This window comes from Chaetodon trifascialis, chromosome 4 (genome assembly GCF_039877785.1).
Source record: "Chaetodon trifascialis isolate fChaTrf1 chromosome 4, fChaTrf1.hap1, whole genome shotgun sequence".
Taxonomy (NCBI): Eukaryota; Metazoa; Chordata; class Actinopteri; order Chaetodontiformes; family Chaetodontidae; genus Chaetodon; species Chaetodon trifascialis.
Window position 1 is genome coordinate 7973479 of NC_092059.1, and position 72089 is coordinate 8045567.

At 45.4% G+C, this 72089-nt stretch overlaps 2 protein-coding genes across 2 annotated transcripts in view; both read right to left on the minus strand.

The window, feature by feature from the left end:
* LOC139330718 (Rieske domain-containing protein) overlaps nt 1–10391 on the minus strand; it is a 101906-nt gene extending 91515 nt beyond the window's left edge. Inside the window, exon 1 of the mRNA XM_070961787.1 lies at nt 10380–10391. The gene's annotated coding sequence lies outside the window, so the exon portion shown is untranslated. The remainder of the gene's footprint in view (nt 1–10379) is intronic.
* A 16378-nt stretch (nt 10392–26769) lies between these two features.
* midn (midnolin) lies at nt 26770–54156 on the minus strand. The gene is made up of 8 exons (XM_070961001.1): nt 53861–54156; nt 51260–51488; nt 49467–49554; nt 49247–49309; nt 39447–40001; nt 37969–38092; nt 37385–37708; nt 26770–30548 (listed from the first exon to the last, which is right to left on the minus strand). Exons 1-8 carry the CDS (start codon nt 53934–53936, stop codon nt 30286–30288), a joined length of 1722 nt encoding a protein of 573 aa, XP_070817102.1. The 5' UTR covers nt 53937–54156; the 3' UTR covers nt 26770–30285.
* Between the last annotated feature and the right edge of the window lie 17933 nt (nt 54157–72089).

Sequence of the window (72089 nt, forward strand, 5' to 3'; positions counted from 1 at the left end):
ATACATTTAAAGAAATCAAGTTTGACAGAGCCTTTGTTCCACTGTTACATAATGAAAACTGGTTCAAACTCACGGTTCACTTCTGTAACCAGTTTAATGGTGCAAGCTAAACTAGTGACTCACTAGCTAGTAGTTACCAGGAGGGACTTAAACACACAAAGCTAGTAATGGGTTAGTGAATAGTTGGTGAAACTCGATCATAATTAAGGTGCATTGACCCTCACAGGCGATGCATAACGTCTCTTTGCCCAGCATATAGGTAAGACCATTATAATAAAGCATGCACGTGATAAAATACTGTCAAAAAAGGCACCGAAACAGGTTCATTTGATCAAACGCTGCTGTGCATTTGTGACAAAAAAGATGTTTTTCTGAGCTCTTTTAGTTTCAGGGTCACAAGCTGCTGCCACTGAAATGCCTTTTTTTTAGTTGCTCTCAATTAAAAAAAATCACTGCTAGAAAAAGGTATATCATGAGCATCTTGCTTCCTTTCAAACTGTAGAGATGCAACAATAACAGTATAAAAAAGTGTAATCAGTGCTTTAGGTAGGAAATGCAGCGTAATGTGTGTGGATATGTTGCAAGCTGATGCAGGGTGAAATGTTCAGGGAGGGGTCACGAGATAAAAACACACTGCCTGGTTCACCGGCAGCACACCACGACTGTCAAAATAGAAATTACTGCAGTTTTGCTCCGTGGGACGTCATTAGTATGGGGAAGTGAAACCTCACTGCTGCTCCCGAGTCTTGTGAGTGAAGGCTACTACTGCAGCTCAACATGCTGGCCCGAGCAGCGGGTTCACATCAGACATGAACTCTTCTAGTATATGACTAACTCCATCCCACATGGCTCTCATTTGAGCTTTGCAATGCAAACAAGAAACAAAGCTTGTAAGGGCCAAGCAACAAAGACTGAGACAGTAGGTGAAGGAGATAAGGAGTGGGAGGAATGGAGGACACAGGAAATGGAGTGAGAAACACAGGGCATTGCTAAAACAATAATGACTTCCGCTAATTGTGTTTCCTATGGCCAATGTGAGTGTGGTGACATTTCAGTTCTGTGTTTGTCGGTCAAAAGATGAGCTAATTAATATGGTAATTTAGCCCCAACGCCTCCAGTGACAGCCACACCCCCTCGTTAGCAGCCACAAGGACAAGGGTCGAATGCACCAGGAGCGAGAGAGGGAGGGAGACAGAAGAGAGAGAGAGAGAACCAGAGAGTTTTTTTCTGGCTTTGCCTCCTCAGCAGCCCTGGAGTCACACGACTCTGTCTCTGTAACGGGAACAAGTGATTATTTCTGAAAAATGGGGAACTTTGTCAAAACGGATTCCACCCACACATCTCTCTCTCTCTCTCTCTCTGTCTGTCTCTCTCTGTCTCTCTCTCTCTCTCTCTCCCTCTCTCGTTCTCTCACCCACTCACACACAAGCACAGGCTCCCTCTCTTTCACACACACACATTTAAACTTTCATGTTGAGCGTGCGTGGGCACACACACGCATTGGTGGGTACAGGCACACACAGCTGTGCAAATATGCAAACACACACTTACAGGCAATGTGTAAGTGCACACACAAGCGCATCTACACACACACACACACACACACACACACACACACACACACACATGCACGCAGGACTTAAACTCTGAGGCATGTTGTCTGATTGATCCCATCAAGCCAAGGGCATCTCTGCCTGTGAGGCGTCGTGTGGCATTCAGCATCATTCTGACAGCAAATCCAGCACCAGCGATGAAGTATAAGAGGGTGCAAACTCCATATAAGGTCAGTTTACATCTAAAAGACATTATAGAAGCTTTACACGGCCTCTGTAATGCCTATAATGTGGCATCCTGTTAGAGGGTGTAGCAGGATGCAGCAGTGCTGTTCTTATATCCTCTACTTCAGTTGAAGTACTAATACTATAGTGTGAAAATACTCCATCACAAGGCCTTTGTTCAAAATCCTGCAAAGGTATAATATAATATTATAAAAATGTCCCTGTGAGTGTTGTTTTATTATATATGACATTATTAGCCTAATATTAGCAATGCAAGCAGCATTTTGCTGTGATATCTGATCAAATTGGGACTATTTTCTCATATAGTATGGTGGTTTTAAATACACTTAGGTAGCTTAATCCAGTGGTTCCCACACTAGGGGATCACTGGATAAACCTGAGGGGTCAGGAGATGATTAATTGAGTAGAAACAAAGAAAAAACAAAGCTCTGCTACACAGATTTGTATTCATTTTTCTTTGCTCTAACGCTGCCTCCTCTGTTTTTTGTGAAATGTCAGATACATGCAGGTTATTACTCATTAGCAAGTAATTGCTGCAGCTTGGACAAACATTCAATTTGCTTGTTCCACAACATTAAGCAAACAGGGAGAGGGAGAGTGACCGTACATATTTTCTGGGTTGATTGAGCTGTGACATGCTATCAAACTGAATTTCTCGATGTGTGGTTTGCCCCTTTGCCCGGATCCATTTTTGTAAGCTATAAAAAAGAGGAGCTGGAGTCTGCGTGCTGCCAAAATACACTCAAGAGTTCACTAATGCAAACAAAAAGGAGACAGAGCAGCACTAGAAATATGAGCAGGCACATAAATGTTTGCATGTATACGTTCCAAACAAACCTAATTGTAGCGCGGGTTGTCAATTTAGGAATGTTATCTCATGTCACATGGGGCAAAAGTTTGTTTTGGAAAACTGTCAAAAAATGGAGTCCAAAATCAATGTTTCATATTCAGATTGTTTTCCGCTGTGACTCTTTCTTCACATCGACGTGTTTATGTTTCTGATTCCTTCCATATTAGTTTCTCTCTTGTGTCCCCGTCTCTCCGAAGTGTGGACAGTTTTATTATTTTTGTGACTGCATAAGTTGGAACACTAACAATAACTTTTTCCTTAATAACATTCTCAATGACTCGCAGCCAGTAAATGAACTTCAAGCGGCTATGACCAATATTTTTATATTAACAATGGATTACATGACAACTTGTTTGTGAAAGAGGTCACTCGTAGAACCCACAGGGAATCATCACTCGACTCTGCAGCTCCATTTATAGACTTTGAGCTTGTTGTTTTGGTTTTATTCACCTCTTATCAGTAACAACTTTGTTTGGAAAAAGCTCTGAAAACCAACTGCACGCTACCTGCCCAGCACCGAAAAACAGAAAGTCAAAGTTAGCAACTAGCTGGCGAACTTAGTTGAATATTGAGGAGCTAAAGAGCCAGTATTATTTTCCTCAGGAGGTGGTGCAGGCCAAAAATGAGCTAAAAGAGTGAATATTGAATTTGCATTCATCAGGTGGCCAAATGAATGATAATGTTGCTCCAGAACTAGCTAGATGCTGCTAGATGTCTACGCAGCCTACACCTGTTTGCTGAAAATGTCATGAACTCAATTGTCAGTGTTGAGTTTAGAGCCTGTTTTTGTTGCCACTAGTTGCCAAGAAATGTAAAAACAGATAAAGGAATCTGAAACACATCCTCATACCTAAATGATTGACTAGTTCGATTGCTTACGACTGCCAAAACGACATGATTGCAGTAGATTTAGACACCAAACTGCTTGGTTAGGTTCAGGAAAAGATCATTGCTTAAAGCGTTACAGTTACGTACATTACGTAGCTTAAGTACGTTACGTAAGTTTCAAAAGTCAGTGTTGACTTACAGGACACGAACAGCGATCTCTGTCGGGAAAGTCCTGTGTTTGTTTCAGACTACGTCGTCTGACTTCCTCCTTTGCATCTAATAATTAAAACAGCCACTAGAGGTCAAAGCTTAACAGTAAAAAGAAATATGGATCGTAATAATCTACTTGCACAGACAGACCTATACGACTGTTTTTCTAGTGAGGACTGAGTGTATATTTTTCTAAATAATTCTACATAATGGGTGTCAATGCTGTACGATTAAAGAGATTCTACTGAAATATCAATTTATTATTAATTATTAATTATTAAGTGCAGACAGAAAAGCAGAATATTAGAATATTTTCAACCAATCATATGACAGCAGCTTACAAAAGAAGCACTTCTTCACGACAGAAACGTCAGAGAAAAGAGAGATTAGTGAAGTATATTTTTCAAGCTAACACACTTTTTTTTTTTTATTAATCATTATTTCATTGATTCTGCATCAAAACAGGAAACACCTTATCTGTACTCTGTGCCTCACTGACCGTTTAACGAGCCAGGCCCTTCCTCCTACCATCCACCACATCAGTTCTCTTTACCTCCCCTCAGTACGCTCGCCCCACCCTAACACCCCTAACACACAATCACGCACGTACACACATATTATCACACACATGCATACACAAACATTCGCCTGGCTCGTTAATTAAAAGCACAAACAATTTACGGAAGCCGGCTCCTCCAGCTTCCAGAGGTTGGCACTTTTTTTTTCTCCATTTGTGGAGGAATGTTTGGGTGAGCTGAGCCTTCTTGTTAATGTAAATAATTTACCTTTACCTTTATCCTGATGGAATCTTAATTGCGCCTCTCCGGCTCGCCTCGCAGCAATTCATCAACGTCCTCCTTGACCAGAAAAAGATGCGCTGCCTGTCGTTGGGAAGGGAAGAAAAAAAAGCACTTTGAAAAAAAAAAGTAAGAGGGCGCACAGACAATGGGAGGCACACACACATGCAGAAAAAGCACACACACACTTGTGTAGATTAATGACAACTCTCCACCAATTAAATGAGTGTTTGTTGTTTTCATCTGATTCTGCTGGTCATCCATTGTCTCTGGATATTGATCTTTATTTCAATGGAACAAATACAACAGAGAACAATAAGAGCATTACGGACTCAGGCCATGTTAGCCCAAGAACATTTGGAGCGTTATTGGCGAATCCATTCATTCCAGCGCAAGGTATTCATTATACTGTGAGACTGATAAATGCAAAGATGAGCTGCATGCGCGTATAGAGCTGGAAGCCATTCAGAGGGCAAGATACCAACTGTGTGCATGTGTGTGTGTATCTGTTTATTTGAGTGTGTGCAAAGGGAGGGTCAGATGGGTGGAGGGGGCGAGGGGGGAGGGGTTGACTCTTTATTTTTCATTCTTGGCATATCAGCCTTGGAGGGCCTCAGCGGTGCAATAAAAAGCCATGCATCTCGGTCACGTGACGCGCAGAGTGTAATTGCTCGCCTCTCGGCTCGAAATGAAAGCAGCGTTCGGCCATTTCTCAACACGCAGGGCTAAAACGAGACCACAAAAACCCACCACTTCCCTTAGCGAGAAATGTCCCTGCACTCCCACAGTCTGCGCCCTTTACCAGAAGCAGCAGCAGCTGACAAGGCAACAGCGGCTGTGTGTATGCGTATATATGTGTGCAGGCAGGGCCTACGCAGGTCTCTTCTGATTTATCTGTGCTTAATTATGTTGCGCTGGGGAGTCACAAGCCAATCATTTGCCCTTTCTGAGCTCACTCAGAAAGAATACAAGATAGGCATATTTTTAGCATAACTTAAGAGCAGAGATGCGCTGTCACAGGTGCATTTTTGGCCTTCATGAGAGCAGATGTGTACCTTTTCATTCATAGCTGTAATTGAAGAAGTGTAAGTGGGGTGCTACAAAAGTGAAACAGCCTCCATTAATACCACAAAATGCACAATTCTGCTCAAAAGCTGATCTAAAACACCAACTTCCACTGACTACCCTTGAAATTTGGAATTTGAGCATCAAGCCGTATGTTTCTCACTTTAGCTGTGCACACCCGAGCAGAAAGAAGGAAATATGAAAGCGACCGATGGGGTTAGAGGTCAACTGTGTGTGTGTGTGCATGTGTATTTGTAAAGGACACGGAGAGGGCCAGAGGGAAGTGTGTCTGGGGGACAGGTGACATAGTGTGTGTGTCCTGGTGATGAAGGGTCAGCTGAGGGTCACAGTGATCCAGTTACACTCACCTTTCCTCTCCATTGATCCCTCTGATTCCTCTGATACACTGCTGTTTCTGTATTGACATCTAACCATGCAGACGAATGCTGGAAGGCGTACGGTCTTCCAGTGTCTGAGCTCTTTATTGAGCCATGCGAGACACGCTAATGACCAGGATGGCTTCCAGCAAGTATGCGTGCCATTCTCCTCCACCTGCTGTGACCTCCGTTCTCATCTCTCGTAGTATCGCTCGCGGCCACGATGTCATCAAGACCTCATGTCTGTCTTTCAGTCTTTTTTATCAATACTCACCTCTGTCTCTCTCCAATTTGTCTTTTCTTCGCCTTCTCGCTACTGCTGGAGTTGCCATTTCCCTGGCTGTCTCTCTACCCCTCCTCCCTCTTTTCCTGTGTTTCCCCGCCCTGCACACCTGCTCGGGGACCCAGCCCTGCGCCTCCCAGCCTGGGCAGGGTGGAGAACAGACGGCCCCTGTGTTTCCTGATAATCATCACATAGCTTGCATGCCTGCTCCTCTTCTCTCTCTGTTCTCTCTCCTCTCCTTTGTGCCCCGCCTGCCAGCTTACCTCAGCCAAGCCTACAACCGCCCCCACCCCCCAGCTCTCCTCGCTGCATCTGCCCTGCCATACATCAGCCCTCTGACAGGCTCACTCAGCACCCACAATGCCTTGTTCTCATTCTTTTCACCTTTCGTCGTCAGTTTCATCAATTGCACCTGTCAATTGCAAAACACACATCAGGATGAGTGTTCTTTCCAGGAAGTGATGTCCATTTAAAGGAATAGTTTGACATTTCGGGAGATGCGCTTATTTGCTTTCCTGCAGAGAGATAAATGAGACAATAGCACTTAAATTAATCTCTTAGATAATTGGCCAGCCAATGGTTATCTTAGCTTAGCATAAACACAGGAAACCTGGGAAAACAGCTAGCTTAGGTCTGTCTAAAGGTAAATAACAAAGCTCCACTACAACTGACTTATTAATGGTGTTTGTTTAATCCACACAAGGTCCGGTAGAGGGATCTATTGGCAGAAATGGAATATAATTGTTGTGCTTCTGTTGCCTTAGAATGAGCTCTCTTTTTTACCTTAACTCTTTTCAGCCTAACTGTGTTTAATTTAAAAGGTGGCACACAAAATCCATGGAAAGACACAATTAGGTGACCAGGGTGGCGCAAATTGACACAAAGATGCTTTTGCATGTTTCAACTTGAGCAAAAAATGTGAGCAAATCATGGGGTTTCATTATCTTAGAGCTAGCTAGCTGCAGCGAATGAACACAATGGTGCAGTGGTTGCATACGCACAAATGGCACATGGCCAAATTTTGCTTCGCTGTCTGTCTGAAATAGCAAGCCTGACTCAAAATGTGATGACCAGCACCTCTAAAACTAATTGATTACAACATTATATCTTAACTATGTAATTTCTGCAAACAAATTTCAGAGTGGAAAAATGTCAGGTTGCAAGTTCACTGGATTTAGTGCAGACGCAGGAATAAATAGTGCAGCACATAACATGAATAAAACCACATATTGTCATGTTTATACTCTTGGCTTTTGAACTGATTATGCACATATATGTATAATGTGTTAATTAGTGATCTTTGAAGGTGCTGGTAGTCTGATTTTGCTGCTTTTGGTCTGAGTCAGGCAAGATTTGTTTTCCCATGTTTCCAGCCTTTATGCTAAGATAACCAGCTGCTGACTGTAGTCTTATCTTTAAGGGGCAAACATGAGAGTGATATTGATCTTCTCATCTGACTCTTGCCAAGAAAGCAATAAGCATCTTTCTTATTTTCTGCTCCTCCAACCCTACCTTTCACCTCACTCTCCACCTCTTAACCCTGGCGCTCTTTTTCCTTCACCCCCTCCACCGCTCCCACCTCGCCTGTGTCTCGGTGCAGGTGTTCCCATTGCCGGGGGAGAAAAGCAAAGAAGCAAGAGGAGGCTGAGCGTCGCTTCATTCAGCTATTGAGCTAATGGTTCCTCATTCACCACCCACACTGCTTATTAGGCCTGCTCTAAATAACCGAAAAAAGAAACAGAGAAGCGGCAGTCGGTTCCCTCCCAAATGCTATTCACAGATCCCACACTGCATATTACTCTGACGGCTACATGAGCGAGGATATCAGCTCTTGGTGTCGTTATTTGATCAAGTGGTTCTCAGTCATGCAGCGGTTTGTGTAGTTAGTACTTGAGGGAATGAACACCCCTGTGGGCCCCTCTAAGCGTCTATTGTGTCTGTGTAAAGAAACCCCTATGGAGCAGGGGGCCCCGTTGTAGAAGAAATTGTTCATTTATTAATTCATGCTATCAGGTTGCCGGGTTTCATGTTTTACAAAAAGCGCCAGCAATGGCAGATTAGTTATCAACACCAGCTGTCCAGACTAGACTGGCTAGACTCTCGATCCCTTCCTACTCCGCCTACAGTTCTCGATGTACCATCCTATCTGCGTTCTTATCTGTTTATCTTCACTTTGCTATCCTTTTCCACCCTCCCCACCTCTTCGTCCTGTGTACTCTGTGGCATTAAGGTCTGGATCAGGCAGATGGACAGAGCCTTAGATCAATCAGAGAGATCAATACTTCCAGACTGGCTGAGACGATCCGCGCAGACTGACGGACATCAGACGGCCGGGCCAGCCTGGGCTAGTTTCCTCTGGTCGTGCGTTAGCTTACTTTAGCTTGGCTTGGTTTAAGTCCTGTCTGGTCTCGTTCAGGTCTGACATGTTAGGACTTTAGTTTGACTTCAGCTTCCAATTCATCAATCAATATCTGAAAGATAGGATTTCTTTCACATTGACATTAAAAATAGCTTTGATTTGGCACAAAACCCTTTAACTGTGTCAGTTCCAAACATAGAAATCAGCAATAGAATGAGTGATAGCTGCACGGATTAGGCGAACGCAACAACAGTCACACACGTTACCTCTTCTCTTTCTTCATTCACAAGTCATTAAGTCAGAAGACAGCTCTGCTAAATGTCAAAAAGCTGCAGGGGGAAACCACAGAGAGAACCTGGTTTCATTGTTATGCTCTTTGATAATACACAGGTCAAGTGGAAAGTCTATCTTCATCCTCTGAAAATAACCTTTTCCCTCCGAAAAATCGCCATGCGCTGTATTTTCTAATTGCCCTGCACCAAGAGAAAGGACTGCAGATGAATGAGGATACAGTTGCCACCTGACATCAACTCTGATATTCTCATTTTTGCTCCGCCTGTACAGAAAAGTTCAGACACGGCTGAACAGGAGAAGACGCTGACAAAAAGCAGACTGAATGTTGGCTTACACCCACCTGCCTGACACCCCCCATCTAACGCAGCACTGCCCGTTCTAGGTCAGTTTTTTGATGATAGACAGCGACAGAGCCGAGCAGAGCTTCACGGTTCCTGCCTGTCTTCCGGCTGCAGCGTCTGGTGCGCGTTTGATGTAGTCCAGGCTCACCGCCGGCCCCGTCTCTGACTGTCGGCCCATGACACCGAACTCAGACAGGGCTGAAATCTGGAGGGGAGGAAGGAAGGAAGAACACTTCCAAGACAGACAACTCAGAAAGAAAAACAGCCAGTCATCACTCAGTCAGTGCTTATACACTGTGACATAGTTCAAGGGTTTGGCTGACTTGTTTTTGATGGAAAGAAGAAAAGCAGAATGAAGACAAAATGGGGAAAAATGTGATGGTTTAGCCATTTCCCAAAATAGAGACGATTCCTCCGATTAAAAGACAACACACAGGTTTCCAAACTCTGCTTTTTGGCCGTGCTGGTAAATGGAAATTTGATCCAGACTGGAACATTTTAGTAAGTATTAGATGGATAGCCACAACATTCAGGTCAGATATTCTCAGACACTGAATCCCTCTGACTGGGGTGATCAATGGACTTTTTCCTTTAGTCCCACTGGAGGATCAAATTCTTCACGCACCACCGTGAGGTAGATGTTTGTCTCTGAGTGAAATGTTTCAACAGCCATGAGACAGGTGAAATTAAAGTTCGTACAGATGTTCATGTTCCCTTCAGGATGAGTTCCATCCATCCATTGTCTGTACCCTTTTCGGGGGTTGCGGGGGGGCTGGAGCCTATCCCAGCTGTCAGCGGGCGAGAGGCGGGGTACACCCTGGACCGGTCGCCAGTCAATCGCAGGGCAATATATACAAACCAACAACCATCCACGCTCGCACTCACACATAAGGACAATTTTAGTCACCAATTAACTTAATGAGCATGTTTTTGGTCTGCGGGAAGAAGCCGGAGTACCCGGAGAGAACCCGCACATGCACGGGAAGAACATGCGAACTTCACACAGAAAGCTGCTCCACCGTGCCGCCCCTTCAGGATGAGCTGTCCGTTAAAAATATTATCTGCTTTGGTTTATGGCTACATACTTGCAAATCTGATGACATTCCCATTAGCCTGAGCTGCATCTTTAGTGCTAATTAGCAAATGTCAGCATGCGAACATGCTACAATGGTAAACATTGCAAACAATATACCTGCTTAGCATCAGCATGTTAGCACAGTCACTGTTAGCATGTTAGCATGCTGAATGCTCTTAGTGTTATTAGTGTAAAGGTGCTACATCAGTCATGTTGCTATTACAACAATCTCTATTGTCAGCAATTACTATCCAGATATTAGTGATTCATTTTTTAATTACGCCCTCCAATTATCAAAAGAAAGTCAAACAACTGAGAAGCTGTTTTGCACCATGCTGGCTACCTTTGAGTCAGCCTATTGTCATTACATTGGTTTAATCAACTTACATGATGAAGATCATCGCTGCCATTTTTGCAACACTGATCAGGCAGCAGAGAGGCCACTGAATTATCCCGGTTTTTAATGAAGGCTAAATGAGCACTAAATTGCCATCATCTGGGACATTATGGAAAAGTAATATTACAAGAAGTCTAACAAATTACCACTCCTGAGGAGTAATAATATTTTTTTCAAATGAATAACAAGAAATTAGTATTAAATTATGTTTTAATGCTTGCCAGAGGCTTAACAATCTACATATGCTGATATTGGACACAGACTACGTTTTTTATTATGTCCTAAAAGAGCTGCATATGTCTGAGTTGCCTGTAGCGGTAACCTTTATAAGGAAGTCAGTGCCGTGGCTCAATGTGTTATCGTTTTAGTGAACTTTCTTCACAATTTTCTGAAATTCAAATTGCTCGTGGAAATGTTTTTCTAGCTAATGGAAGATTAATTTTAAATTTGCTCATTTACTGTTCTTTAAAGACGTTTTTCTTCATTTTTGACCAGACAAACCTTCTGGGTCTAACACATGGATGTGTAATAGCAGATGATGTTTGGACTGGATCCAAACCTGATAGCTGATTCATTCCAACTTAAGTTCTTCACCCAGTGTCTTTTTTGCTTCTATCACTGCAGGCATTTTTGGATTTAGAGTTTTTCAGGCGTGCAACTGGCTGCTCCTCCACATGTTACACTACGCTGAAGTAGGTGGGGCTGCTGGAAGCTTGGCAGCTGTTAGGTGTTGGACGAGCTCCAGCTGAAGGCAAGCAGAGTTCATAAAGCAAACCTTAGATAAATAAAGGTGACAATATTATGCAATCAGGTAAGAAATCTGAGCATCACCCTGCCATTGTATCTACTACAACTGTGGGCAAGATTAAAGCAACGATTCCACATTTTTGGGAATGTGCTTGCCTTCTTGCCAAGAGTTCGATATCACACACTCTATACAATAAATATGATGCAACATCCAGCTGCTGGTTAGCTTAGCTTAGCACAAGACAACAGGAAACAGCTAGTTTGGCTCTGTCCAAAAGCAACAAAATCCACCAGGATTGCTAGTAAGTGAATTTTGTTCCTCCAGACAGTGATGACAAGTAAATAAATGCATTTACTCAAGTACTGTGCTTAAGAACAATTTTGAGGTACTTGTTCTTTACTTTATATACTACTTATACCATTTCAGAGGTAAATATCGTACTTTTAATTCCATAGCTTTTATTTTACAGCTGTAGTTACTAGATACTTTGAAGATCAAGGTTTTATATGTATGTATAAAGAATTACAAGTTAGCTTTCCTTTGACCTGCTTCAACATAAAATCCTTCATAGATGCATCAACAGTAATAATAATAACATAATAATTCTGCTGTAATATGAGAATTTTACTTCAGACAATTCAGCACATTTTCATCAGGACTTTTACTTGTGGTGTCATATATTTACATCATGGTAGTGGTACTTTAACTTCTTTATCTTAATACTTCTTTCACCACTGACTTACAGTATAATGTGTTGTAAGTGTACTTATTATGTCCTACTGAGTTGCAGGACACTCATGAATTTTAATTGTTATATTGTCACTTGTCAAGATGCTCACAGCTTGAATGAGTTTTTTAATTCTGTTCTGTTGCAGCGTCACAGACATGCAGCTGTCTCCCATATTCACAGAGGGGGATGCAGAAAACAGAAAACAGCACATATGATGCAGCACTACACGTCAAAGTGTAAGTAAAATGCCATCAAAGTTCCAAGGAGACGGTAAAAACCCAGTCTGATACAGCCAAGTAAAGTCGGCAAACTAAGTGGAAACTCTTACTACCTTCAGCCCCTGCAGGGTTGTGTTTACCCTCATTTCCTGCGCCTATGTGAGGTTAGCATTAGTGATATTTTTGCAGTGGCTAAATTTACCCCAGAGTAACGTGTTATTGTTAAAGGGCCTTGGCAAAAGACACACTGTCAATGAAAGAGACGTACAAATTCACTGTCAGCATGCACATTTGTATTCTCAGAGCATTTACATTTTCCCCTGGGCCCTTCTGGAACCATCATGTGACGAGGGTTTGGCTGAAGGTCGTGATGTGAGTCACAAAGCGGAGCGGGCTCGTGTTTCCTGCCAAGGGAGTCGGAGAGCGTTTCATGCTTCCTTGCTGGGACAGGAAGTGGAGGGGTAAACAGAGGGAATCCCACATGCTGACGAGGAAACTCCGCAGTGCCGTCCTACGCTCGCCCCGCAGGGACTCTTGGGGCTATCTCCTGTCTCTGTCTCACCCCCATACACACAGACATGCATGGACGCCTTGCTACCCACTTAAGTACACATGTGCATGCAGCGAGACCCTCATGCACTCAGTTTGAGACAATGGATTTCTGTGAAGTGTCTGGCCGAGATTAGAATTTAAATCACATTTGTTCTTTAAAGACTTTTTTGCTTTGTTCCATTCAGTAACTTCTGGGGATATCCACTTTCCGAGCTTTGTTTTAGAATGCGCAGCATGAAGCGTGGTAATTTATCTACGTGCTTGTTTGTTAAGGCTTATGTCTCCTTGACAAGCAACATAACCGTGCACAGAGAAAATAAGGGCTGCGGGGGGAAAAAAGAGCGACTCTGATGTGCCTTGAACATGATCACCATCGTGATGCAATAATGTGCAACGTGCCCTTTCTAAATTTTCAGGGGAATTAGCCTAGTTTGTGAAATGTCATAGCCATTGCTCACCTTGCCGTAGCGCTTTCTCCCCTGTTAGCATGTGACCTTATTTCTCTTATCTGTGTCAACCATGCAGGACCTGCGCTCATTTGTTTATGTGTCAGTCATTTGTGGCGCACTGAAATATGTTGGGTGGAATCTGGGTCTGTGCTGACGCACTTATGTTTAGGCACCCGGTTGAGCGTGTGGTTGGCGTTTTGTTTTGACAACAGTGTAATACCACAGTCTGCCTAATGGGAAAGTGATCTGGAGCCTTCTGAATATTTGATGTTAATGTAATAGGAAAGTCGTAAAAGCTTTTCAGATCTCAATTTATCCAGTCAAAGCGGTCATTGATTTAACCTGCAAATTTATAGACGGCCCCTTCCTGTCCCCCCTCAGTTCACCACAGTGGATGTTATGCCCGTAAATCGCATGTCCAAATCACAATAAGGACCCCCCCACACATACACACACACACACACGCAAACACACACACACACACACACACACACACATACACACACACACACACACACAATTTACAATTTATATTCCAAAGGGCTTAACTATCTCATTTGAATTATTTACTTGTGGGTTTGATGGAGAGACTGGGGAGCAACTATTGATCTGAGAGATTTAGAGGCTGTTGGCGAAGCTAAATGGCAGTGTGTGATGGTTAGTGGAAGCACTGGGGGGTCTGGTTATCAATTCTTCATAAAAATATGCAAAGAGGAGTTATATAAATAGGCGGAACAGAGGCAAAATCCATCTGTCATTTCTCAAAATATATTTTCACCAAAGGCCAAGAAAACTGGACTAATTCAAACACACATTTCACGCTGACAAATGTTCATAAAAGAGGCCTCTTGAGCATTGACAAATCTGTCACAACAGATTTTGGTTTGCATTTCTTCAACCCGAGCAGCACCTTCATCAGACGCTCACTCCAGCTTTACAGTATTTGATGTTGTGCAGAAAATTTCGGGCAGCAGATGTAACGCAGGGTCGCCACTGAAGGCCTAAGGCCACCGACCCTAATACTGGCTCAGACTGCCACACTTCTGTGATGACGATGATGATCCAAGGAATCGTGCATGTGGGTCAATGAGCGCCTGCCAGGGCTGCACAGAGGTGGGGTGGGGGGGCAGCACAGGGATCAATACATAATATCTTACAAATTGAATTCGACCTGGATCGACCCAGAGGGCGTGTGTGACCGGCTGAGAACTGTGGACGAGTGCACAGTAAATCCTACTGATCAGTACAGAGGGTGGAGAGGGGGGGGCGGGAGGAGGGTGGGGCGCCCTCTCACGGGGGTGTCTGCTCAGAGGAAGGAGGCGTGAAGAGTTGGGTTTGGAGGGGTGATGGAGAGGAGTGAATGTGGAGCAGGAGGGGTGATGGAGTGAGGGGAAGAGACGGAGGTAGTATCGGTTTATCACCTCCAGTCAGGGGGTCACTCTCTTCTCCCTGTCATTATCTTCAAGAGGCTTCACCCCCAATCTGTCTCTATAATGGTGGGCTTGTTTGGACACAGTCTGTTTTATAGTCTCATATGGGCTCTTCAGATGTGTCTGTGTGCGTCCGTGCGTCTGTGTAGAGCTTGATTTAACTAGCAAGCCAACTGTGCCTACAAGCACCTCTGAAGAGCATTAATTGACATGTTATATTGTTTCATTTGTGTAAAAAGTATGTGTTTTTTAAGGTTTCTCTAACAATGTCTTGGCTATCTCTTGCCTTCTTGGCTGACTCCAGGTAGTTTCTGTTCACAGCCACAAAAGCGTCACGTCCATAACCCCCCGTAAAGCACCGAATTGTCTTATTTACACTTTCAGCTTTTGTATGGATTGAACCAGCAAGATATAAGGTGTTAATTAGTGAGCTTTAAAGGTGCTGAGAAATGGATTTTGTTACCTTCAGACTGAGCCGTGGTAGCTGTTTTCCCCCTGACTCCAGTCTTTGTGCTAAGCTAAGCTAAGCGGCTGCTGGCTGTAGCTTTGTATCAACTGTACAGACATGAGTTTGGCTTCAAGCTTCTCATCTAACCCTCCACCAAAAAGCAAATAAGTGTAATTCCCGAAATGTTGAATTATTAGTTGTAATGTAAACAGTGCAATGCATGAGTCCGTGTGAGACATGTTTTGCTAATTATTTTCCCAATATTAGCACTCCAATGAATCAATGTGAATTTTTGTACATGATTGTGTTCAACTAATCAAGCATGAAACTGTTCTAACAAATAATAAATAATGTCTCATTTACACGTATAGCCGTTAAAATAACCCCTCTTTCAGTAGAAACACCTCTGTGTACTTTTACTGAAGTTATTTTTCAGCAGCCCAAAACAACCGAAGTTTCACACTATTATTCAGAAAATCGTCATTTTTTTTGTCAAAACAACAAAAAAAGAGCTTGGGGCCCTCTGCTCCCCTGCTTTCATTTTTGTAAATGGCAGTGGCTTTTCAGAGAAACCAAAAGGAAATTCAGGGCCATAAAAGGTAATTCACCTACATGACGTCTGCGGCGTCGCACACATTGTCTGACTGCTCACAGGCAAAGGCCGGGGTCAAAGTGAAAAACAATCTGTGCAGCGGAAAAGCTCTCGGTCAATTCTAACCCAGAAGGCCCTTTGGTATCACCTCAGCTCCGGTGACAGGGGGGCTGATGTGTGGGTGTCGCTTACACGGGAGGCTCTGCATTCGGCCGGCCTGCTGTGGCTGAGGGCACATTTATTTGAATCTGTCTAATTGACATGTTGGGATCGATGGGGGAACAGAAAGCCTCTCTACAGAGTCCGCCAATACAGAGCCCGTCCCCTGGGCCCCCACACGCTGGGGCCCGCCACCCTATCAGTCACAACCACAGCACTGAACTAAAAGACCCCCTGCAACCCCTCCTCACAGCACTTAAACACACACAGAGATGGAAAAACATGCACACACACATAGACTGGGAAACAGACACCGCAGACACACACACACACACACACACACACACACACAGACAATCAAACACATAAAATCCCTATTGATCATCTCCCCCCATTGTAGCAGAGGCCCAACACTGTTTGGGGGAGGCAGGGAGGAGAGCAGCATAGCAGGAGGGTCCCGGATGATCCACTGATCCCACCATGGACAATTGGATCACACTCAGTGGTATCTACCGGAGGGCTGGTGATGTGTCACTCACGGCTCCTTTGTCACTGGCCGACGCGACGCGTACAGGACATCATTAATGTTAGAAATGAAACGAGTCCTGGCAAGCAAAGTCTTCTGAAAGGACTTAATGCACAACTAAGACAAAGAACATAGTGCATCTGTCTCAATCAACATTACAAGGAAATATTTAATCTTATAAATCAACACACAGTTCATGATCAAGATCATTTGATTTCTCAACTAAAGCATGATTAAGGTTGTTAGGTACGTCAAAGTTTTTGGTTAAGATTAGGAAGAGATCATGATCACGATTAAATACTGAGAAAGTCACCGTGTGCGCTACTGATTACAAAGCAGTTTGAAACTGAAGAGACTCGGCTTTGTTACCTGTGTCCCCGTGCTGTTGCTTTAAGGGTAAGAAATAATGTTAATATTTGCTAAACATCGAAAAAGAGTAATGACTGTCATTTTTATCAACATTCAATTTTCTTTTTTGAAAAGAAAAGAATTTATCTGCCCGACCGTCCTCACCGATCTCAGCATCAGACGTAAGTCATTATTTCCTGGATGGGAAAAAGCATTGCCATTGAATGTAATCTAGACAGCAATTACATTTCCCCCGAAACATATTTTGGAAGGAAATGAGCCGTTCATAATCATATTTTGTGGGAGATATGGTTGCTGATACACTGAATTAGACCACTGAATATCGACAACATCAACTTGTTATTGAATTTGTTGTATTTAGCTGTTTGGCAGCCTTCTAAAACCTTACTGTAAATGTGTCTAAACTCCACTCTTCAAGGAATATTTTATGTTGTTATATTTACTTACTTTGCAGCTCAGGTGTAGTTTGTATCTCCTCACGCGGTGCTTCTAATGATGTTTCTAACAGTAAAGCATGCTGTTAGCAGTTTAACTCTGCTGGAGAGATAAATCCTTTTCTTTTACTTTTATTTAGCATTTCAGCCTAAGAACAGTCACATGTGAAGATACCGGACTTAAGCAACATCAGTCAGAGCCAGACTTGAAAGAAAATACATGTAATTTGCATGTAATTGTTAAAACAGGAACTTCAAAGGTTGCTAAAATCTCCAAAATTCCCAGAAATAATACTGAAGATCTCTTTGATAGCTGCGATCCCGGCTTGTATTTGGCTTGCCGAGCGTCACATTTATACATAATATATCCAGATGTACATATACAACAAAAATGTTCCAAACTTGAACAGGATTGACCAAACAGATTGAGTAAAACGGTTCCAGCCAAACCTCGATTTGGCAACGCAACTGCTGACACCCCAGAATCAAGCTCACTGCCTTGGACACAGATGTTTCAACGTATGGCTCTTCTGAGAGATTTACCATCATAAATCATAACCGCTGACAGACATGGAATAACAACCCTGAGTTCCCATCATTGTGTGTGCGTGTGTGTGCGTGTGTGTCTGCGCTATAATGGAATACCATTTCTGAGGAGCTTAAAACCCATGAGGCACCAACACCTGTCCCTCGCCTCTCAGAGCGGGGCGAGAAGGTGGAGAGCTAAAAAAAAAATAAAATAAAAAAAAAATCTGATGTTTGTCCTCATACGTGTGTGTATGTGTGTGTGTGTGTGCGTGTGTGCAGCTGAAGCCGAGCCTCCCGTCACGCACGCCACACAGGCTCAGTGTGGGTGGCGCTGGGATCAGGCTTTACCCCGACACCTCCCCTATCTGCATGCATACACACCTCCTCTTAAGCCCCCTGTCCTCTTGCACGTGCCTTATTCATTATAAGCCCCCCCACATCAACACACAGACGCACACTTGTATTCCCTCCCCTACCCCCTTTTAAAAGAGGTTTGTTGTCTATGGATTTAGCCTTGAGGGCCAAACGAAATCTGACCCCCTTTCTTTAAACCTCTATTCTAGTATACAGCAGCAGCATTAAGAAGCAACAGCTAATTACAAAGGATAAGGCTGCGGCTAATGAGTGAGGGGCTGTTGTTGAGACGAAGCTGGATAAATCTGTATGGACGCGCAGTTTTTAATTAGGCAGCGAGGGGGAGAATGGCGAGGGAAAGATGAGCCGGGGCCATGAGGGAGTAGTTCTCTTGGCCCAGGACACTTCTCTGACAACAAATCACCTGCCTGGATAACGGGACGCCATCTTTGTTGGCTTAAAATGTTCCTGTTTTGTGCTTAACTTGTTCTGTGATGTTTTATATTTCTCGCAACAATGGCTAAATGGGTCAGCGTGGGTGACTGATAGAAGCAAAGTGTATTTATTAAAAGGAAGAAAAGCTTTTTTTATAGGTAGCTCTGCTATGAAGCTTTGCTGGAGATACTTAAAGGAATGAGTTAACTGATTCAGCCCTGAAGGCATCACGAGCTATGACATACTCTATTTGAGCCATGACCTAAAAATTTGACAGCATGACATGCGTGCTTCTGGCATTTCTTTCTCTCTTTTTTTTTTTTTTGCGGGCTCGCAGTCCTCCTCCATTTCCCAATTTGCACCATCTTCAACACCCTTCCAGCTGGTGGTGATAATTGCTTTGTTCCGTCGTATTTCGTCCTCTGAAGCCACGCGCCATAATTTCACAAAATTATCTGATCGCTCCCACATTCCCTCTACCGTTTCGCTAAAGTCCTGTTGGCATCAGACTGGTTTGCGTTCTCAGACAAAACTGAGAAGCCCAGATTTACTAAACCAGGGGTTGTGTTGACAATAAAACTGCGCTCGTTTCACACGCCGCCAAGCTGTAAAAGCGATACTGCTCGGGTTCAAAATGTGTTGCTACCATATTGCTAATTTGGCATTAACACAGAAAACATTTGCATATTCATCTGTCACACTTTTGATAATACGCTATTATTACTGATAATGCTGTCAGGGCTGCTTTTAAACCATTCTCCTCGATAGTGGTGAGCATATGGGGATTTTCCAGAGCAGTGATTCTCTTGAAAGGACGACACTAGCAAAATACCGTGTCTCTCACCATTTTTCTGTAAGCATTCGAAAGTTCCCTGTATCTTTGTTTGCTCTTCGTGTGCTCTGCAGCTGCTGCCTTTTAGCCGTAGTGTACTAGAAATGACGTCAAGACAGTGAGAAAGGCGAGTCTCTCTCCCTCGCTGCTTCGGGTTTCAGTTTGTTACCATGGCAGCAGCTGCCACTTCCTGCCGGAGTGGGTCTTCCTGTGTTCATTCATTTTTGTGTGCACGCTCCAGAGGAGTTACGAAGCGCTGTGTTTACATTACCATATATGGGGTTTTATGAACAATGGGCACAGGGCTTCCCCCAAAGTCAAATAAACACCATTAAGAACATCCACACACACAGTCTGTACACATGTGCATGCGCAAGCCCCTGCAGACACACACGCATGCACACACACACACACACACACACACACACACACACACACACACACACAGCCCTGCGCCATGCTCCTTATCAGGCATTCGAAACTTCACCCATTTGCACACAATTATCTCCACTTAACGGTTAAATGGAATGTAAATGTGTATGCTACTTGACATGGGATTTCAAGGGACTGTGGAACAAAGGATGAAGCATAAAGCAGGTTAGGTTAGGCTGGAGTCTGTTATTTGATCTTAATGTTGATTATGCTGGGGCTTTTACACACCGCACTACACAGCATGAGAGCAACCTATTTCTCTGTTGCTCAAAGGTTCAACAAACAGCCATTATCAGAGCCATCCTCCTCCTCCTCCTCCTCCTCCTCCTCCTCCTCTCAGCTTTTTTTCCTGTCCCTCTTGCAGTTGAGTTTGTCTCTCCTTTTTAGAGGTTTGAAATTCACCTTTTCTCAGTGGAAACTATGTTAAACCCACGCATACAACCGGTGTTTCCTCGCTATATGCTCTGCAAGGCAACGAGAAAGAGGGGGAGAGACTGAGAGAGCCTCGAGACTGACAAGAGAGAGAGAGCCGGCTGTCATAAAGAGCTCCTGTTTTTGTGTTTAAGAGGCGCTGGGGCCTCGGCTCCCTCAAAAGAATCTCTGTCTTTCTTAGCGCTGACTACTGTCCCGCATGCTTTGAGCTGATTAGCAGGATCCCTGCCCCGCCTGGAGCCTCGAAGGGAGGGGCAGACCGGATCACGCAGGGCTCGGCTCAGCTCCCGGCTGCAGAGAGGGCAACTCATTTACATTCAGCGCACGAGCCTGCGTGCACTCTGTCTGTATCCATGACCTCAGCTGTTTCAGCACACTGTAAAGCCATTCCATAACTCACAGCGCCACATTCACTTATGGGGGGCCAAGGGTGGATGGATGGAAGGGGAGCTGAGTAAGTGGAGCGGGAGTGAGCAGGCATGGCGGGGAGGAAGATGCAAAAATGTGCATTTATCTGCCTTGCACTCATTCTTTCATCTCACCCCTGCCTCCCTCCCGCCCTCACGCCACGCTGGGCCTGCTCTGGCTGAATACCTGTTGGAGGGCATCCAAACCGCTGGCCTGCCCTTTTCATTGAGTGCTTAGCACGAGAAATCACATCGTTTGTACAGGAAGCATGGTCAGCACGGAGCGGCAACACTACACCTCACACAATTAACTCAGACGCAGGCCTAATTAGGCAACAAGCCTGAGTATCTACTGTACGGGAGCCTCTAGAGACTCTAAACTGTTCCATGTTATATTTGAAAGCAGGTTTGCACTTTGTTCACGTTGGACTGTCCACGCCAGTTCAGGATTAACAGCCCGGGGCTGCTGTTAGCTGCCATATCAGGCTGTACGGTGTAATTATATATTGGACAAGGTTAATGATTGTATTGTCAGGGCTCTTTTATGCTGAGATATGCTGTGTGTCGTGTTGCTACAGAGGCAGGAAGGCAAGATTAACAGAAAAAGACGTGCCATTGCCTGACGGCCCCGCTGCTTAAGTGTCTATCAGGCAACTCACATGCAAAGCTCCAAGGCTGAAAGAACTTGAACTTGGCACAGCTGGTGCCAACTTGCAAAGATTGCAAATTTGAGATGTGGCAGCTCTGTGATTCAGGACATTGCATTCACACACAAGACAGGGAGAGAGATAAAGACAGAGCGAGAGAACTGGGATGAGGTGGAGGAAGCTCAGCCAATTTCACCCCCACAGCTGTTAAAGGTCACTGGAGCAACTGCTGAAGGGTACATGATCTTCTTTTCAGAGAAAAGAGAGACAGCGAGAAGGAGCAAGAGAGGTGGAGGACACCAACAAAAAGAACATTTGACATATGACAGTTGCCAGAAACCTCCTGAGTGCTAAATCTGTGAGCAACAGCAACACTCACAGTGCAGAGGACTGCGTGTGCACGGCAGAAAGTTTGAGAGCTCGCCGGCGGTATCGAAATACTTTTCTATTTCAAACACGAAAAGCAACCTGCCACACGTCTTCACATCAACTTATAACGACATCCTCACAAGGATACGTCACCCGCTTCTGATTGTTTAGTGCAAAACTAAACAAAGTACCCAGAAATGCCAAGAATATACAAGAAATCAGCGAACGTAAACACAGCGTCTGGATGCATGAATGAAGCGAACCAACGTGGCAGCTCAGTCTGATTATCAAGCCGACCTTATTGCGTTGAATTGTAACATACTTGCATCTGCCAGCTTCCAGGACTGAAACCAAAAAAAAATCAACACTGGCACTCATTTGGCTTCAAGTGCAAGATTTCCAGTGTGCAAGCTTTTTTTATTATTAGAAATATACACACATGCTAGTCATCCGAACATGAACACAGGCAGCAATGCAAGTCGCAGAACACTGCAGGTATGTGCCTGATAAGTGACGGATTATTTTGACCATATTACCATTTCATTATCAGCGCATCGTGGCTGCCTGTGATTGGTGACAAGGAACTCCACTAACTGTATGCAGTGCCTTGACATTTACAGTTCCCACTCAGAAGTGTTTGTCTTAAAATAAATTACTGTACATTCGATGAGAGAACGCTCTCTGAGCTCCGGGAGCCGGTTCTGTTGCTAAGCAGCTTGATCCATTTATATTACAGTACAGGAGGTTTGAGCAAGTCCCGATCGCTCGTAGACTCCACGGAGATGATTTCCACTCCTTTCTCTCCCAGCTCACTGGTGTTTGATCAGTGAGTGCCATATGCCTGGGTGGGTGTACACATCCTGTTTACCCAGTTTCCAGGGTTTATTTTAACCGTGACCTCTGTGCCATTTCCCCCCGGGTCACGGGGTCAAACACCGAGGTCGGCTCCACACTGATGGGGATGGACAGCTGAACACCTTTGAGTGCATGTGTGCGCTCGCTCGTCCTGCAGTGGCCAAATGAGGGTTTCACAGAGGAATTGTGTGTATGTTTGTGTGTGTGGGGAGCCTGAAAAAGATATCAAAGCTTCTCCTCACAGCCTCGCAGCTGCATAAATATCCATCAGGTAATGTTTCAAACAGAAAGCCATTCTTCTCTTTCAACTGTGCAGGGAACAAACAAAAATAGACAAAAGACAACAAGGTCCCTGCTGACCATGCGAACAGCCCTGGGTCTAACAGAGGAGGAGGCTGTAAGGCCGAGCTCTCGTGTTTATGCCCTGATCTGAAGAAAATGCATCTTCAGTGTGTCTGCATCATTACTCTTGTGCAGATGGGGCTTTCATTAGAGCAAAGAGGTTGTTTGTTGTCCTTATGTAAAATGATGAAAGCATGTGCTTAATGTACACAGAAGACCAAATGGATGCATGTTTTGAGCCTTGAAATCCTTTTCTTCAGGCCAAATCTGTCTTACACTTGCTGTATGGCAAAGAAATATAATTAAAAGACATTTCTTAAAGGAACAGTTTTGAGAAATATGCATACTTGGTCTCTTGCAGAGGATTAGATTGATAGAAGCTAGCCTACTTAGCTTAAATGCTTATTTTTTGTACTAATCAAATATATGTGATATAACGTGTTCACTGGCAAAATTTAGAGCTAAAAGGAGACTTATTTTGTCACTTTTGGGCAGAATCAGGCGAGCTGTTTCCACTCTTTGTGCTAAACTGAACTGTGTGCGGGCAAGAACATAGCACAAAAGCACGAAAGCGAATGAGCGCATTTCACAAAATGTCAAACCATTTCTTTCAAATCTTCAGGCGTTTCATTTAATTAGCAAATGGTACACTGACACGAAACAGAGGGTTTCTTTTTGAAGGTAATCTGTGGTGGGACTGTGATTTTCAGACGTGTGGGGAAAACACATTTTTACAGTAAAAACATCCTTCCATTTTTCTACATCTCTCAAAAAAAATACCTCGATTATCACGCAGCGGTTTTGAGCCAACGTATGCGAGTTCATGCACACAACGCACGCAGCTCATACGCACACAAACGCAGATCCGCACACATGCAATGAACTTTCATTATTACAGAGAGCGTGTACGATGCTCGCTTTCGTGCAGCGTGACATCCTGGAATATTTTCCGTTATGCTCTTGTGTGCCTGTATGTGTGTGTTTTCAAGTGAAGGGAGGATACAGCTGAGTGTGTCTTATCTTAGATCACACAACGACGTGTGAAACCCCAACTCTGCGGAACTCCTCTCGATCCCAGAGCCACAGGGTTTCAGTTTGTGGTGGCAGCTGAGCCTCTCTCTCCTCTGTCTGTCTGCCTCTGTCTCTCTCACACTCTCTCTGTTCTTCTCTAAAGACAGTTACATCCACAGACAGCAAGCTTGCAGAAAGCAGCACATTCGTGTGGAGGCTGACAGTCAGATGCAGTCAGAAATATGCAGTGACTTCTCAGAAGAGGCTCCTGATAGTTGCAGTATGACTGGAAGCTTTGAGAATTTAGCAGTGCGCCGCCGCACTTCTTGCTCATGTTACATCCAGTAAAGCTGCAAACAGTCGAAAAGCAGAGAATCACAATCAGCAGCAGAGGAGTCTGTTGGGTACACCTGCAGCATTCACTGTAAATATGTGTCAGCATTCTCACTTGTGGTTTCTTTTGTTTAGTCTCACATAACTGACACCTGGAGGAAAGCCCGGCTCATCAAACAGGAATTATAATGTTTTTTTTCTCCTTTATTTTTGACCATTTTTTGCTTTCGGTTTTCAGATTTCATAAATCAAGCAAAGAGAAAATCATAACCACGCTTAACGGATGAGGCTTTTCATATTCTATCATTTCCTTTTTGTCAGAAAATTCGGAAATAGTGGTTCTGTTTGTATAATAAAAAAATGTTTCTACATAAATCCCAATCTGTGTTTGTCTTTTTGCAGTTAAACTTCCCATTTCAGTGCATATCTGTGCTGAGATTCAGCTGCAGATATGCTTTCAGCGTTAAAAATAAAGGCGTCGACTGCAGACAGAAGCCGAACAACAAAGTGACAGATGTTGAATTAACCTGAGAGAGTTTGGGTTTATCTTAACGGGATGCAAGCTGATAAAATAGCTTACTTTGCTCCATATTTAGCCTTCTCTTCTATCTCTCCCTGTGGTTTCAGGGAAATGCATGACCACTGGCTGATCAATGAACGAGCTCTCGTCGATATTTCCCCCTTTCATCAGGCTTCCCTTATCAAACTTTGCTGCCCCTGCGTTCACCACAGGCCACGGACGGAGTGTTTGCTGATGCGAAGAAGGACGCTGTGTAGGAGGCTTTCATTACCAGAATCATTACCAGGGAGGCCAGCCATGAGAAAAGGCTGGGGGACATATTCAGAGTCCTTGGCCATTATCAAGATGAGGTGTAAACAACAGGAGGCATCTGGCCTGTCTGGCATGAGCACATGGCTTCTTGGCGTGGAATTATCAGCAGTTTTTGTGTTAAGTCTCAGATTATGGGGCAGCTCAGCATCCTCCTGGATCCATACTCTTGACTTATGTTTACAATAAATCTGTATTTTTTGACATAAAAACATACCTACGACCTTCGTGCTGCTGCTTCTCCTCCTGGTCTCCATGGTGGAGAGGAGGTCGTATGGCTCAGATCCCACTTGGTTGCTCAGTTTTCCTCCTGGATCCACATTTTCAGGTAAATTTTAGAACCTCATGTACCTGAAATCTCATCACTGTAATCTGTGTGTACTGTGACTTTGCTGGTCTGGGCTTCCTGAGCTTTCTTCCATTTATTTCCCCGTTTAAAGACAGAGGCTGTGCACATTGCAAAGCCCTGAAAATTGAGATTTGTGATTTTGCAATGCATAAATAAAATTTGTCTTGAGAGGTGAAAGTCTCTCAAGGCTCTTTGCTAAATGGCGTCTCATATAAGTTTCTTTAGTTGCAGCTTCCTTAAGAACAAATCTTTTTCCAACAAAGCAAACAAAACGTGTCTGAGGTGAACGTGCCAGGTCTTATTAAGAGATGTCAGTCTGTCTGCACAGTCTATGCAGTCTGTCATCATGCTACGCTGCAGCTTCTCTCAGTGTGTACGCCGTGTTATTGGCGCCCCGCCTGAGCCATGCTTTGGCATACAGTAGGTTCGCCCTTTCATGCTCAATCCTCTTTCAGCTATTTCTTGATGCTCCAAGTCGAGCTCTGTTCTCAGCCTCGCTGGATACAAAAGCGGGGCGCTACAAGTGCTGCTTCAAAACACCTTTTGCTGCGAGAACATGTGTCAGGAAGCAGGCTTCACATGAGGCAAGGCTCCTTCTCCTTCTCCAATCTGTCGCTCCACTTCCACATTCTGTCTCATCTCGAGCCGGGCTGCGCTCACAGATGTGGAGAACATTTCTGTTGGCTCTCTCACCGAAACGCCTCCCCTCCCCTTTCAACCTCCTTCTACCCACCCACCCACTCACCCACACTCACACAAAAACCCTTGGGTCTTTTCTGTAACATTTTGCAGGTTAACCAAAAGTCTAAACTGCTGTTGCTGGTTGAAACTGAAGCTGAACTTCAGTATTCTGTGCAGATGTCTCATGTGGGCAAAAATGAAGGAAACTTTGATGAAAATATTCAACTAGATTCAACATTTAAGTAGTATTAGGAGCAAAAAGTCTGCAGCAGCTCACCCATTTTTGACTGAGCTCACTGACTTCCCAACAAAAAACTGTTTAAAACTTGAGCCCCTAAGACCACTCGGGCCCCTCTATCCAGTAGGCCCATAGTAATCCACTTACTAGTCCACCCCTCTGCCAGCGGAGATGGTTCAGTCCAATCATCAATGACATCAGCTTTTGATATAGTGTAAGGAAATATTTGATCAATGCAAAGCTTCTCTAGCTTTTCATATCATGTGACCTTGTGAAATAGATTCTCACATGAAATATTAGACAGAACAGCAGCTTTCACTCAATGCTATTGAATGTGTTCGTAATGAATACTCGCGGAGACAACCTGACGTACTCATTTTGTTTTTTATTTATTTATTACCTAAAAAAAGAAAATGTTCTATCACAAGTCACACTGAAATGTATTGCTTAAGAAAAAAAATATATTCATATATTTTTTCTTTTTTTCCTCATTTTTTTCTCGTTTTTTTCATTTTTTTTCTTTTTCCGGAAACGTGTTTTTGCTTCCATTATGTTCCACCAAAAACAAAACGCTTTTTTCGGACACGAGCATCAGCTGCTGCCGTGTCCCGACAACCTTCTCCCCCGCTTTAAAAAAAAAATGCACAAAGAAATACATAATTCACAGTTACCATTTTGGTTTCATAAATTAATACAGTCACACATGTGCTACACCGGTCTAGAGCTAGAACATTGTAAATTGTATTCTTGAATCCTGTTATTTTCAATAGTTGGCTACAAGAAAGAACAGGCAACTTAAATGACGTGATCAGAATTCCACCAACATACTGTTTTTTATCCTCTCTGTAATGCTTTTGTCATCTTTTTTGTTTTGTTTCATCTTTTTGAGTTTCACACAGAAGTGAGGCACACACAGAGTATAGTTCATACATATACAAAAAAAAAGAAATTAAATAAAATTTGGGAGGGGCTGGGGATAAATTGTCCTTTAAAAATGTCGTATCCCGGGAAACAGGAAGTGCATGTAGTCTGGAGTCCTCAGAGGACCTTTCTTATTCTGAATCAGGGCTGTTTCTTGCCATCTAAGTACTGTGGTGTAAACTTCCTCAGTTAACATAAGTTACACAGATTTGTAGCTTTTTGCAGCTTGTTGGTGGGAGGACTGAGCTAAGAGGGATGTGAGGTTGGGACAACGGAGACCAACAAGCATGGCAACACAATGAAGAAAAGGGACAAAGATTAGTATTTGAGGAACAACACCAACTTCTGAATTGTATCCGGTTCACTCAAACACGCTTTACCCCTAAAATCTACGACTCCCGTGGCAGCGGATACTACAGTCCTGTGTTATCAACCAATGGAAACAAGCTTAAATCTGACACTGACACAGCAAGGGCAACATTTTTAAGGCACAGAAGCCTTGACATAATAGAGACTCCACCAGCTAAAAGCACTAAACGACAGATGCCCAGTGTCCTCAGTGACAAAAATGGCGCCTTGATGACAACAAGTCCGACAACGATGCACACAGAAAGTTTCAAAACCAAAAAAAACAAAAAAACAAGGAAAAAACATTCCCGCCCCCATTGTCCCCAAGTGTCTCATTTTTTTAGTGAAAGGTAAGGCCACTTAAAAAAAAGATGAGGTTCACCAAAAAGGTAATCTCTCACTGCAATCTCTGGGAGTGCAATTGTGGTAGGGTGGTCGATCGATCAGACAGACAGACAGATAAAGAGACAGACCGGGTGCTTCTCTCGAGTCAGTTTTTGACGGACAGTTCTGTAAATCCGCTGGTCTGTTGGTTCCCTGCGAGAGTGCGTCCACGCGAGCCTCGGTTGGCGTTCGGGCCGGGAGGGGGGGAGGTGGCTAAACAGTTCGTAGGCTGTCTGGGTCCTTGAGTCATGGGGGGTGAAACCAGCGTTCGGGGGAGTAGAGAGAGAGAGAGTCAGTTGCTCTTTGCTCATCGTCTTCATTGTCACACAACAGGAATGTTCAGTGCTGAGCAAGACGCGAGTCCACACTTAACTTCATCTGTTTTGGTTTTGCGTCATGAATACTTTAGCAGGACACCGTTGTTCTAACATTGAAAAGTAAAAATTACAAAAACCTAACCAACGAAAGCAGCATTGTTTATTTTCTTCACAAATTCATGCATGTTGTTGACCTTCATTCCCACAGCACCAGTTTCTTTTTTTTTTCTTCCATCAATAGAAAAAAGATCAGTGTAATTCACACTTCTGCATGCAAAGAAAAGTCACTTTTTCCCTCTCGCCTTTGTTTTTTTGTTTTTTTTTGTTTTTTTCCATCTGAAGTCCCCATGTGTAGCAGCGGAACTGTGAAAGGCCTAACCTGATATGTCAATGGATGCACTGGTGGAGGCACTAGATAATGATGCTGGATACAGATCCCACTTCTTCTCCCTCTTTGCCAATAAAAAAATAGAGCCATTACTATGAGGACTTGTGGTAAAGGTACACATCAGATGGGCCTAGAGCCGGGAACCAACTTAGAATTTGACGTTTTATCCTGTCGTGATATAAAGTAGTGACCCATGCATTCACTGCAGCTGATCTCCAGGATTTTGAGAAACTAAGGGGTTATCTGGGAGAAGACAACTCGGACAAAAACGTGGGATATTCTAAATCAATTTACACTAAAGTCAGACATACACACACCCTCATGAACCTTTGCCAATTGTCACATTTATGTACACAAACTAATACAAACCCTCAACAAGTCCATTCAGGTCTGAGACATGAAGGTGGGCTGGATGAAGTTCATCTTTCCGGATCATTTGTTGTGGCTGGACGACTATAATTCATGAATGAGCTAATGAATGATTGAACGGATGTACGTATTTGTTCGTAGTCAACGACTTGACTGAAGCCACAGAGGGCTGCTGTTTTTTGAAAACAGCAGATAGGAAGAGAAATAAAAAATAGATTTTCTTTTCCATATACATTTTAAAGATTTTAAAATCCTCTAAAGCACTTTCTGTTAATATTAATTCATTTTGTTTATTCATTAATCATTCCTATCGATACCTTATGTCACTGAGGTTGATATCAATACTTCCATATTCATTTTTTTATTCTATTTCAGGCCCCACCTCCTCCTTCTTGCACACTTTGACCAGCTGTTATAAATCAAGAAAATGTGCAAATCAACAACTACTTTGAACTGTTATATGAAAACCTGAATGCTTTGTGAACAATGCTACATATTTTTTTGTTTACAAAATATAATAATATGTTTCAAAATGGCAAAAAAAAAAAAAAAAAAAAGTTTAACCACCCCGTAACAGGTAAAAACTAGACTCTGGTTGGTGAGTTTTGAGATCGATAAGAATGCCCGTTGGAATAATCCACAGTTCGGCAGTTCTGCCATTCTTGTGATTAGGAAACACTGAAGCCTCTGGTGCTCCTGTCCTGTTGTAAGTCCAGTGTGGATCTCTTCATTGCTGTCCAGAGTGCGCTTTAAAAAAACAAATCTTAGAAAACAAAATCTGAAAACACCACCACCACCACCACCCACTGAATTCTGCTATGCTCGAGTTCAGGTACGGCCTCTGTCACACCATAGAAAGTCTTTTACACTGCGAAGTCCGGTTGTTGCCTGTCCACGTCCAAGCATCAAAAGAAAGTTCTGTTGCTATTGTTGCTGTTTTTCACAAGGTCATCTGTGAATGACAGAATGGGATTAAAGTCTGCAGGGAGCCGTTTTTTCTCCACGTGACAGTCACCTCTTTGCACAAGACACCTCTGCGCAGTTCTGTGTCACCTCCTGCCAATCCACTCCCTCAAAATACACCTCTAAGTAAATCCCAAGCAATGCTTTGCACATCTTTGAATCTATCCCCCCGGCACGTGGGCTCAGACGGTTCAGGCCATGACGAACTCGGACTTCAAGTCAGCCTTGACGTCGGGCTTCCACACTGAATCGTCAAAGTCCAGGTCCAGGGAGCCCTCGCTGGACATGCTGCTGTTGCTGTTGCTGCGTCCCGCCTTCCGGTTGGGCAGCCACTGATAGGGGGCGCGCTGGTCCCGTCTGGCCTTCCTGCGCAGGCGCTTCTGCTGCATCAGCAGCTGCAGGCGTTCCACCTTACAGCGGGTTGCACGGTTCTCGGTCTGACGAATACGATCACCTGGACGAAGGAAAAGAGAGATGGTCAGCGAGGCGCTCCTCGTTGTATGTTGACTGCTTTATTTACGCTGAACAGAATTAACGCGAGCTACAAAATGAGCTCGCACTGAGGAGAATGTCGACACATGTCTGCGTGCTTTGGTGTGTGTGTGTTTAGCAGGCAGCTGATAAAGCAGCACAGGGTTGATGATAATGCTAGGGCACGTTAGGATCATTCCACTGGCTCGGGCACACACACAAACGCACACACACACACACCATGTGCACAATGTGGAATTTGCAGCTTAACCTCCCCCACTGAGCATCATTAGCCCCCTCAGTGCCATTTCATCCCCTTATCGCTGTGTGGGGAGACCTTCTTAGACCTGAATCTCCTTGAGAACCAAAAGCAAGGCCGACAACATTCAGACACAAACCAGAGAGGACACACTCTGATAGCTGCCTGTGATATCTGCACACGTAACTGCAGATGACATGCCTCAGTGACTAGACGTGCTCCTAAGTGCATTTCTAGCTGTTGATGTGCCTATAGGAGAATACAGTCTCGAGGGAGAGGCCTTGCATCGCACTGTGAATGCTCTCCTACAGTGGCCGAGTAGAGCCTAATTCAATTTATGCGTATATTCAGGGGCTTGGAAGGAAAGGAAAGCAACCGCAATCTATTAGCCAGCTCCATTAGTATCTGTCTGGGAATTAAATAATTAAATAATGGGCTAGAATGTCAATAAACCGAAGCACAGCGGCCATCTCTGCCTCTGCTGCACACCAGAACACACACACACACACACACACGAACACGGAGACACTCGAGTCCGCACTCGAGTACGTCATGTATTCGCACACAACGCGCGGACTCGTGCGCGCAAACACACAGCTGCACACGGCGGCGGGTGCACGCACGCACACACACACACACAGCCACAGCAGCAACAGCCGCAGTAGCTTTTAACGTGGATCGATGGCAAATTAAAAAGACCTATTGATTAAACCTTAGCTCTAGTGCAGCCATCCATCTCGGGCCCAGGACAACGCTATTGGCTTTCAATAGAAAATGCAAGCGAATGGAAATTGTAAGCGGAGAGAGAGAGAGAGGGAAGAGATTGGGTTTTTTTCTGCTATTTTTTTTCTTTATTATGGCTGTAGCTTCCCACTTTCAGCTCATTGACCCAACCACCTCCCCTGCCCCCCCCTTCTCTCTCTCTCTCCCCCGACTGCTTCCACCCCTTTCACCCCTCACGCACACACACACACACAGAGGAACCCCTTCCCCGCCACTCCTCCCTCCTCCAGCTCTTGCCCCGCGTCTCCCCAGAGACAGCTAGGTGGGGCAGTGTGAAGAAGGGGAAGCAGGAGGCGAGAGGAGAGGAGAAGGGGGGTGGCGGTGCGGGTTAAGGAATTCCTCCCCCAGGGGCGAGGGGGAGAGAAAAAAGGACGGAGGAAGAGGGTGGAGGGTGAAGGATCAGCCGTAGGTGGCAGTTTTCCGAATCGATTGTGCCCTCCTCTGCTCTTCCCCCCCATCGGAATGAATTCCGGACTCTGTGTGGGCTTAATTTACCTCTTTCCCTCATTTGCTTATCGGATCGAGCAGTGCAGAGCCTTTTTTCCAGCTATAAATATTCACCACAGTCTGGCAGCGCATACTAAAGAACTAAACTGCCGTCAAGAGCAGCCTTCATGCCGCTTTTTGGGAGCAGAAAGGATGCGAATAGTGGCAGCAAGTTAACAGAAAGGAGTGCTTCTTCACGTTACACAGACGGGGGTTTTTCCACTTCCTGCCAATGTGTTCTGTCCTGATACAAACGTGTGTGCGTGCATCCAGATGCTGTGTGTGCTCGGCGTGAGGGCAGCGTGTCATCTCCAGAGAACGGGGGGTATACCAAAGGGGGGTTCTCCTACATTAGAGCCATTGTTCCGCTGCCTCAGCTCCATGTGACATTCATATACGCTGCCGCAAGGCTTTGTTCCCCCTCTGGTCCTCCCTCTTCTCCCTATTCCCCTGCTCTTACAAGCCAACAGCGAAACCGCCCCTCGGCTGTGTCGAAATATGGCTGTACACAATGAAACGGCACGAAGCCAACACATGCCTACTTACAAAATCTGTTGTTTGTCTGGTACAATTTCTCAGTGTCTCGGTTGAAATTCTTTCTTCATTTCACCAAGAGTAGACCGCTCAATAACGATCCTCCTCTCAAAGACGCACATTTACTAAGAAGGCTCAGTAATATATAAGAAGAAACAGACACAGTTTAAAGGGCACTTTGCTGGTGCTGTAGGTCTTGGCCTTTGGCCTGGCAAGAGCTCTGAGAATGTGCTTGGAGTTACACCAAACAGTGTGTGTGTGTGTGTGTGTGTTTGTGTGTGTGTGTGTATGTGTGTGTGGCCATTCACCAGCGTCACTACCGGAGCCCTGGGCGGCTGGGCCGGACACAGCTGGCCACAAGGATCTCCAGACTATGTTTATGACAGTAGGGCTATTATTAGGGCTGGCTAAGAAGGACAGACTATACACACACACATACACACACACAGATACACTTGGGCTGGCCGGGAGCCTGGATGCAGAGACGAGGGTTTGACATGAGCACAATAACCTTGGAGGACTCAGAGAGGGGTGGGTAAGAGACATAGGGAATGAATGAGAGAGAGAGAGAGAGAGAGAGAGAGAGAGAGAGAGAGAGAGAGAGAGAGAGCGAACGCATGTTCACACACAGCCCTGTGTGACACAGAAAAGTCAGACGAGGCGACACCAGATCTTTTCTTAGAAACGTGCAGTGGAAGTTATCAAAAAGAAGACGGGTCAAGGGCACAGAGTGGAAGTTAACGCCAGTCTCCTTTTCCTGCTCTCTCTTTTTACCACTTCCCCGCCTGCCAATCACACCAAAACTCAAGCCCGAGCAGCACATTTTTCCATCCCCAAACTCTCCCCTCTGAAGACTTTGACACCGGCCCTGTAAATACACCGAGCACTGCAGAGAAAGCCGGAGCAAAACAGACAGAGGGAGAGAGAAAGAAGGGGTGATCTATGAATAATCGATGCGTCAGTCAGTTTTCCTTGCCTTTGAGCCCAGCCCAGCAACACAGCAAGGACTGAGATAGGGAGCACACGGGAGGGTGGGAGGAGTGGGTGGGTGGGTGGAGGAGGAGAGGCAGAGGATGGAGGTGGAGAGAGAGGGAGGAGGGCTGCAGCATGCAGGACGCACGGGGAGATTAAAGGAGCTTCTCCTTTTATTGATTGTATAAAGATTGGCCTTCATTTGCAGTTGTCTTAGTGCTGTTGTTTGTTTGTTTGCCTTGATAAGTCTTGTGATCTTGCAGAGAGAACATTGTGTTTGCTCAGCATCCAGGGAACCAGGGGAAAGAGGGAGGGGTGGACAGCGAGAAAGAGAGGAGGAAGAGGAAAGAAAATCACATTGCAGCAAAGTCAGCCTGGGTTTCCTCTAGCACGGCTCCTCCAGTCTGTGGGTTAATAATGTGGGCAAAATTCATCTTAAAATACTTCTCACAAAATTAGGTTTTTATTGGTATTACAGGCTAAAATTTTCCCCATAATATTAGGAAATATTACCAATTTACTACCAAACATGAAGCATGTCCCGTTAACGTCAAGCATTTAGGACCAGGGGCTTGATGTCAACAGGTAAACCGCCCCATGACGAGGCACACGTCAGCCATAAATCTGGGAAACCTGGCCTATGTGAAAAAAGCGCCGTCACGTTCAACGCCAGAGTCCAACTAATCAATCACGCACTGAAGCAACCAATCAAATTAGAGCTAAAATGAGCATTTTGACAGCCAGTGAAAGGGCATTGACAGCCCTGCAGGGACACAAGCTCTTCAATGACTTTTAGACTTCATTTGCATTCTCTCTCTCCCTCTCGCTCTCCTTGTCGACAATGAAAGGGCACCTGATGTGCTTGGCTGGCTTTGCTAGATAGCTCTGTGCCGTGCTGCGTGGCGTTCGTTGAGCTGCCGGTACACGTGCGTCGCAGCAAACCCCCGCGTGTGACGACAGAGGAGCAAAGCCTGACCGTGGATAATGGGAGGTGCCTCGGACGAGCATGTCAGGGCTTAAATACGGGACTCAATGAGGTTATGGGCGAAGGATCGTTCTGTGTGTCCCTCTCTGGCTCCCTCCCTCCCTCCCCCTTCCTTTGGCTTGCCCAGTCCCAGCCAGCACGAAGCTAACATGACCTGACAAATCGAAAGGGGACGGGAGGGGGTGAAGGGATGCGGAAGGCACACAAGAGAGGAAGGGGGTGCTGGAGAAGCTTTGAGAGCTAACTTTGCCCCGGCTTTGCCCCTCTCTGTGGGTCTGTGTTGAACTAAGGCAGCTGCAGTAAGAGTGGGACTAAAAGGCAGGCCTTTAATCCCACAGCCCTCCCCTCCTCTGCCCCACAATGGCTCAGCCTGGTGCCCTGTATGCAGCCCCTGTCCCTGGCCCCCGCACAATAGCTTCGGCCAGTCAGGGGGCCGAAGGGCTGGAGGGGGGTCCACCCTACTCAGTAAAGGAATTTAGCTAACAATCAGCCTGCCAGGCCATCCCAAAGCCCTCCTGTTCAACTCAAACACAAGTCCTGGGCTGACAAATCCCCACACTCAGCAATACTACGCTGCAAAGCCTTGAAACCAAGCTAGTCGCCCAAGTCTTTAACCAGGCATTTGTGGTCGAGCGTGCGCGCGCATGTGTGCACGCTCGGGCTTTTTATTTACGCTTGTCTTCTCACTCTCGCACATGAACTTGCAGTGGAAAGGGTAAAGGCTCTCCGGAGACAGGCAAGCTATGTGACATTTTCAAGAGGCTGTTTCAACCCAGAGTGCGACTGCACACACACATTCTGGCAGATGGGAAGTGCGGGTTATTCCTGTAGCTGAATGAAGGCAGGTTTCTGTGAAGCAGCGTTAAGCCGCGGTGTTAAGTCCAGTAAGTCTTCCATCAGGTGTCGACTGATAAGACTGCCTGAGAGCGCTTAGTCATCGGCTTCCTTAGGACACCATGTGGAACGGGAGCCTCTGTCTGCGCAAACACACCAGCGCATTTGTTGTCTCGGCGAGGCGAACTGTGCTTGGTCAGGACGGGTTACACATCAACGCCGCTTTCTGGAAGTGCGGATCGTGAGCAGGAAGTCGGAAAAGTGGGAAAAGGACACGAGACAGGCGACTCTTTCATCCATTCTCTTTGTTTTTACTTCGCCTTTGGTTAATCAGTGGGCAGTTGGTAGACTGACGGACAGGATATAAACACCCATATGATGAATGGAGGCTTAGTGTTGTGGTTTTAACAACCCCCCCTCTTCCGCGTCCTCCTCTCACGGCTCTCTACTTCACAAAGCAAATTCTTTTCAGAGCTGCTTTTCGGAATAAATCTATCTATTTAAAGGCCAAATGAACACAGACAATGTATTGATGCACAACACAGACGTGGAAAGAGAGGGAGGAAGACGGAGAGATGGATTTTACAGACGGGGCTGCTTCTGGACAGCAAACGGGGGAAACAGCGGCGTGGGCTGCTGAGTGCAGACGAAGAGAGATGACAATGGTGGGAGAGGAGGGGAAGGGCGGGGGGGGGGGCGCATGTAGGTGGGGGCAGTGAAGGAAAGGTCTTCCCTGAGTTAGGAAAATAAGCCAGTGTTATTCCAACTGTTCAGTGAACGCTTGTAAGGGCGCCCAGGGTGACGCATAGAAATACTGGACATTCCCAGTCAATCTGTATTCAGTTGCTGCAACTGAAACACGCCATTCAGCTCGCAACAGAAGGTCACGACAGCCAGGGTGCGACAATAGAAATGTATGCTCTTGCTTTCTCAAACAAAAGAAAACATTAAACATTAATCACGGTACTCCAGGACCCTTCCTACCAGACTATTCAACAAAATTCACCAGCGGCTCACCAAAGACTAGCTCGATTTCCTCCACGGGAGATAAGGAGGCAGCAGAGGACAATGCTGTTTCTCTCAGCACAGCCAGTCTAACCTTACAACACTGACTGAATGTTATCTGTTCTGGACATCTGTCTGACACTCAACATCCTGTGTCTCTGCACGGAGAGGAGGTTTCAAAACACTCAACCCCAGTCCCTCAGCGGTATCATCTGAACTCCAGCACCTGCCGTGGCCCAGCCCTTGGGCATGGGTATGTCGTGGTTTGTCCGGCCCCAGTCCATACATGCCCCAGCTGCAGCTCCTCTTTAAGAGGGAGGTTAAACCACCCAAAGCCTAATCTAATCTAAACATAGCCAAGCCCAAGCTTCAAGGGGTAAACCTATCTCCTAGCCGCACAAAAACAAAGCCAACTCTGCTGCCTGACAAGTGGAGCCTGACTGAACAGGTCTGGAAAAGCTTGTGTTGCATTACTAAAGAGACCTCCCCCCCCCCTCCTCCCATCTCTTCCTCTTCTCCCTTGCCTCAAAACCCAGGAGAGATACACGCACAACTGTTTTTGTTCTGTAATCTGACTTTTCTGTTCTTGATTTTAAAGATGAAAAAAGTGCTTGAACAAGACAATGATGCAAAACCATCCCAACGGAACCGATCGCCAGCCCTGACGACGGCGCCACGAGAATAGAGACAGAAAGGACGAAGATGACGATGGATTTTTTACTTGGTTAAACGGAAGAGTCGAGCAGCCAAATGACAGGTTCTAGACTGCAGTCATTTCAAGCACACACACACATGAAAACACACACACACTCCTCCAAAGCTGTGGCAACTCCCAGAACATCTGCTTCAAGGGATGCACAATGACTTAATGTGTGTGTGTGAGTGTGTGTGTGTGAGTGTTTCTGTTTGTGTTCATGGCATGCTTGCCTGAGCAGAGGGAGTGCGGTGTAGAGTCACTCACCAGGGGGTTTGCACATGCGGATCTGGCTCTGGCACTGCACCAGCGGGTGAAGAGTCGGCGGAGGGCTGCTAGGGCTGCTGGCGGGCACAGAGGTAGCTTTGGCAGAAAGACCCGTCATGCCAGCAACTGGGGGCGAAGGAGGCGGCGAGGGGGACGGGGAGGAGGGTGAACCGCACTGGGTCTGGTAGCGGAGCTGGGTGAGGGAGGGGGGCATGCCCTGGTAGTGGCGTGTGGCGCTCAGGAGGTCGTTGAGGATCTGCAAGATGGTACCAATATCTCGTCTGGGACGCCCGTTGCTGTCCTGGCAGTTAGGGTGCAAAGTGCCTGAGAGAGGGAGCAAGAAAAAGTCGTCTGTTGAGTTTTCATCAAACAGCAGAAGAGTGAAAGCATGTAAGGCCATTCCTACACACACACGCCCACAGCAGACCCTGAGACCAGACAGAAAAACCTGTGTTTAATTATCTGGGTATTTTTTGTGAAGCATGCAAGTTCTCATAAAAGAGGCTTTCAGCTGGATCTCACTGTGTGCATGGGCATTGCTTGGAGCAGCAATAAACCTTAATGGCAGCTCAGTGTCCTCTCACCTGAAAAGGTCCCTGAGAAGACTCCGGGAGCGTGGTTGACAAAGCTCTCAATGATGGCGCCAGGTTTACGGGAGCGTGTTGAGGGACTGGTGCCACTTGTGGGGCTGTTGGTGCTGCAGTTAGCCTGGAGGAAAAACAGGATATAGCGTGAATTGAAGCTTCAGCATATGGAAAAACAGTGCAAAAAGAACACATCTGTACACAATCTGTAGGAGGAAAAACTCCAAGTTCACATCCTGTTAACATACACAAATCAAATGACATTCATGCATAACTTGTGAGCTGTGAAATGCTGAAGTCATATTCTGACCTTTATCCCTTATATATACAGTATATAATGTAAGTCCTGTCCTGAGGTCTGTATGTGACCTTCACTTCAGGGTGTTGTAAATACTATTTGTACTATTTAAGTAACCTATGCAGTAAAGGTTGATGGTTATAAGATAGCAGGATTTTCTGCCATACTATAGCCCACCTTCACCCTAACTTGGATGACTCATCTGACATCTGAAAGTGAAATTGAAACCCAGGCAAAGGTCTCCATGTTTGCGTGCAAGTCTGTGTATGTGTGTTACGCTATGGAAAGCCTGATGAGGAATAGCCATTTCCGCTTTCTCCGCACTAAACTGGCCCGTCTCTCTGTTTTTCTTGTTGTGAACCATCTCTCCCACATAGTCCGCTGACATCTGGTTCTTATTCACTTTCCATAGGCTGGAGCTCAGGGAGGTAGGGAAAGTATAAACAGCAAATTTGGTTGGTGGAGGCAAGCGAGCGTGCTTGTGCATGTGTGTGCAGCTGTTTTTAGAGTTACCCGAAGTTAAATAAATGGCTGTAAAGGTTGACGATAAATGGCTGACGACGCTGAGGTTAATGATCAGTCTTCACATGAAAAACCACCTCTGATTCATTAAATCTGCCACTCTTTGAATTTTTTCCTCTCAAGCTCTTTATCTTCCCCTCTTTTCCCCGTAAGCCTCAGTGGGCAGGATGAGGTCATATGGATGCTGTGCCCATCCCGCTTTATGTGTGTGTGTGCGTGTGTGTGTGTGTTGGCCTGTTTGTATGTGTTGGGAAGCAGGCTGCACTCCAGAGATGACTAAGTGCACTGTGGTTTGGAAGCATGCACACATCACATGGAAACCTTCTCCAGACCTGAGTAAACCACGGGTTCGCCCTCATGCTGCCGGGGTATCCCACTAATCTAATCAATTTAATTGAGGTTGATTTAGTTGTGCAATGCACTCGGGTCAAGCGGTCATAACCCATCCCTGCCATTGTTCATTCATGAGAAGGCCAAGTGCCTTTGGTGACATCAGTTATGTGAAGTATTTTACCACCACCCAACACGTTATTCATAGCTGCAATATTATCATGAGATAAGATTTTAGATGCACGCTTGTCTGGGGCTGATGACAAAGCTATAACAGTGGTGCAAAAGCATTAAAAAAATGGATTGCTAGCAAACGTTTGAGGCTTACCTCAGGGCAGAGGACCGGGGCTACAGGGCTGGCCTGGCCGATGTCGTGGCTGGATTGGCCTGAGGAAGGCTGGTGGTAGTGGTGATGGTGATGATGGTGATGGGCTGGAGAGCGGAAAAGACTTCCAGGGACGTGAGTCGGGCGGGGGGAGTGGGGTGGAGGGGGAGGAGTAGGGGGGCTGCAGTGAGCGGAGGAGGGCGACTGGTGATACATGGGAGGGAGCGGCTGGTGGTGCGTGGAGGACAGGGGGAAGGAAGGGGAGCCTGGGGAGGAGGGGGAGGAAGGGACCAGGTGAGGCTGGGACAGGTGGGAGCTAGGGTGACTGTGTGGATGATGGGGGTGGTGGTGGGAGTGTGGGTGAGGGTGGGGAACGCGGGGCTGCCCCGTGGGCTGTCCCATCGCAGTGTCTGCATTGCCCCGGGTGATGAGGTGTCTGTGCTGGAGCTGGGGACCGCCGGACTGCTGCGCCGCCAGCTGGAGCTGGACGAACATCATGTGATCACCGACACGCAGTGCAAGAGTAAGAGGGGAGCGGCCGGACAGGAAGTCACTGACCTGCGGGGAGAAAAAAACACAGTTTGAGCCATTAAATTCAAACAATTGTACAGAGAAACGTCACACAGCGATGCCAAATCTAACAAAACAAGCAATATGTGCACGGTTTATTGGTGCAGTTATATTTGCAAACTTCTGCATTAAGATTATGTACTGAAAGTGTTTCACAAAGAGGAAAACTCCTACATACATATCGACTTCCTCCTTCGTAAGTGAACAGTCTGCGCCGTGGATGACAGTTACAATGCACACAACAGTGCTTTGAGTTCTCCCCTCATAGATGCACAGGCACACCGCATTAACCCATCACGCAATCAATCGCTATTCTGTAACACTGGCCCATTTACATCTGCCGGGGAGTGGTGGATGAGGAGACCTATTGGAGAGCGCACACAAATAGAGCCCACTCTCGATCGCCTCCCACTGCCCCTCAGTCCCTTCTTAGTCAGCAGTGTCATTCAGCTCAGACAGAGGCCACCCTTCTGTCTGGCCCAGGGCCTGAAAAATCAGTCCCACGTCCAGGAAATACTCCCCGCCTGCCTCTCAAACACAGAATGGCCGATTGTCCGCGGCGGATCTGGAAGGGCTGCCCATTTTTGGAGCTCTGGCAACAGCTAACAGGAGCCAAGTGTGGAGGCCTCCACTGACCCACCCGTGGCCCGGATGGACACACACAAATACACACTGGATAGCGGGGTTGTCACGACTTGGCTGGAGGATTCACACCAAACAACAAAAGTTCTCTTGTCCCTTTCCTGCATGCCTGCGGCTCCGTTGCTGTGCATTGCCACTCACTGGAGAAGTCTGTGCATGTGTGTAGGTGCGTGTGTGCATTTCCCAGTGAGAGTCATTCGGGGGTCAGAAAGCGTCTTTGGGTTTGAAGACTCAGCAGTAACGACATCTCAGGTTCTCCCCGAATAGAAGCAAACAGCAACAAGCAGCGCTGGCAAATACAAAGTGAAGCCTCTGTCCAAAAAGGTTTCAACAACCCCTACAGCCTGTGTGCTTTCAGTCCCCAGAGAGCGGGAACAGGAAGAGAGGCGCAGCACCGAAAAGCTACACGAGGGGAGGAGAGAGCACAAAGAGGACGGGACATGGGCTGAAAGAATAATGACAAAGCAGAGAAGACAAGTAATAGAGACATACATACAAAGACAGCAAAAGAGAGCAGAGATCTCACTCCCCCCAGACCCCGCAGCCTTTGGAGTGTGCTTGTGAGATGCTGGCCTGTAGTTAACCCTGTGAATCACCAGACTCTGCCCTCCATCACTTCTCTCCCTTTTCTTCTGCTTATTTATTTCTATATCGACCGCTGCCTCTCTGTTGCCAGGGTGACCTTTTGCACATTGGTATTGACATGGTGTGGAAAGGAGGACGGAGGGAGGGGGAGAGGCAGGTGAAAAGACGAGGGGACTGGGATGATCCGATGGCTGCATTTCCACATGTAAATAATCAGCTAAAGCGGCGCAAATCAGCATACAGGATGCTGCAGGGTAAACAGAAACTCAACCTTTTCTGAGAGCAAACGCAGCCACTAATGCTTGTTGATATTCAAGTCCACACCCACCATGATTACCCCGTTGTGCTAAGACAATATACTCAGCAGGGTGGGGTGTGAAGTGAGGAGGAGAGCAGGGCAGGGCAGGGCGCTACCTGAGAGGGCTGTTGGAAACTCTGTGTACGAAAGGTCACCTGATAATCGAGATGTGTGTGAGCGTGTCTGTTTGACACCTCAAGGGGAGGCAGAGTCCCAAAAGTGGGTGGGGGGAGAAGACAAAAGAGAGAAGGAGGGGGAGGGTCCGTGACTGACAGCTGTCAAGAAAATGAGTCGGCAGTTTGCCAACCCACAACACACACACACACATAACAGACATGCATACAAAGTCAGAGGCCCTGGGGGAGACCATCAAGCCAGTGTTTAGTTAAAGGGAGGGAGGAAGATGGGGAAAACACCCCTGAGAGAGTATCTGTTTGTCTATGGTACAGCTCAGGCCTCCGATCTTGTATCCACATACAACCAGACTGTGTCAACATCCAGCTGAGACAGGTTACAGTTCACACCTGGCATCAGAATCTGTCCCCACTGATCAGATTTCACTTCCCTGCTCACATTTGATTATATCTGTGGCGAAACTGCGGCCGGACAGAAAAAAAAATGTGCGTTTGTGCTCAGTCGCACGGCGAGAGGGGAGGACCGTGGTGGCCATTCTGTACTTCTACATCTTGTCAGAGTTGTTTGGAGGAGGCGAATCAACCTGTGAGAATCTAAATATGGTCACATTTGTGTTCGCGCTGCAGTGCTTTAAGAGCAGCGGCAGCTCTGTTTATATCCATTTCCAAGATGTCACTTAATGTCAGGTCTGAACAAGGCCTTTGCTTTAACCCGCACATGCGAGAGAAAGTGAGAGAAGGAGGCAGAAAGTGAGTGACAGCAGGAGAAACAGAGAGGAGGCTTGATTACCCTTATAATGACTAGGGTGGATTATTCAAAACCACCAGGATGAAATTCATGCACTCCTACTGTGCTCCCCACACCACATGGCAGGCTTCAAATGATCCTGCGAGAGGGGCGAGCCTTCTTACGGCTGGTCTGCAGCGGTTTGTTATGAGAGACGCAAGGCGAGGGGAGTGGAGGGCCCCACTTTTGTCGTGTTAGAGGCAGACAGAGAGGAAACCAGCCAGTCATTGTTCTCTTTCTGATGCGGCAGGAGTGGTATGCAAAGACAAGAGGAGCTCATGCCTGAAGGAACAAGGTGTGTATTGGCTGAAAACAACACACACAATTGATTATACTCAACAGAAACTGCACGGGCAATGACAGAGTCTATTCAGTGGCATACAGGTGTTGATAAAGAGCTGTTCCGCTTAATATGCCAGCGCCGCTCCTCTTTAACAACTGACCCCAGAGCAGGCACCATCAACCATTTTGTTTTAGTTGTCAGGGTCCAGAAGGTGGTATTTTGTTTAGCAGGCTTTGGTTGCTATGCAGTGATGGGGGAGAATATGATAAGGGGCAGCCAGGGGAGGAGGGGTGGAGAAGAGATGGAGGAAAAAAAGGAGGGGGGGTGGCATGAGAGAGAGGGAGCAAGGATGGTGAGGGGGGGATGGGGGATGCGGGCGATGGGGGTAGGGTGTCAGAGTGGTGGTGGTGGTGGGTGATGAAATATTCAGTGAGAGTGTGCCTCTGGCTCCTTCCCTCTTTTTTTTTTCTTTCGACATCTCAGGCTGACAGTTTTATTTATTGGGGTCCCTGTGGTTCAAGGAACTCATTTGCAGTCGTTCTTCCTTTGCACACTAAGCGAACTAAGGGAGGGAGATAAGGAGTGAGGGAGGAAGAGCGAGGCTGAGAGACCGAGGGAGAGGGAGGGAAAGATAGAGAGCGCTGGCAGCACTGAGCTGACATTCATGAACAACTGAGCAGCTTTGTGCCAGAGAAAAGAGGATAGAGGAGTGGAGGGCGGGGCAGGAGGGTGGAGAGAGGGAAGCCTTGAGAGGAGGAAGCCGTCTCCTCCAGCAGTTCTGGTTCCAAGGCAGCGGCTCACCTGGGTGAGAGGTACGGTTCAAAAATCTGCTTATTAACCCGCCTATCGACCTCGATGTTCTGATCACACCAGGACGCGATTGATAGCCTCTGTGCACACACACTTCAGCTAAAGATGCAATAGCGGGCTCTTAAAAGAGAGAAGGGGGAAAAAAATCAATGATTTGCATCATGCTCCAAATCCTAAAAGCAGCCGGGGGGGGGGGGCTCTTCAAAGGCCCCATTAGAAAGATAGGCGTCTGTAATGCTGCCTGATAAGAAACAGAGGGGGCTGAAGGAGCGAGAGAGGACCAGCTGGCCATCACTGAATTTGATCGGCTGAGTGAAAAGAGAGATCAGAATGGCAAAGTTCAGGATGATCGGGTTCCAGCTAAAGCCACTCCTCACACTCCAGCTCTGCCAGCAACTGGTCAGCCACTCTGAGCCAATCACACGCAAGCCTCGTGCGTTAGCTCCAACTGTTGCTCACACTGCTCTCGCTCCGCTGAATGCCTTTTATACCTGCCGATTAATACAATTTGGTGGCGGAGAGGAGCGTCACTTGACGGTGGCGAGACAAATTTGTGGATGCTTGTAAGAGTGGCATCTTCACCACCAACAAAAGAAGACTGAGAAAACAGCAGCTCATCTGTGTAAGTCAAAGTAAGCGGGTACAGGCAAATGGAGAGGCAGGCATGAAGGAGTAAAGATGGCAAGCAGAGCGGCAGTAAAAAAAATAAAAATGGCTATCACGAAGGTGCAAAGAAAGCTGTCCTTCTTCAGAAAACTTCCCTTTTCTTCATTCATGTTATTGTATGACTGGACCTGGATCTTTTGACCCCTGCCTCCCCGTTTCACCAGTAGCATATGCCTAATTGACTTCATTAGACTCTGTGGTGGCGAGCAGACATGACATTCCTGGCCTCCATCCTCCCACACAGTAGCCCCACTAGTCACGATGTCTGCTACTTGAATCACAAAAGCTCAGTGTCACCAGGGAAGGGCAAACAATGATGGTCACGACTCAAACATGGAGAAATAAGACTCCCCTGACCGCTGAATGAGGGAACACACAAAAGAAATAAACATTAAAAATGGATGCTGGCACATGCACACACACACATGCAAGCAGATGCATATAGACAATAGGACAATGAAATCCACTGCAAGATCCATCTCACACACCTTGATTCCGTCCAACCATCCCAGCAGCCCCCCCCCCCCCCCCCCCCCCACCGCCTCCCGCTGTGCGTTTAAGCACCACAAAGGGGATTACACAGGTGCAAAAATACTGCGTGATCAGCTTATTAATGCAATTTTCAGGGCCAGGATTTCCATGAGCGGGGACTGAATAGGTCTTTAGATCAGCATTGTCTTTTATTCCATACACAATTTGATTTACACATCCAGCAACAAATTAATTTCTCTAGCTTTCATTTAGGTAACAAAAAAGCAAATTACCATTCAAAAGAGCAAAGACTCCCTCTCTTATCCTGCATGCATATAAAGGCCCTCATTTCGGGCGACCTGGTGGAGCATGTGCACCGTGTGTCAAGGCTGAGTCCTTCCCGCAGCGGCCCGGGTTCAGCTCCAGCCCGGGCCCTTTGCTGCACGTCATACACTCTGCCTCTCCCCTCTTTCCTGTCTCTCTTCAGCTGTCACTGTCCAATAAAGGCAATAAGCCACAAAAAAAGATAAAAAAAGCCTTCGTTTCAGCAGCAGTGGGAAGGACAGAAGGAGCTGCATGCTATAAAAAGGGGAGGATCTTCTCATATTGACCAACAAACTGACTCATTTTTCAATTCCTTGCACTCCCAAATCCTCAATACAATTACTCCCCAATGATTTCCAGTAGTGTCAATACTGCTGAATAACTAGCACCTGGATAAGGCGGTCTACAAGGTGCAGGGCTGGAAAAAGAAACATATTGACCATCTGCACTGAGCTGTTTCACACTCAGTCATGTACGTATACAGTTGACTGTCCATATGCACACACCATTTTCCACCATTTCCAAAGCCAAATGCCATCTGTCATCTTTTGCCTTGATGTCCTTCATTTGTTTCAACCCTCCCTTAAGTCACGCGAGCCCATGTGATCACCTCAAACCTACAGGACTTGTGCACACACACACATAAACTCGACATGCTACAGAACGACTTGTGCAAAGCTCTCCCTTTCTTTTCTCCTCCACCTGTCAGGCCCACTGTGGCAACCCCACCCCCACCCCCCCCCCAGGGAGGCAGAGCGGAGGAAATGAGGTGAGGGTGACCCAGAGGTGACTCCCCACAGATTGCTAGATCCTCCTAGTCTGCATCTGTCCGCTTATAGACACAATGACAAAACTGTGCCATATCGTTCCTGGAGGAAGAGGAGGAGGAGGTGGGGGGTGGGCGAGGACAGGAGGTGCTTGTCGGCGGGAGCAAGAAAAGTAGAGCAGATACGTAACAGTGTACTCCGTGGGGACATACGGAATGGCAACACACTGCCTCCTCCCAAAGCAATCTGTGTTAGTGTTCAAGGCAAAATTTGTCAATCTGCAGCCCGCTGAGCCTCGCTCCAGCTGGGCCGGGCATTGATTTTGAAACCAGTATGCACCACTGTAGCTGCACTCTATTGGATACAGCTAATGCCTATGGATGTACGGAGGATGAAAGGGGGTCATGGGGGAGAGCCAAACTTAAAGAGTGACCCTCAATCATTGTTGTGTGTTTGAGGGTCTGTCAGCTGGGCAGGTTTGGTGCTCATGCTTTAAGACAGGAACAAAGAGGTGGCTGCATGGGGGAAGGGCAATAGGGGGATGGTAAGGGTGATGCCTGCCTGCCTAGTTGGCTTTTATTCTAACATCAATGTGCATCAATGAGCAAATAGTCCCCATGTGCTGAGAGGGACATACAATCCTTCTCTTTTTGTCAAATACCACGATCAATAGACGGAGAGCTGTTGTCACTGCTTTCATATGCCCAGAAACAGTGAATATCGCTTTCATTTCCCTCCGTCTAGTAGGTATACATTCATTTCACCACTGGGATCAGACATTTTCTCATTCTCTAAAATCCTCTTAAATATGTCCTTTCAATTCTGGTGTGTGTACATTTATATATATGTGTGTGTGTGTGTGTGTGTGCCTGTGCATGACTGCATATGTAAGCTGTACACACAACCTCCATTTAGCAGATAGAATGAGAAGAGAGTAGCGCAGGCAACTGTATTTTGATGGGCTGTCAGGAGGCAGTGGCTTAATACAGCTTAGATGTCATGCAAAAAGTCTAGTGAGATGCCAGAGGAGGAATTAAGGCGGCCAGGATTGTCCTTGCTAAAGAAGCCAGCCATCACGGTCAAAGTGAGGGAGCTAGCTGGACTTGCAAACCACAGCACATTTAAATTATAGGGCCCTGGGAGAGCTGTTAAGCAGAAACACGAGAGGGAGAAGGAGGAAAAGGGGGAGACGGAGCGAAGGAAAAAGAAAACCCATTTCGATAATTGCCGGGGCTCCATTTCCATAAAACATTTTCTATCTAACTTGCTTCACAAAAGTCTGAAACAGCCCTGTGAGCTGTCATGTTCTGCTTGGTTGGTTGGCCAGCTAGCCGCTAGCTGTGAACTCCCCCAGACTCCTGATAAAGGAGAAGACATAAGGTGATCCGCTCAGGCCTGCCTTCCACGAATACACACACTTCCTAGAAAAGCAGCCAATCTGGATATGAGACATCCCACAGGCAGGGGGACGGGGGGGGGGGGGGCGGGTTACAAGAGATCCAGGGGTTCATACCATCCTCTTCTAAGGCTTCCACGGCTAACATCCACCCCAAATCTCCCCGAGGTTATTTCTGGGTGTATGGGCATATCAGTTATCATGTCAAACACTTTTAAGAGCTAAGTGCATTGATTGATTTTTGATAGCCCCAGAGTTAGAGGGGAGAGAGGAAATGAGGGAAAGCTTTTGTGTTCCTATTTTCTAATCTTACTCAGATCCTTAATCTCTCTGTAATCTATATCATTCCATTCCGCTTCATGAATTATAAAGAGGAATCAATTTCTCTGGATAAAAACACACTAAAGCAGCTTTATGCCTTTTTTCTTTTTTTTAACCTTTTACCCTAATGTCGGTCACACTGCGGCCTTTATTCCTTCTAACCCCACCGCAGGATTACAATTCTGTTGCGACAAACACAGATGCAACAGTAACGTGCTCTAAGCAGTTCTTGAGAAAACGCCACCGCCTGACTCAGACTGAACGTAAGAGTAATAGGGACACAGGAAGGAGAGTGAGAAATCTGCTCTTCTGGCTCGGCGGTCGAATTATCATCTGCCTCTGGTGAAAATGACAGTCACTCATGGCTGCCCAGCAAAGGCGTACCGCATGATGGGCAAGGCTCGCTTCCAGCCCACTACCACTCTGACACACACACACACACACATCCAGTAACAGACACGCGCACGTTCACTTACACACACCTACACACATTCAGTCATCTGCTGTCAGTGCTACGAGATGCATGCTGAGTTCACACACACAACGAGGCCAGGATTTCCACCACGAAATTATCAGCAGGGAATGAAGCCACGCCGAACCGCGCTCGGCTATCTCCGAACAGCTCACATCCTCTGATAACCAATGTGGCTGACGGCACGGCATCGTCCTGTGGACAAATTCGCCGGGACGCATGACTGACACACTTAAGTCCTTACATCAGCGTCCAGTTTCACCATCTTGTACTGTTTTGACATCAGTCAGCAGCGCATCACTGATGCACTTACGTACATCTCAGTGTTGCCCAATGCTACAAAAGGAAGTTGATCTGAGTCAGACAGTCAGCTGCAGAGTGTTTCATACGTCACACTGTTGTCTTTGTGCATTCAGCCTTATCGCCTCTCTTCTCGCTCGCGCCTTCTCTGCGGCCAGCGCGGAGAACTCTTTGCCTTTTTCGCTTTACTCTCACTATTGATCATTTTGGTGAGTCACACCACAATGACTCAAATGCATACTGTATGTCTGCAGGCATACAGAGCTGCTTCACTGTATGTGCAGGGTGTAGGCCCCACTCCGGCTGTGCGTGCAGGCTAGGCTTCCAGGAACCCTATGCTAATACTGGGTGAGAAGGCCGCCATCTGATGATCCAGCACTCTATTTATGAGCGAGTGAGACTACACTCGGCCTCCATGCAGCCACGGCACACTTCCTGGAAACTTGTCTGAGCGTGTGTGTGCATGTGAATGCGTGTTAGAGCATGAAATACAGAAGGAGTGCAGAGAGATTACAGATAAAGGTATAAACAGAAAGGTAGAATTGAGTGTAAAGTGCTGGCCCTCTCAGCAGCACACAAATAAGCCTTTCTTGTGTGGCATTCGCCCTGGCTTCCTGCAGTGATGTGCACACACGCACACACACTATCACAGATGTTACTAGGATACAGGAGGGTGTTGCTGCTTATTATATCCTAACAGCTCACAGTGGATGTCTAGCTTGGCTTGTTTAAGAGGCTGAGATTAGACAAGCAAAGAGGCTTGTGCTTGTGCAGTCTGCTCATCTCATCTCATCTCTTTCTCTCTGAATCTGTTATATCTGGGTGTCGCTGTGTACTTAACCAAAGCTACAGCACCCCACATCCACACACACACGCACAAAAGGCCCGGTGTTTAGTTTAGATTGCAACCATGGCAGGATAGTAAGTTTGATACATGCATATTATTGCAGCCTCGACACAGGGAAGCAGTCTCTTACCTGAGTTTCTGTTAAACTCTCCAAGGCTTGCATTACTGACTGCTCTGGTCTTGATGCTTGAGACTGCACAGAAAGAAAAGCAGACATTAAAAAACAGTTCAAAATGACTAATGAAAGGTAATGAGCATGAAAAATATTGATTAGAAACGCTAATATACGGTATTTGTTATTTGTATTTGCACTCCAAACTAAACTAAAATTACAGCCAGGCGAGTCTTACCATTAATCCTGCTTCGACTGTTGGTACAAGTGTTAACTTGCTCCCATCAGAGATGCCTAGATCCTGGAGTTTGCCTGAACTTAGTCGCCTGCGGGGTTAGAGAGAGCAAGATAATTAGACTGTGCTGACAATATCTTCTCTCTTCAGACACACAAACACCCTTCAGCCAGGGGGGGGCAGACAGACTTCAAAACTAGTTTGGAAAAGAGCCGTGGGTGAAAAGCTCCATGAAAGAGAAGTATTGATTGGGCTGTCATATTTCAATTTCGAGTATAGTGGAGCTTGACAACTGCTCGCAGTGGATATCTGGCACCACTGCCACTTGCCTAAGTGGAGGTAAGTATTTTCTTTTGCCATTTTGAGTTGAACAGATGAGGAGCAGGAACTCAAAAGCACACCAGTTACAAGAGAAGATAAACAGTATCTGTTATTGACAGAGCATTGTAGGAAATTACAGCAACCGTCTGAGCAAAGTTGAACCATGTGATGTGTAACGCATTCCCAGGACTTTACTACTTAATGTTTTGGTGCAGAGCCGGAGCGTCTGTTCCACAAAGAGGGAATTGTCTTTTCTTGCGAGTCACGATGCACTAAAACCCTCACATCCAAGTGTCTGACGCTCTGCCTCTTTCAGTTCACTGGAGGATGTTGAGGACAGCCTGCTGTACAGGCATGACCCAAATCTCACCCCGTGCAGCTGAACAAAGGCCCTCAGCACCGACTTGCTGTAGGTCCACACTTTGAGGAGCAGGAGGGGATTAAAAAGGGGGTTTCAGGTTTTAAAGGATGATGTGATTTATTGGGTGATTACAATGGCTGGGAGGGGATGGGGGCTGAAAAACAATGCTGACTGTTTGCATGTACTAAAGCCTCCCTTCTCAGTTTTGCATAACACCACCTGCACTATTGTTAGCTCATTGAACCTGGGTCTGATTCATTGGGGAACCGCCTAATACTGTAGGCTGTGGTTGCTTTTAAATAATAAAGCTTTTAACTATTCCCTCACCCATTCAGTGCTGCTCTGATGTGCGATTACAGCAGCATTTTCTGGGCGCTCCAGAAAGCGGCCAGCCGATACCACACACCCAGAAACCCACTGAAACCATTTAGGAGTCACTCTGCTTGCACACGAGCTATTACTCTATAACTACAGGAAATCACACCTACAGCCTCATCCAACTACAGGATACATCCACCTTCCATTATACAGCAACATGCCTGCGTAGAGATTTACAATATATATGCATGCAGAGCAGCAGCAGAGTAAATAAATTACAGGCTACCAAGTCCGTATGACTTTACTCATTAATGTTTAACATGTTTGATTGCCACAGCATTAGTAATTCAGTCAGGCTTCGGTATTTATAATGAAGGAGGAATGAATCAATGCAAGTCTGCAGATGGCCCCGTCAATACTGTTCCAGTGACCGGTGCGTCCCCTATGCGTAATTCCAATACCGTGCGTCCTGATGGTCAGTAGTTTCCTTGAATGTATTGATGCCCAGAGCAGCCAAGGTTGTCTCTGAAGCTGCTGCGAGCTCAGCCACGCATAAATCCAAAGTATAGATTAAAACACATCGCTGCAGACCCGGGGGGTGAGCGCACATAACCTCGGTTTGTTCGCGTTTTCAAAGTGCGGAGTAGCCAAGACATTACGGCTCACGGTGTCAGTGTGTAGCACAGACACAGGCAGGACAAAAGCCGAAAATGGATGTTGTTACTTTTCCGTACATAAAAGGTGATAATAGTCGTTGGCAAACACATTTCGATCACGTTACATCAGGTTTACTCACGTTTCTTTGTGCAGCAGAGCGAGTCTCTCTTTTGGTACTTTGAGTTTTTGCGACAGCCTCCTCTTCAGTCCCTCCACGGTCTCCTCCAGGGGCAGGGAGAGCTCGAAGCGTGTGCCGGTGGTGGAGTGGATGTGCAGATTCATGGAGGGTTCAGTCGGGACGGCCTCGCAGGACGAAGCCCCGCGACTGGTGCAGCTCCGGGCGCTGGGATGCTGGTCCATCCGATAACCTGTAGTCAGAGAAGGGGGAGACAAGACGAGCAGAGCCGGGGGTGAGGAGGATGGTGAGGCGGATCCGTCGCTTCGGCTACCGTCCCGTGTTCTGCCTGCAAATCAAAGGCAGCATTCAGAGAGCTTTCTCTCTTTCTCTCGCTAGCTCTCGGTGCCTCCTTTCTCTCGCTCTCCGAGAGTCAGAATAAAGCCCAGTCCGTCTCCTCTCCGCTCGGTAGCATGAGAATATTCCCTCTGCAAAGTCAACTACATAAGGCTCGCTTGTCTCTTTGATCGCTTTTCTTTGTTGCCCTTTCCAACGTGCAAACAAAAGTCTTCCTAAATGCTACATAGATGGGCAAATACCAGGCAGGAACGCAAGCGTGTCAGCAAAAAATGCCATGGACGCTCATTTACGCAGACGGCTGCCCTTCAGACAAAAACTGGGAGTTCTATTAAAAAAAAGAATAAAAATTCCTCTCGGTGTTTTGTAAGCTTCTGCAAGCTTTGGCTGAGAAAACACACGGTCCGTAAGCTGCAGAGCCTCACACGGCTAGTAGTGAGAGGCTCTCCGCTGCGCACTCATACCCACGGCAGCTCCAATGAAATATCGACAATGAACAGTGTCACAGAGTATCCCACTTCCACCATCGATAAAATACGCCCACAGACCCGAGGCGGTCCGGCCAATCACAGGAGAGCTCCTTCAGGACGCTGCCGATCTCAGCCAATGGCAGGAAGAGATCCACACCCACGTGGAGGGCAGGCGAGTTTAGGCCATTCATAATAAATTACAGTATAGAACAAAATATGTGCCCATACCACAATAGACTACAGCCACGGTTCTTAAACCGTGGTCCGCGGTCCTTTAGAGGTCACCGGATGGTTTGATTGGAGCTCAGTTAAATATTCATGACAATTAATTATTATTACGAACAAACTGCGCAGCGAGCTTATTTATATCATTACAGGAAAGGGGAGCGAAGGTTGGCGTCTCCTCACACAAAGAGACTCTTCTAGTCAGCGCCAGGTCACATATCTGTAAAATATGCTGTGTGGGTGAAGGGTCCTCCTGAGTGGGAAACGTGCAACAGGCTCAAAATAGCGTTCATCATTGAAACAGCACGTCCACAACTGCAAAAACATGTCCTCGAGTGTCCAAAGATACACGCAGGAGCATCATAGGCGACATGTAGGCCACGTTTAGATCAGGTTCAAAGGAATCGTCATAAATAATGCGTGTTTGGCTTTTATGTAACTGTCTGCGACCATTAAGTGTTCAGAGCAGTAGTCCAGTAATCAACAGCACTAATGTGGATGAAGCTATTTTAAAGACTTATTTAATAATATATATTACACTCCAGCATACAGCAGCTTAAAGACCAGTGGTTACACTCTACACTGGTAAATCTAAGTTATCAGATGTGCTGTAATGACATTAATAGTGCTGACGCCATCCTCTTTCCCCTGACCTCAGCAGCATGCAGAAACCATTAAAGGGATCGCGAATAGTATGCAAATCACACACTGGATGGGGTGTTCACTTCAGGAAGAAGGACGCCGATAAACTCGCAACGAACACGCCAGTAACAGATGTGTAAAAGCAAATGACACACGTGAAATATGGCTCGATCCGTTCCTGCATGCAGCAGAGGTGCTGCACAAGTTCATGTTTTCCAGCCTGACGGGGCCAACAAATGTCTGATCAGATGAGAAAGCTCACCCACAAATCTAACCAGAGAAAAGAGGGACAGATTGGGATTTAATAAATAAATAAATAAAAATACCATGCAGGCATCTTCTCACAGCGACTTCCCCTCTACAGATTCATCCAACACAAGCAGGGGCAGTAAAAAAAAGAAGATACTCGATCGCCTCCCAGTGGTCAAAAAAGGAAACTGTCACAATCAAAACTTACTGGTGATTCAGTTTACTTGAGTCAAACAATGGCAGATCATTCAGTTCGGACTTTACAGCCATCGTTTGCCTGGAAAATACACGAATCCACTTATTTTTCCTCTAAGACAAATAGTAAATGTGCTTATTATACTCTTATCATGGTTGTCACTATTACAGTGTCATTAAATAAGGTTGTTACTGTGCCTCTAAACAGACAATATCAGCAACGACTTACTGTCAGCTGCTAATTATAATTTACAGTAACAGTGGCATTCTCCCGTCGTCGATACTGGCCTTATTAAGTTAATCATGTCTCAGAGAATTCACATGGAAGGTGGCTCATCCAATCACGACACAACATGCTTTTATCGATCCGCGATTGACTGCTTGTCTCCAATCGATTCCCTACCCACCAGCACAGCATGCTGAACTTGTTTAACGGGTCAGCAGCGCCGCTAAAAAGGAGCCGAAACTTGGACTTTGGTGTACTTACCAATTATTGTGGCGAAAACTGTGAAGCTTCGCGCTGAAGTCAGTTGTGTTCCTGTCTGTTCCCCCAGCTTTGGCATGTAAAATACACCCGGGCAGTGATTAAAGCAGCACAAACTCGTAGGTAGATCCAGAGACTCTGAATATCCACAAGGTTTTCTTGGTAAATTCTCTGACTGGCCCGTGCGTGTCCAGCGCGCGACGTTACGCACCAGACCAAGACGCTCCTGACCAATAAGGAGCCGCAGTTCAGTCCTACGATACCTCCGCGTGCTGTTACCACACCGGCGTCTCTCTTGGTAATACGAACGCAGTTGGGAAGGTGAGACACCTCTTAACAGACTCTTCTCGGATATGGGTGGAGAGTAGACTTCTTGTTATGTCAGCATGTGATTTAAGGTGGCCTTGCGTCGCCGTATCCGCCTCTATGTCCGCCGTGTTCCCGACTGTGGGAAAGAATGTGCCTACGCAAAAGCCGCCGCAGATAAAGATATCCGACCGTGACAATGCCGAGGCTCCGCGGACAGCAGAACGGGCTTTTAATGGCGCTGTGTGCCTAAATAGAAAGGACTATCTGCCGGTATCTGGGCTGCCACCTTAACAAAAAGTTAATGAAATAAATGCTTTGGCGATTTCAGGGGTGTTGCCACTCTTTGACGACACAGAGAAAAATGTCACTGAGCAACAGCGCAGGTAAACAGGTTCCCTGGATACGAGGGCACGTACACCAATAAACAGAAGTTTACCGGCAGAGCAGATACACCTCTGCGACCTGCGTTGCTGGGGAATTGAATGGCCACTTGTCCAAAACAGTGAAATCACTGTTATTTTGCACACGAAGCCAGTCCTGCAACTCATTGACCTGCTGTCCCTGCTCGTCTTTGTCTTAATCACATGCAGGCAGCAGTGGAGGAAGTATTTAGTGTCCATACAGCAGAGATACCACAATATCATGTGCTTTATTAAGTATGCATTCACAAGTTTGTACTAATTATTATTATTATGATTATTATTAATTAAGTACAATATCTCCTGATGGAGAAGAGCCCTGTTCATTCTGCTGTATTATTAGGTTTATTCTTATTTTCATTATTTTTGATACATGTAGGCAGCAATTGATTGGTGATGAAGTTGGTCTAAGTGGAGCTAATTATGTCCCCTTAATACACATTCACATACTTTAATGTGTGTAAATGCATCAAATACATTTATCATATTGTGACATTTTAATCCCAAGAAGTAGTTAAATAGATGTAGTGTGCTAAAAGTGCACATTGTCCATCTGAAAGCAAGTGGAAGTATAAAGTATTAAAAAAGGGATGTGCTTGAGTACAAGTACCTTGAATTTGTACTTAAGTAGAGTATTTGAGTAAATACGCTTTCCACCACTGATGGTAGATACGCTGTAGGTTGAGGCAAGCTGTTGTAATTTGCCTGCGCAGTGACTGTGCCCCTGTCACTCAGATATGTGATAATCATCACAATAAGGTTCACCTCAAGGCCAGGAGAGATGTTGCGCAATGTGTCGAAAAAGAAAAAACACGCTCCAGCCAAGAACAGTCCTTCCTGCCAGCCTCAGGACCTGCACAGACTGTCTGTCTGATTACAGAGACACACGCCTCCCCACTGTGCAGGGGACGCTGTGCCCCACCAGCATATTATCACACTGTCTGAGAACCGAATCATCATCGTGCGTGTGTGTGAGGGAGAGAGATAGAGAAAGCAGATTGTGTTCAAAAGAAACATCTCCCAGAGACTCCACAAGCAGACAAAGGTGCTTGTCTTTGCCCAGCCCCAACAGCTCCTTCTTTATCTGTCTCCAATCTGTGTCTTTCTCGCTGGGAGATGCTGACTCAGTGGAACAAAGTGAAAGGAGTTGGTTAAACTCCCTCCTCTCCTGGAAACACAACCCTTTGTTCGAGTCAAACGCTGCGCTTTTGAATTAGCTCCCTCCGCGGCTTGTTTTGACGCTCGTCACGCTGGCAGGAGCACATTACGGTGCGAGACTTGAGCGAGGAGTGGATGTTTGTCACTCCGGGCCGCTTGAGAGTCAAGTTCTGCTTTCAGCCGTGAGAGGGCTTGGCTGTTCTCGTCAGCAGGTCTGGCTGTCAACACAGCTCAGGTCATGCAGAACAGTCTGACCTTGCTTGCCCCAGTTAGACCTTGAAGTTGAGCAGATAAACTGATTTTCTGACAGGCTCTCACTGCACACAACACTGATCTTGACATTATCTATCTTTTTTTTTATATAGGTATTTTGGCTACAGACCTGCTTTCAGCATGTCATTTGTTTTAATCCACAGCAGCCAGTACAGTGTGTCCCCTCATTCTATCTGCGCTAACGTGACAAATCACAACGTGGCTAAGTCAGAGAGCTGCGTTAATGCACAGATTCATCATCATGCAGCCTAAAAGCTCTGTGTTTTTCACCGTGTGCTGCATGGTGCAGTAGGATGCACATGGGTAAGCCTGTGATGGAGGATGCAAGAGCAACCCCCGTACGCGACTACTTGATAATGCATCACACATACTTCTGGGAAGAGTTTATTGACAAGGGAGGAAGGCCGTGTGGGCAGGTCGTAAACATTTCACATCGGATATCAGATCTGGAGGGACAGAGCAGCCTGCGCCTGATTGTGTGTGTCTATGAGATTGTGTATGTGTGTCCATGTGCAAGCAATAACGCACAAGTTGTTGTGTGAGAGACTGAGTGTGTGGGACATGTGTGGGCGTGTGTGTGTGTGTGGGTGAGCAGCATTCCTATCCATCAAAGTCACAAATGGGCCGCCCTCTGCCTCGGGAGAAAAATGAACCATGCCCGGCGCACTCGGCCTGCTGCTGTTGTTCTCCTGCCACCATTTCCTCCTGATTCACCCTGAGTGGCTGTGAGTGGGACAGACACACCTCGCCAGCCAACACCACGCTACCACAGGAAGCTGACACATAAAGATGCCTGCATACCTTGCATGCTGATACAAACAATGTGATTTAATTCTTGTAAAACTGATCATACAAGGAGTGTCTCTCATTCTGACAGGTGCGCGGGTGGCTCTGGAATAATGAGACGGCTTTGCTCAAGCACTCATGCACAGGAGAAGTGTGTCAATGTACCACCTGTCTGATGTAAGATAAGTCATTGTTTCATGCTGTGAAACGCATGTCTGAAAACACTGAGGTTATTTCACTGTCAATGCCACTTGTTTTATGTATGATTTTGTCGAAATTAAGCTTCTCTATGTTATGGTTGCTTCCCATCTAAAAAACAAAACAGTAACATTCAGGGAACAGTACAATAATGTTAGTTGTATATCAGAAAGACCTGCCTTTTTAACATCTACGAAACGTTCAGGGGGAAACGTTCAAGTAACCTTCCCAGAACATTCTGATAACATAACAATAATTTTGGTTTTACATCAAAAAAATTTGTTCCCACAACCAAAAAACTAATGTTCACAGAACCGTTTGGGAGTCAAGTGCTGCTCGCTGGGTTGGTGTGTGTTCGAGCACTTTTTGTCCCATGGAAAATCTGATATAAACTCCCAGAAATGACGCATATATCCACGGATGCAATGCCCATTCGTCTTGGCGTGTTGGTATCGATTTGGACTGACCTGCTCCTTGGACTGGCCCGGATCTTTATGTGTCCCTAATTTGATTCAGCTGCTATCTTTGAGATGGTATTGACTACAGCCTAAGTGCTTGTTACTGTAAGTGGATAAAGTTTCTGAATTATGTGGATGTTCAGCCATTGGGTCTGTAAAGGCAGACCGGTGAACGAGACTGATTCCAGTCATTTGTATTTCAAAATATCCTTTTTCCAACGTGTGCTCTTCTTTCACAATGCCAGTTTTCCAAATGACAGTTTTGTTTCATAATGCCACTTTTCATCACGGAGTCTTTGTCAATCAGCACACAGGGCGGAGACACCGACTGTTGCTTTGGTCTGAATGACACAGGAGCTCCTACGCTACGCATCACAGGTATGATGTGATCGGAGATGTGCCGACACGTGAGCACAGAGCATACACGTGCTGACGCATATAGGATTCCTCACGGCTCTGCATCAGTTACTGCAATGGATTTAATGTATTCATGCAGACGTGTGAAGGCGTGAAGTCACAGACAAGGTCTGCCCATGTGGAAGTTGGTGGATGTGTGTGTCGTGAGAAGTGCAGAAAGGATAAGACAGATTCAAGCTCAAATACAAGTTAGAAACCTTGAATCTGGTGTGTCTCTAAAAGGCTGTTTTGTGTTGACAAAATACAGAAATTTCACTCACAAATAAGCATTTTTCAACCTTCACTGCTTGGAGAAATCTGGTCACAGTTGTGGCAAATGTAGACAGGGACCAGTGTTAAATATTTCGGATGGCATTCAAAAGGACCCAAGATCCAGTGTGAGGAGGGGTGAGGGGTTGAGTGGGAGTGGGAAGGGTCTCGGTGTGGACGAGGCCTCCGATCCCACACCTGCGGAAGGAGCCCTGTCTGAAGTGCTGCTCGGTTGCCCTCCCGGCTCACAGCGCAGATGATTGATGACACATCTCGAGCTCTGCGGCTTTGCACACTAAAGCAGACAACGTGCCAGAGAGGGTGTCAGAGCCCCGGCTGAGAGAGAAAGAGAGAGAAAATGTGCAAAACGTGCAACGGCAGGGGACAAGAAAAGAAAGTGTCACACCAGACTATGATTTAGTCACAGTCACAGCTTACTGTAACTTCTGAACATCCGAGGCACGGACATTACAACCAGACCCCCGATTCCTGGACGGCGAGTCACGACATCCCCCTGACGTTTGTCCTGAAAAGTTCGGATTGAAACTTTCTGAGAAGCTGATGCTCCAGATTCCGTATGTAGTGGTTAATGACTGATGAATGAATCACAGCATCAGCTTGGGTAACATAGTACTGTAAAGTTTATGTTTTCCAGTTGCGGAATGAGCGATGACTAAACGCAGCAACCTCTGTAGATTGAACAGCGCCTAGAGGGACGCTGGATGCAGTTCAAGCATTTCACAATCAAGCTTCACTCTCTGCAGATGGGATGTTGATGGTATAGCTGACTGTGTGCGTGTGTGTATGTGTGTGCGCGCACAGTTGGGCGTAACTTCATGTCTGGCTTGTGTTTACTTTCTATGTCACATTTAGAACATGTTAGTCACTCCATCCTTAGTCAACACATAAAAGTACAGCACATCAAGCTGATGAGACACACTGTGTGTACCAAGTGTGTAATCAGAGATCCATTCACATATCTTGGCATGTGGATGCTTTGATACTGGTAGCATGTTGGTCAGCAACTTAACCACCTGTTACAGTGACTTCATTATGTATTGGTCTGTCTTATTACTGTAGCATTGCTGCAATCTGACATGTTTACATGCGTTCTCTCTCTTGCAGAGAGTCCACTAAAAATCAGATGTTCAGCTTTGAAACAGCTCACCTTTCAATTTAAAAGGCTTAACAAGCCGCCACCTCTAATATTATATCTTGTGTGTTTAATTGAAAATACAGAAAACAAAAAAGTAGTGGTTTTACGGGCGTTATGGGGCAGACTATTTCTTGGCTGGGTGCAGTGATCTGTCATTGAGTATTAAGTATTGAGCTTTAGAGGTGCTTGTAGGCATATTTTGGATATTTTGGAGAGAGCCCCGTTTCCAGTCTGTATGCTAAGCTAAGCTAAAAGTGCCCTGGCTACAGCTTCATATTTAGCACACAGAGATGATATCGATGTCCTCAGCGAACTCTTTGCATTGCCAGCAAAGCAAATAAGTGTATTCTCCAAAATGTCAAACAGTTCCTCAGTACAAGATGTGTAATTACAACCACTGCCTTGTAGTAGCAGAGTACTGTGAATCAGCACAGCACTGTGTTTCGAGCCTCCACATGGATCCTGTGAGAATACGATGTACCGTTATGGCTTAGCCTATCACGTTTGTAACAGGATACTTCACACTGCGTTCCATATTCTGTCCATGTGTGGCCAACCATTTGTCTTATTCACAGTCTCTCTTGTGTCGTGACACTGCTCATACGACACTAGCGGTGTTGCACTGTACTCCCATACCCCAGATCCGGGCCTGTCAACCACTTACTGTGCAGCCTAATCCAAATGGTGTAAATTCGACACCCCCACAAAGTGGACCTGATAATTGCTGCCTTTTACAGAGCTGGTCTGCTCACACTAAAAGGCCCACAATATAGGACTCAGCCTGGAACTGGGCTGAATGTGCTAAATAAGCTAATGAAATCCACCCACAGGACACAAGCCGGGCACGATAAGAACCTTTATAGCTGTGAAACTCGGCCAAGCTGGGAGGGTGTTAGCTCTATCTGTTTGTTTATTTGTCTGTTTGACAGCCCACGGCGCAGCGCCAGAGGGACTGGTGGTCCGACAAAGGTTAGGTGTCAGCGTAGAGTGTATAAAATAGAACAGAGCAGAACGAGCGAGAGAGAGAGAGACTGGAGAAAATAGGAGTGAGAGAGAGTGGAGGAGAGAGAGACTCAGGGCAGGAAGTGTGGGTGGCTGGGTAGGTGGTTTTGGCAATGCAGAATGGACTTCTTGCGTATTACTTCTGGTAAAACAAAGATATGAGTTTTGCAATGGCTCGGCCCATTCACTGTGCAGTATCAGTTGTAAAAATTTTGCTCTTTGAGGTCAGTGTTTGTAGAGGGGACACCAAATCAGTTTAAGAGCAACATGTTATGTATGATGTGCACCCGCACTCCTAGCACTTTCGCACTGAGAGAAAACAGATAGCAGATAATAGCAGCGCGCCTGTGTGTGTGTGTGTGTGTGTGTGTGTGTGTGCGTGCGCGCGTGTGTGTGTACAGTACACAGTGATGAATACCAGATGCAGGCATTTCCTTTGTTGGTGCAAGCAAGTTCAGAATTTGCCAATCGCCCTGCTCTCCTCCCACACGGTTGAATACTTCTACACACACCCACACACACTCCAGAATCCCTGCCCACTAATCCTCCTCCATCCTAGGCTTAGGGGTGGCCGAAGCTGCAGGCTAATTCAATCTTGGCTGGTGCTCCTCTGTTTTATATCACTCCTCTTGTCTCTCTGTTCTCCACCCTTGGTCTTTGCGCTCACACTCTTGCTTAATTAGTTTTTCTTTTCCATCTCTTTCCATCTGCTTTCACCCCCCACTTCTTGTCCCAAGCGAAAGAAATTCATTCTTTCTCATTCTTTCTCTTTCTCCTTTTGCTATCCTTTACTTTCTCCTGTTGTTTTCGTTGCACTGTATCTGCTCCCCCCTGCAGGCTTTTGCTCTGCAGTTTACATGCAGTAATCTAATCACAGATAGGGAAGGTCATTACGGATCACATGATCGGGCTGGCAGGTTGCACAGAGAGTTGATCTCATCTGTGACGTCAGCCCATAGGAGTGCGCAGCGGCCTTCTCCCTATCACGTTCTTAAAATAGCCCTCCGTCCCCACTGACGACGTCATCCATTCCCGTCTCCCTGTAGCTCTGCCGCCCCCTTCCCTCTCTTGTTATCTCACTCCCCCCCCCCTTTGCTCTCTTTTTTCCACCCCCTCCTCATTTGACTTTCCAGGCTTTGCCACCCCCCTCCTCCCTTTTTCTTCCTCTTTGCCATCACTGTTTATGCCTCCTGATAACAGCAGTAATTCCATAAAAGAGAGTTCATTGTACTTTCGGCTGATTGCTCTCTAGCAGGCCTGAAATTAAAAAATATGCTCCGTAATCATTCATCAGGGAAACCTCCATTCAGGGTTTCTTCTAAAAAATGATAACAATAACATGCAAATGATTGCGGCCTTGCCCGGCACGCCACTTTCCCGGCACTTGTAAAAAATTCAAGCATTGAAATGCCACCGTCATTTCGGCGAAGTGGTGCATTTGGATACCGACGACAGAATGCCACCAATTACATGTAGTTAAATATTTACTGTGCATGGGCGGAATACCGTGAAGCAAAACTGAGTCACACAGGGAAGACTGTGCCGCACTAACTCTCTGTATCTATATAACTAATGATCAAAGGCCAGGCTTCAATTCGACCCTGTCCACAAGCAAGGCAGCGTTTGCTCTGCTGTGACAGCTCCACCGCCCACACCACAGGTGCCCTGTTGCTCTCAAACAGGACTCAAAAGCTGTTTTTAGATATATATAAATACCAAGAAATGATTTCCCCAGGAATGCACGGTGGCGCAGCAGCGCGTGCCTCACAGCAAGAAGGTCGCCGGTTCGATTTCCGGGTCGGGCCTTTCTGTGTGAAGTTTGCATGTCCTTCCCGTGCATGCCTGGGTTCTCTCCGGGCACTCCGGCTTCCTCCCACAGACCAAAAACATGCTCATTAGGTTAATTGGTGACTGGTGTGAGTGTGAATGGTTGTATGTCTGTATATGTTGCCCTGCGATCAGCCCGTTGACAGCCGAGATAGGCTCCGGCCCCCCCGCGACCCCAAAGGGGATAAGCGGCATAGAAAATGGATGGATGGATGATTTCCCCAAAACTGTCCCACTCTCAACCAATGAGAGTTTCAAACAATAATATAATCCATTTTTCAGCATTATAAAAAATGACTTTCGGCAGCTTGACTTCTGATGCTAGTGCTTTTGCGTTTTCCTCTTCTTGAGAGCAAATTTGAAGTGCAGATTTATAATCGTTTATAATTATTCATTCCAAATGCCAACGTGATGCAAACATGTTGTTCTTAAATGTGTGAGCATATTCTTGGTGGCGTGATTCTATAAGACAGTGTTGGTCAGTTGGCCCACTACTCTGGCACAGACTACATCACCTCAATCAATTACCAGGACATTTTGGACAGACATTCATGGTCCACAGAAGATAAATCCTCATGACTTTGGTGATTCCCCTGCACCAGCAGCATGTCAGTGTTTTCACTTATTCCATGAACTATTTCAAACCCCTGTAAAACCACAACATGTTGTTTTTATGCTTTGGTTTACTTAAATAAACAAGATATAATATTACAGGTGGAGGCTTTGTTGAGGTTCCCCAGAAAACATATCTTAATGACTTTGGTGATCACCTGATTCTTCCTCTAGCGCCACCATGAGGCCCACATTTGTGGTTTTGAGTGAAATTTCTGAGCAACTACTGAATGGATTGCCATGAAATTTGGCACAGAGATGTAAGGTCAGTAATGTCTCTCTCACGATGAATTGAAATGACTCTGTTGATCCCGTAAAGATCCCCTCCAGACGTGTTTTAAGATGTATATAAAACACTCTACTTTGAATAATAATTTGTGTCTGATGTGTTTTTTTCAAGACACAGAAGTTCAAATATCTTGTTAAAATCCTGAAAATCACATTTATTACATTTTCGCCCTCATTTAAATTCATTTCAAAGTTCAACTGTTGGACACAAGAGGCTTCCTCCTTGACTGAAAGGTCAGTTTTTAGTGTTGAACTGAAGGAACAAGAGGAAAAATACATTATCGTTTGGAGGGAAATTAGGTTTTTCATCAGCGCCAGCGTCAAGTCAAATTTTTAATTTGTCCGATATTATTGATTATGACCAAATACCTGCAAAACTAATGACACTCCCATCAGCCTCAGCTGTATTTTGCAAATAACAGCATGCTAAATTAAGAAGGTGACCATGGTAAATATTACACCTCCTAATCATCAGTTGTGGATAAGAGCACGTTAGCCTGCTGGTGTTAGCATTTAGCTCAAAGCACTACTGTGCTTAGCCTCATAGAGCTGCTAGTATGGCTGTAGACTCTTAATCATGCACCCTAGTAGTTGTGTATTTAACTATACATAATAACTACATAACAGTGTAATAAGATAAATAGAAAATTTAAGGCTTACTGACACAATCACATGAATATCGCTAAAAGCAACAGTGCGTCAAAGGAGGATTACTTGAACAAAACGACAGCAAATCGACGTCACTCCTTTATTTGCTTTGTTCACATTTCCTGCCATATTGGCTGTCTGACACTATGGCATGTCAGGAACCTGAGGCACTTAAAAATAGCTGTTCAGAACCAAAATAATCACGACAACAGACAGAACTAATCAGCTCGTATTCAACTGACTGCAGGTATTTGTTCTCCCAGTCCTGTCTCTCACCATCAGGCTTGCTTAACCTCAACATGTTGAAGTGCTGACGTCGGCTCTAAACCATATAATAACTAACCTCACCTCGTTTGCTCTAGCAGCCTTTGCCTTGTCTATGTTTAGTCATGTCTATTCTTTCTGTTTGATGTTACTTGATACAGCCGGTCAGCCAGCTATGAGTTCACGGTTAATTAGTCAGTTGTGCCTATTTATACTGTACCAGCTGACGTGTCTGGTGTTGACTGCTTGTTAAGAATGTGTTTAGCGAGCATTCGCCAGTGTTTGTCGCACAAAAGCAAGAATGTGGATGAAAATTTTATATAATCAGACACGTTTCTTTGTGGGCTGGCTGGGATGTGCCAAGTTAAGCGGCAGTTTAAAGGGTCATTTGAGACTACAAACAGGAGTGGAGGCAGATATTCAATGATACATGATGTGTCAAAAAATGTAATATTTTGTGAGGCAGTGCCACCAGCAGATCAGGTTATAATTCAATCCCTGATTTGTCAGGATGGGAAACACCTATCATGCATCATAGGTCATATACAGTATTTTAAAATATTTCCTCTTAAGGTGCTCAGTGTGTCACCAAAGGTGGAAATACTATTATAAATTGAGTCTCAGTCCAGATGTGATAAAGGTAATCAATATCGTCATGGCACATTGAAACGATCTTTGTCGAGATAATGACTAAGATCATTCACATTTCAAAGTTTGACTCTTTGCCACTGACAACACAAACACATTTACTGGCTTCCATCCTTCCCGCTCCCTGACACTTTTATTGCTAATGTTCACCATGAGGTCAGCGACAATCAATATGATTCTTGACCCCTGATTTTGCAGGATACTGATTAACTGATGGTTGGTCATGTAGTGTCACATCAACATACTGAATTGCATGTATTTAATCAGGCTTGTTACTCAAATTACTGGGCATTGGGTTGCAGTAAAATATGTATTTTTTATGACAATACTGCATAAATTTGCTCACTTACTTACATTTCTTAATGTGATGCAGTTTAGGGGTGTACGTGTATGCATGCAGCCAATATTAGTTAAATAACAGCATTTTAAGATAGATATTAAACTGCATACTATAATGCCAGTTTATCATATAACCATATGTCATGTTGGTTTGTTTGTTTGTTTGTTATCTATTGTGCATTCGTGTTTAAAAGTGTTTCATATTAGAGGAGGCAACCACCTTCTGCCCTCTTGTCATTCAACTTCCCCACTGCTTGGTGTTATGACGAACTGAAAGTAGCATTCATTCAAGACAAGATAACAGTCTTGACTTCTTTTCGGGGTCAGACCTTTAATATCAAACTCTGATGTATGACCTCTGTCCTTTCAGCTGAAACTTGGTTAGTTCTGAAAACGTGATCGCTCTGTAACCTCTTCTTATTCACTATTAAATAACACAAAGGCAAGTTTGTCCCATCATCTTTTATAGAAAGGTTTCTCACAGGATGACACTAAATCGGAAATAGGAAGGAAATCTTCAAGGAATAGTTTGACATTTTCAAACAAGCTAAGGTTGATGACTCTCGTGTATGTCCAGTAAATATGAAGCTACCACCAGAAGTCAGCTGTCTTGGCTTAACCCATATCTAATCTGTTTAATCAGTTCAAAAACATGTCACGCTTTGGTTTTATGAGGGTTTATGTGCTCAACTATTTCTTGCAGTGACGTTTTGTCATCAGTGTGACGTCAGTGTGTGAAGGTTCAACTGTTCATGCATCACATTTTGTTATCTTTGGACAGGCTAGCTGTTTCCCTGTGACCAGTATTTGTGCTAAGATAAGCTAACTGGCTACTCGCTCTAGCTACATATCTAACGTACAAACCTTTGAGTGGTATCGATCTTAATAAGCTAATAAACATATTTCCCAAAATGTGTAATGACTCCTTTTATCGTCTTTGTAGATTTTCAGTTGCACATTTGGTCAGACAAGTGTTACTTTTTTGAGTATTTGCTGAATCTTTGAAGGCTACGTGCTAATTAAACATTATGACCATAAATAGTTACTGTACGCGGAGGTGTTTCCGTACCGGAATCCATCTATCTGACCTTTTCAGGGCCGTTCAAAAACTACGTTGACTTTCTATTTGGAGTCATGGAACAACCCCACCTCCCAAACCTCCATGTGTGGAATCAGTCACTGCATTCAGAGGATGTCTGACCCGGGTTGAACTCATGCGAAACACACGCTCATGCAGTAAGAGCTGCTTGCTACACGGACTGCATGTTACAACACAGCAGTCAAAAGGATTACACCAGTTGTTGGTGAAATAGGGTAAGGTTGAGTTTTGGTCTTCTGGAGAGTTCAGTAAATGACCCCCTGAATGCTCTACTGTGGACATTTGATTTGCTGTCACTGTCAAGGCTGTGCTGTCCCAGATGTTATGAGACGGGAAAATCCAACGTGAAAGAGCTGGAGGGATCAAGGGGGCAACCACTGGAGGGGGTGGAGCAGATAGCAGAATCCAGCAGGGGAATCTACATGGGCACTTCCTCTTTTGATAGCAAAGTTAGTAACATTATGCAACATATTATCTGCCTTGTATATCGTGTGAAAAATGACATTTGCCACGTCCTGTTGAAAAAGAAACTATTGCGCTTTTATGTGATAAACTAAGTTTGGATCAATATCATACTATTCATTCATTTCCTTAACGGGAGCCACGCAGGCTTGAAATTGATCTCACATGCATTGTTTGTTCTCTACCATCAGTCGCTGACTATAATAAGGTCTTTTGTTGGGCTCTACCCCACCCATGGGTGCTGCTGAGCGCCACCAACATGAGGCCTCAGCCCTGGAATCCAGGCCCTGTCTGTCAGAGCTGGTTCGTGCGTGTTAAGGGAGTTATTTCTGCCTGCTTTAGGTGTCCTGGGTGGAAACTAGCTTGTTGGCATATTTTCCTATAGTGCCTCAGAGAGGAGGCTTGTGACTATGAAGCCACAGCTAGTTGACAGTCACTCTGGGGAGAGAAGTGATCGTCACCCAGCACAGAGGGATTAGCAGGACTGGTGAAGGTTAAAGGGAAGCATATTTACACTCGTCATCTTGCAAAGTGTGTCACACGTAGTTTGATTTCTGTGTTTGGGTTTCTTGTTGTTTCTGTTGCAAAGTGTCCTGTTTGAGATAAATATTAACATTTATGAGGCGGAATACAGCATGATATGATGACATGTTTTCAGTGGTGTGTTTTGCTTCCCAAACTCCCTCTTTTGAGTGACAATGAATGTAAAGCATGAAGAGAAAGCACAGAATTTGGTCATATGTAATTTAAGGTGGACTTGTTTGATTGCTGTTTGCTGCATTTCTGAGGAAGTTGTTTTTCATACTCTATGTAAATAAGTGATGGTGAATTAGTCATTGCATGAGTTATGATATACTGTATGTATTTAGCTGTGCTTACAGTGTGCCATCTTATTCCTTTATGACTCAACAGACCAACCTTCTTTGCATAATGTCACAACTTACCATCAGACAGCGTCATGACTGGATATGAATGAAGCCAATGACCTTTTGCTAATGTGGCCTAAGACTGGATGCAATTAGCTTCTTAGTACATCTGCTTTCAGGAAATGCAACATCATGACTGTGATTTCAAAAAATTCTGTGTCAGTTGGAAAGTTTCAAAACAGCACAGGTGACAGTGCAGATACGATGACACGAATGTTTCAGCACAGCTCAAAAGGAAGGAAAGGCAACCCAGAGGTGCTCCTCTGGTGTTATTTACTCTTTATCTCAATTCCTCTTTTGGCATGTTGTGGTTGAGCATGTGCACACACACATAACAAGGCCCTCACCTGTGCAAACTGTGCAATTAAAGAGCAACAAATAACTGACTGCACTTTCATGATGAGTGTGCGTTCATGTGCTCTCATGTGTGAATGCGTCCTCACGTGCCCAGACATATCCAGTAGCTGTTTTGGAAACAGTGGGCAGAGCAGCTTAGCCCAGCTAAAGGCGGTCTACAGGAAAATGTGTGTTAAGGAGTCTCAGGAGGCAGAAAAACACACCCTGGGCCTGATGGACAGATCACATGGGGCTGAGTGATCTGAACACAGGAGGGGAGAGGAAAGAGTGCACGGTCTCTAGGACAGGAAAATTGAGATCAGTTGAGGAATGAGTAACCCCGTAAAAGAACAGTGGAGCAATCAGACGTCATCGGCACAGAGGGATCAGAGTGTGGCCCCTTGTTTGGGCAGAGTCAAGTGTCTTTACCAAGATTAGCGGTGTTCAGCTGGTGCTACTGTTAGCTTTAGTTCACAGCTGTCAGCTGAGGTGGCCCCCCTGCAGGGACTATGGGGTGTATCACGAGTCTAACATGAACTGTTACACAGGTGGTGCACTGTGCCACCTGTTTGTCATGGTGATCAATCACTGTGTGATGATTAGGTTGCCAGATCATGAAGAGCAGTGTTTCCCAGCATTTCACTGAAGCTGTTTTACAATTTATATTAATGTACTTTAAACTGATTATTTCAGCTGTCTATCCAACACTTTATAGCGTATTATTTCAACTATGTGCCCATTAGCTTAGTGTAAGCTTATTATTTTAACCATTTACTCACTACTTTAATTATTTCAACTGATTGTTACTTTCAGCTAACTTTTTCATCCATTTATCCATTAGCCTACTTTGAGCTAACGATTTCAACCATTTATCCACTACTTTAAGTTAACTATTTTGATGGCGTATCACTTACTTTAAGCTAATTATTTTGACTCTTCATCTGTAACTTTTAGCTATTACAACCATTTCTCCATTTTTTTTATTTCTTCATTACTTTAAGCTAATTATTTCTATCCATCACTTTTAGCTATATTCTTCAACCATTTAACCATTGGGCTACTTTAAGCTAATTATTTTAACTATGTAATGCTATCTATTACTCTAAGATAACTATTTTAACTGTGTGTCTGCTACTTTAAGCTAGCTATTTTAACTGTTAATCCATAAGATTTATGTATTTGAAACATTTATCCATTACTGTCCACTAACCTTTTCAACTGTTTATCCATTAGCCTACTTTAAGCTAACTATTTTAATGGTGTATCTCTTACTTTAAGCTAATATTTTAACTCTTTATCCATAACCTTTATCTATTTCAACCATTTCTCCATTATTTTTCTATTTCTCCATTACTTTAACCCGACTATTTAAACTGTCTATCCATCAATATAAGCTAACTTTTTCAAACGTTTACCAAATATAGCAAACTATTTTAATGGTTTAGCTATCGACTACCTTAAGTATTTTGATTGTTTATCTATTACTTTTGTCTATTTTAATTACCATTCCCTTCAAGTAAACTATTTCATCCTCTCAGTTCGCTTGCTGACTAGCTTCCATGCGTTCCTAAAAGTCGCGTTTGGATATAGCTGTAATTTGTATTTCCAACCCCAAACAACTGCAGAGCTACAAGAATCCCAAGAACCCCTGGTGGGAAATCGCTGATGCACCCCAGCATCCTGTGCTATTTTCTGTTTTGTTTGTAATTATGTAGAAACCCCCTGCTGAGAAACACCTTAGAAATGTAAAGCCAGACTTAAGTGAGCCTCCTCATTGACCTCATGACTAAACATAGATCAGCGCATACTGTTAACAAGGGCATGAAAGGCCAAGCTGCTCTCATCACACTTCCATGAACAGCTTGACCTGGTCTTACCTTATACCATGACAAATCTCCTCTTTCCATCTGCACTGTGTTTGTCTCTAGGTTGCTTGCACTCTCACTCAAGTATGCACGCCTACTCAAGTTGAACAGCATGTGCAGGTTTAGTCCCACCCTGCCACCCTGTAGTCCTTTGAACTCTTTAGCATGTGACACCTGTAGTTGAAATACAAAGAAGACAGAACCTCCATTGTCTGAAGCTCCAGGGAAAGATGGATATTGTAGATGGATATCTACACATTCAGCCCTCATCATCCTTATATTCTCTCACACACAGATGTACAACCTTCACTCGTTTTCTTTGTTCAAAATTTTCTTCAAGGAAGATTTAATTCTGCTTGCTTTGCCTTTTGTTGACAGCTATTGCTTCGTTTAGTTTTCATTTATGCATATTGTTGTAAAATGTGCATGAAACCACTCACATTTGCTAATTAGAGCCTTGAATTTACAACAAAAAGGAAGAGTGGATGTTTTTTCTTTGGTAATGTGTAATTGAGTGAAGATCATCAAAGCACTGCAAAACTGGAAACAGGCCAGGGATATGGAATAACTCCAAGCATGATTTAAGCAAATCTGCAGCTTTTTTTTCTTTTTTTTTTCTCGCTGCTTATGTAAATCTAGGAAATGATAGAGAAGCTTTGAACATTACAGAGACCTTTTTGTGTTTCTTCAGTGTTGTGCTGGTATGGCCCAGGTTCTCAAGACGGTATGTTGCAAACAAGGACAGCTTCATGCTTCATGGCTGCATAAATGTACATTTATTTTGAGCTGCTTTTGTATTGTTATTTTGGTATAGAGCCCGTGTAGGTGGGATATACGCAGCAACCACATCATCCATATGTATATGCATGGTAATTAAGCTTACAGGTGAGTATAATGGTACTTTTTATACCTGCGTGTCTTCGAATTGGGTTCTCATTTCAGTGTGAATATGCATAGACACACATATGAGGATGGAAAGGCACTCTCCCCCTCTCTCTCAAAAACACTCTGTGCAATGATTACCTGCCTTGCCACTCAGGGGCCATTTGCTGTTACCACAAAGCTGATTATCTCACCCCGACAGCAGGCTGTGTTTGCGGCTTTGCGATTTTCTCCCAAATGCCCACACTGCTATTTGTAGAAATGTTACCTAGCTGGCACTAGCTGAAATATGTTTGTGTTTGTGTGGATGTTTGCGTCTGGGTGAGTGTTTGCGGCGGGGCCTGGTTGTGCGTGTGTGTTTGGCGGGTGGGTGGGTGTTTGTGTGGAATGGAAGGCTGTAAGAATGGAGGGATGGATGACACAAACAGGGCAGAGTGGTGGGAGGCTGGTGTCAGGGCCCAACTCCTACTACCAGGCTGGATGCAGTATCTGACAGCTGACTGAGAGTCTGCAGGCCCCCTCTTTACACAGTCCCACCAAAAGGTCAGCACTTCAATCAGCTCCGCTCTCTGGATGCCTCTCTTTCTCTTTTACTGCTGCAGAGCTTCAATTCGCCCCCTTGATGCACACTTAGCCGTGCTTGACCATAACTCGCAGGTGGAAATGTAGTTTTCACACACACGAAAGCAGCCCCAAAATGCATTTATGACATCCACAGTATATTAAAGTTGCAAGGCAGATGATTATGCACGCTGGATGATATGTGTAATTTTGGCGCACTTTGGTGTGTGGAAAATTGCCATCCCCAGCCATAGCTGACTCATTGCTCTCAGCGTTTAAATTTTCCGGACCTTTAATTTCCTCTCAGTTCTCTCTCAGGTCCCTCTCAGGTCTCTAATTTGCCTTTACACATCAGGCACTCTCAATATGCTGTAGCCTCCCACCTGCAACGGGAAAATATTTACACTGCAGATGATCAAAAATTGCAATTAAAACATTATTGAACATGAAAAGACAAGGCAGGTGTCTGTGCAACACAGACAAGAAAAAAAAAACAGGACAAACAAGACAAACAGTCAGAGAGCTCTTTGTTTCTCCTGCTGATTTATCGAATCAAAAAACGGCTTTACTTCCTGTAAATGAGTAATCCAATGTGTGATCTCATATCTTTTCTTTATCAAATCAAAGGTATGTTGATCAAGTTTTTTTTATTATTATTGCAGAGTGACAGCACCTGTTTAAAAATCAGATTACTCTTTCACAATGTGTCATCTGTCACTCCCCCGTTTAATGCATAACTGCCTCATTATTCACCTATTACGCCGTTTTATTTTTTCATAATCGTGCCTGATAAATTAACAGGGCTCCCAGTGCTGTCAGCTTCATGAATTATCATTGACACGACGAGCGAAACATCAATTGGGGTGAATGTGAAGTGTGTCCCATGATTTCATGAGGCTAATAAGAGCGCTGATATAAAAGAGATGAAGAGGATTTCGCTTTGAGTATCCACTCAGAGACTCTCGTCCACGTTTCAAACCTCATAAGGTTAAAGTGACTCCGTATCTCGATCCATACAGCCGGTGACTAAGCCTGCATGAAGACGTTCTG

Excerpts from the sequence above, each read along its gene's own strand:
- midn (XM_070961001.1), bottom strand. The coding sequence starts at position 53,936 with ATGCCAAAGCTGGGGGAACAGACAGGAACACAACTGACTTCAGCGCGA. Across the intron at positions 38,093-39,446 it reads CCCCGGTCCTCTGCCCTGAG|GCTAACTGCAGCACCAACAG; the intron begins GTAAGCCTCAAA and ends TTTTTCCTCCAG. Across the intron at positions 37,709-37,968 it reads CTTCTCAGGGACCTTTTCAG|GCACTTTGCACCCTAACTGC; the intron begins GTGAGAGGACAC and ends TCCCTCTCTCAG.